Source organism: Sciurus carolinensis, chromosome 8, assembly GCF_902686445.1.
Source record: "Sciurus carolinensis chromosome 8, mSciCar1.2, whole genome shotgun sequence".
Classification (NCBI taxonomy): Eukaryota; Metazoa; Chordata; class Mammalia; order Rodentia; family Sciuridae; genus Sciurus; species Sciurus carolinensis.
In genome coordinates, this window is record NC_062220.1 from 55,773,744 (window position 1) to 55,845,832 (window position 72,089).

At 33.4% G+C, this 72,089-nt stretch overlaps 1 protein-coding gene across 1 annotated transcript; it reads right to left on the reverse strand.

Annotated features, from left to right (window-relative positions):
• Positions 1 to 30,928: 30,928 nt before the first annotated feature.
• Positions 30,929 to 32,263, reverse strand: LOC124991314 (phosphomannomutase 1-like). Its single transcript, XM_047562119.1, has 4 exons — positions 31,982 to 32,263; positions 31,778 to 31,869; positions 31,464 to 31,563; positions 30,929 to 31,183 (listed from the first exon to the last, which is right to left on the reverse strand). Exons 1-4 carry the CDS (start codon positions 32,261 to 32,263, stop codon positions 30,929 to 30,931), a joined length of 729 nt encoding a protein of 242 aa, XP_047418075.1.
• Positions 32,264 to 72,089: the final 39,826 nt, after the last annotated feature.

Below are 72,089 nucleotides of genomic sequence, written 5' to 3' on the forward strand. Positions count from 1 at the left end.
TATGTTTGTTCTTAAGCAGTCTTCACAGCTGTATTTTTTGTGTGTTAATGGCCCTCTACCTGGAGCACTAGAACTTCCCTTTATGCTATACCTCAGTGCTAGTCATTTCCATGCTACTGCCCTCTCCTGTCCCTCTCCTGGCAGCATTGCATGGTTGCTTGTTTCTCTAAACTATAATTAGACTATAATTGACCACTGTTCACTGAGACTCAAGCAAGGAATTCTTAAATTTTTAAATTGGACGTCTTTTGTTGCTGAACTCCTGAGTCATTACTTCCATCCTAATCTTAGTTTGTTAATCAGATGATACAATATAGACTTCCTTATTCTTCTGTCTCTCAACTGGCTCAGAATATAGGTGAAGAAAGAAACTATTCTCTCTCTCTCTCTCTCTCTCTCTCTCTCTCTCTCTCTCTCTCTCTCTCTCGATTTTAGTTGGTTTTATTGCAAGTACCATATTTTTAATTTGTTCTTATTAGTTATAAATGACGGTAGACTATATTTTGACATATTATACATAGGATCTATTCTTTATTGAATCCTCCTTTATCATATTATTGTCATGTGAAAGCAATCTATGCAAATTTTCATACCCAGTTGTTTGGGAATACAGATACAACTTAACATATGATGTGGAATTCCATCATAAATTCAAAGTATTATAACTCTAAATTTCATTTAATACTCCTAATCTACTAAACATTGTAACTTAGCTACACATTATTCTTTAGAATGAAATCATTTATTCTCATGAGTACGTGACTAATGGGAAGCTGTGGTTCAGTGACACTGTCCGGCATCTGTAGTCAGATGGGGTTGAAGGCTGGAGAGAGAAAACATCCTGAATGTTGCTACACTGGGAAAAGTACAAATTCAAAATTGGAAATGTGTTTTTTAAGTGAATGCATATCACTTTCACATCATAGTAAAGTAGATTTTTTTAGTGCCATAAGTTGGGAATTGTCTACAGTTAAATACCTTGAGTAAGTCTTTAAAACTTAAAAAAAAAAGGTATAGTAGCTTCAATAGAGTCTTAATTTAGGAACATTTCTTTAGAAATCTAGTTGTTTATACTCACGTATTTTACAAGTAATTTTCAATGCTTAAGGAGAAGCACTAGTATGAAGACTCTATAGATCTTAGCATTTTATAGAGATTCTTTTTATACAAGTTAATCTAAAACCAATCAGAAAAAAAAGATTATTCCATTTTAAAGACCTTAAGGAAATCATTAAGTCACTTTCAGTGTCAATGAAGCACAGCAGCATTAGAATTTATTTTAAACTACCATTCTAAGAATCAGCCTCTTGATCAGTGTCCTTCCTTCAGTTAAGCAGCATGCTTTAAAAATATTTATTCAGCCAAATTTGTGAAGGAAGTGTTCTTATTTCTAAAACTTAAATTATGCTAATGCAAACTGGATACCGTCAATAAATTCGACATACCCACTTTAAATAATGGATTCCAGCACTACTAATAACATTTTGTTGGAAAGAAAATTTATTTGTTATCTAATGTAGTTCATTAAATTTTACAACCTAATTCTATGTCAACTGCTCAAATAAAAAATAGGGAGTTTAAAGTAAATTTCATACTAGCAGTTGTTACAGGTGATCACTGAAGTTATTTTTCAGGTTAAAGGAGACAAGATAAACTTTATCTATTTGTGAATGTGGAATTTATCTCATAAGGGTGAAATGATACATATCATATATATACATATATATATAATATATTTATAAGTTCCTTTCATTAAGATAAATAGATATTTGAATATAGTTAGTATAGGGTCAGTATGTACAAACTACTTGTAAAAGTAATAATTGGAAATGTGTGTTCTTGTGAAATAGTAGGCAAGTTTAGTAGCTCTAAAAGTTCAGTTAAAATTGTTTATATACCTCTTTAATTATAAGTGGTTAATATTCAAAAGAAGAGTGAAAGATAGCACGAAGGTTTGGGGAATACAAAACAGGAAGATGTGAGTTACCAGTAGCTGAAGTGTAAGAAAGGGAAGACAGATTGCAAGGGAAGAAGTTGAGCCTGGTTTTGAACATGCTCATTGTGAAATGGCTATTATATGTTCAAGTGGCACATATATAATCTAAAATAGTTTAGCTTGGTAGGTAATCTGGATTTCAGAAATAAGCTAAACAGAACGAGTTTATAGATGGCATTTGTCACACGTCAGCATTGTCATAATCTGTATAAGTATTTAGAAGGGTCAGATAATTGGAGATTGAATTTTAGAAATTCAGAATATTGCATTCATCTCTAAGGTATGATGATCTTACTCCTTATACAATTGTGATTAAAATCTGACATTGTTATAAAATATGATTAGCATGGGATGATGGTTTTTCATGACTCCTTTAGCTATTGTACCAAAATCTAGATCCATGGAGCTTAAAATAATTAGGAATAATTGGATATTTGGCAAATGTTGGTCGCTGTTAATTTGTACTAAGTATCAAGTATTAATTAAATGAGGATGTGTCCTTATCCCTTAACAATATATTTATTTGAGCAATACTATTTAGAAAGCTATTATGTTGGCTATAAATAGCACATTGATTTTTATATTTTCTACTTGGTCAATACATGACTTTTAATATTGACTACATTGCCTGCAAAGTTGTTTAAAGTTAAAAAGCCTAAATATTTTTAATTAGTCCAATGTTACTTATCCAAGGTTATAAGTTAAAGCTCTTGGTGAACAGGAAATGCCCAAGAATTTTTAACTTATTAATTGCTGAGAAAATATAAAATCACAATATAACACAGAACAACATCCAGATGTCAGATTATGAGAAATTACAGTTAAAGTAATACAGATAAAACTATCAAAATACAAACACATCTGAATTTAACTTGAAATTTAATCATTGCAGAAGGGCTGACAATAATGGATGAATAACATAAACATAATGTGGAAGATAATATGAGAAATTAATTACATATTATTGATAATTTTGAATATGCAATTAAGGATTTTAATTCATCAAGTGTTTTAAAATAGAAGTAACAAAAAGTGAACCGTGAAGAATGGTTTTAGTATAGGTAACCTTTCATTGTTATAATACTTAATATGTTGCAGTAAAAATTATTTTCCTGTTTTATAACTTAAACATGTCTCAATATATATTCCTATTGAATATTAAATATAAAAATTTTCAGTTATATTAGGCACTATATTCTATAATTTATTTAGATTTCTTTCACAAAGTTAATATTGCCACTTTTATGCATTGATAAAGTTCTTTGTATATCTCATGCTATCGAAATTGAAATTTATGTAATTGTAAAGTTTCAAGTAAATTCTACGGATTGGAATATCTGTAAACTAAAATACTGAAATTCTTATTTTCCAACACTAGATGGCGGTATAACACTTTTAAAGAGTTGAGCTCCTAAATCAGCAAGTATCTGACCAGTTATCAACAAAAACGAAATGAAAACAAAATGCCAAGTGAGTATGTGTATTAGAATTTGGCAGGCAATTCTTGCTGACAAATAGCTGCGTGAGTTTTAAATAAGTTCCATATCAAGTGTAGTTCATGAGACTTAGTTAATTTTGTGTTAATATTCTTCCTTCTCCTAGCAGTCATTTAATAGAATGTTTCATGAAAACTTCATTATAAGTTCAAGGTAGAGAAAACTCTGATAACGATGCAGAAAGATTTATCTTCAGGTTAAAAAGCATATTATTGCTTTTACAAATGTGCATCATCATAAAAGAAAAACTCACTGAAACAGCCTTAAATATTTGGCCACACCCAAGAATATCTGGGGAATCTAATTTTTCAAATTAGGATGTCAAAGACGTTAGTAAAATTTTGAACTCTAGGTATCTTAGTGAAAATCTCTTACCACTTCCTTGTTATGCAAACTTATAATTATCACTGGAGTTAGAAGTCTGGTCAAATGTTCTCTCAAACCATTTCTGACACATTCCGGTTCACTTGTCCTCACATTATGAGCTATCTCTTGATTTCTAGCCATGTCCATGGAAGAAATAAACAACAGGCCAACATCTGGATGTGTGCATTGCAATTAATATTAGAACATTATAAGTATGCATCCAACACAAACTTTGTAACTGTCTCCAAGGTACTGTCAGTATTTTGTGTTCTACATCTGCATAAGTGTGAGACATATTTTTCATATTTGCAAAAATTGCATGACTATAAAAAGTTCTTGACTTATTGCTCACAGTTCATCTTTATTTTAAACACAAGAATATACAATTGATCAATAAATATATGAAAAAATATTCAACATCTCTAGCAATTAGAGAAATGCAAATGAAAACTACTCTAGGATTTCATCTAACTCCAATCAGAATGACAAATATCAAGAATACAAGCAACAGTAAAAGTTGTGGAGGATGTGGGGAAAAAGGTACACTCATACCTTGCTGGTGGGAATGCAAATTGGTGCAACCATTATGGAAAGCAGTATGATTCCTCAGATAACTTTGAATGGAACCACCATTTGACCCAGTTATTCCACTCCTCGGTTTATACCCAAAGGACTTAAAATCAGCATACTGCAGAGACACAGCCACATCAATGTTTAGAGCAGCTCAACTCACAAAAACTGAAGTATGAAACGAAACTAGGTGCTCTTCAACAGATGAATGGATAAAGAAAACGTGATTTGTATATATCATATATGCATATATATATATATATATATATAGAGAGAGAGAGAGAGAGAGAGAGAGAGAGAGAGAGAGAGGGAGAAATGGAATATTATTCAACTTTAAAGAAGAATGAAATTCTGACTTTTGTTGGTAAATGGATAAATGGATGGAGTTGAAGAATATCATGCTAAGTGAAATAAGCCAAACCCAAAAAACCAAAGCTGATATGCGAATGCTAATTCACATTAAGAGGGGGCGCTAGGGAAGAACAGAGTTACTTTATGTTAGGTAGAGAGGAGTGAAGGGAGGGGAGGAGGCATGGGAGTAGGAAGGATAGTAGAGTGAAACAGACATTAGTACCTCATGGACATATATGACTGCATGACTGATGTGATCCTACAACATGTACAATCAGAAGAATGAGAAATTACACTCCATTTATGTATGATCTATCAAAATGTATAAATGCATTCTACTGTCATGTACAACTAATTAAAATGAACAAAAAAATTTTTTAAAAAGAATGTACAGTTAAAATGAATGTAACCATACTGTGGCCAGAAAAAAAAACTAACATGAAACAATTAACTTAATATATGGAAAGCATTATTCAGAATGTATATTTGGGGTAACAGATTAATTAACTACAAACCAGGAAGGGAACATGTTAAAGTTGACTGTCATTGTTACTCCTAGCATCTCAGACTTTCCTGTAATTTCTGCTTCCATTTGTATAGACATTTTCCTAAGTCCTTTACTTGAAACATGGAAGCTAGAAAACACTTCATAACAAGAGTTTTATTGCCTAAAATAGGGAAACCCTGCATAGTATATCCAACCATGTTCCTAGGGAACACTTTTTGTGTCCATTAAAAGATACCTTTAAGGAAATCTGTTGAAAAAAAAATTTTTTTTGGCCCAATACACAATTTACTCTATCCTACAACTTGTTTTAATATTTCTGGAAATAATGCTTTCACTTTTGACTCAATATTCTGGTTGTTATGTCCTCCTCAATTGAACTCACAGCATCTCTATGTCCCAAGTACTAATTTATGAATATTTAATTCCTTAAATATTTAATTTCTGAGCCTACTATAGTTTTTTTTTTTTTTAACTCCCTGAGTTTTAGTCCCTACCCATATGACCTTGGTGCTCCATTTTCTTTACATGTAACTATCACAAGATATATATTCAAGTACATAAATGAAAAAAAATCTAAGTCATGACAACAGCCCATATCTAATATGATATTAATGTTTTATGATTTAAACACAAAGGAGAAAGCCTAAACCACACATTTAAATAAGTGAGACTGCCTAAGATTCTGTGCTCAAAAATTCAACTTTAAAGAAAATTCAACTTTAAAAAGAAAATAGAATAACTTCAAATTTTCTTTAGCAGATTTTCTAATATGCTAATCTTGTTCAAATAATAAATGTTCATCAACACATATACATAAATCACCCATGCATTCACTTCAAATGCTTTAAACGAAAAGTCAAGAAGGGTTATGAAGAACTATAATCTGAAATCAATTGTACACATGTTGAACATTCATACCTTTAATTTATATCAATTGTCACAGGAAATTTATCATTTATTTATTATTTAAATATCATATTTCCTTCCAGAAACTTGCTTAGGCCAATTGCAATATTACTCAGGGCACATTCAGGGCAAACTTTTAAAATAGGAAAAACCATGAAGATAAATAAAAGAGGATTAAAAAATAAGACCCAACAATATGCTGTCTCCAAGAGACCCATCTCATAGGCAAAGACATCCACAGATTGGAGCTGAAAGAGTGGGAAAAAAACATATCACTCACATAGATCTTATAGAGCGGGGTCTTCTATCTGCTAAACTAGACCAATTTATGGAAGTTATATAATTGTAATTATTCAGTTATAATATTACCTTAATACATTTTTAGCATCTGTAGGGTTGTTTTGATTGTGCCCTTTCCATTGATATTTATTCTTGACTAGACTTTTTAGATTTTTATCAACTTTTAGATATATATTATTTCTTTTCTATTTCACATATTTCTGCTTCTCTTATTTTTTCCTTCCTATTACTTAATTTGAAAATAATTTGATTGTTAATCTGGCTTCTTTCTGACACAAATACTTAAGTTATAAGTGTGCGTCTGAGTACTATTTCATCCCAGAGATCCTAATATTTTAAGCTTTTATTATCACTTAGTTGAAAGCACTTTTTATTTACTTTTCTTGTGCTTTCTTCTTTGATCTGGGAGATATTTAGAAGTGTGCTATTTAATTTTGAAGTAGTTGAGATGTGGGGGTGGGGTTCTATATATCCTAAGGTGATTGATTTCTAATGTAATAAATCATGCAGGAAAGAGTCTACATAATTTCGAATTTTTAAAATTTCTCAAAGTTTATTTTATGACATAATAATCTATCCCTATTAATTTTCTACTTGTCAATTTTGTGTCCAGTTCTCTATAAATAACAAATAGGTCAAAATGGCTGATAATATTGTTAAGACTTCTATATCATTATTCCATCCAGCAAAGTGAGGGGACTTAAAATCTCCATATATGATTGTGGATTTGTCTTTCTAGTTTTATTAATTTTTATTTCATGTATTTTAAATTTTATTACTAGTACATACACATTTAGCATTGTTATATTTTTTGAAGAAGTTACCCTATTATGGTTATGAAATATTCCCCTTTATCTCTAAATATACTTTTTCTTGAAATTTGTTTTATATTAATAGCTCTACTTCAGATTTCATGCTTATTTGCCTCTTCTTTTGATTTTAACCTATTGATGTTTTGAATTTAAAGGGTGATATGTGCATAGAGCATATAGCTATTATTTCCTTTGTACACATGTTGAACATTTATACCTTTAATTACAATATCTAGATAATTTACATTTAAATTAATTATTGATATTGTTGAGAAAAGAAAACACCTGACATGAAGGTCAGTGGAAAATTGGGTCAAGGATAAGTTTGATTATGTAATATTTTGGAAAATAGGTTGAATAGTCCTGCAGTCAGGCTCAGAAAGATTGTTGGAGTGCTTTTGTTGCAATTGTTCACTTTCTCATTTATCATATGGTACACAGCAACAGATTAATTTTTAAAAATATTTTTTTAGTTGTTGATGGACTTTTATTTTATTTATTTATTTATTTATATGTGGTGCTGAGGATTGACTCCAGTGCCTCACACATCACACATACCAGGCAAGCACTCTACCAGTGAGCCACAACCCCAGCCCCCAACAGATTTATTTTATTGTTTGTTAACACTTTTTATTTTGCAAATAAAAATGTATATATATATATATATATATATATATTTTTTTTTTTTTTTTTAACCATAGGCAATCTCTTAGTTGTCCCTCATGAGAACTTCTCTAACAACAAATAATACTAGGTATTTTTTCATATGCTTATTTGCCGTTTTGCCACTTAATTTTCCTCTTCAATGAAATACCTGTTTATATGTTTTGTTAATTTTTAGTTGTATTATTTGCCGATTGTTGAATTTTTCCATCTTTGTATATTTTGTAAACAAGTATGTGTATTGCAAATGTTTTTTCACAGTCTATGAATTGCTCCTTTATACATGATTTGTTGACTTAAAAATTTTTTTAAATAAAATAAAACAAAACCAGGAAGAAGCATGAAGATGAAGATAAAGAAAAGAGTTAATTACTTAAGCTAATACAGGTAAGTAGTTGATAATTGAATTCTGCAATATACTTTTGGAATTCCAGGAAAAAAAAAAAAAAAAGGAAAACTGACTTATTTCTGCAAGGGATGAAGAAATTTGCAACAGTTATTCATTGGCTAGGTCTAAATCGTCTTAACAGACAATGCATTTCCTTATGGTCTATGACAAATAGGAAAATTCACCTCCTTAGCTTGCAACAGATTCATTCTAAGTATTCACAAAATGTTTCCAAAAGTCTTCCAGATCACTAAGGATCAAATTCCTTCACCATCTCTGAGGATTTAGTGTGGGTGTTATTTTTAAGTCTCTCTCAATAGTGGCAGAATTTTTTAGTCCAAACGCAATGCTTCTTTGGTATTACCATTCTCTCAAACCTTTTATGTTTTCCTCTATTTGTTCCCAGCCAGCTCCATTTGCCTGTAACCACACCCAAGCTCTTTTTCAGATGTAGATTTTAAATTTAATGCACTTTGTTCCTTTATTGCCTCACAACTTTTGCTAAGCTGTGTCTGGGCCCCTGGGGCCCACATAAAGCAAGTGGAAAGGTGTGTCCTTACTCTGGCTTTGACTTCAGACTAAGTCACACAGTTTGATTACATAATTTTCTCAAATTTTTCTTATTTTTTGTTTCTATCCATTATTTCTTGGTGGGATAAAAACAACTGGCTTTTAAAACCCTTTTTATTTCTGCTTGCAAACTGGCCAATTATTTTCTGATCTCATCTCTCTTGTAACACCTTGTCAAAGGAAGTGTCCAGGTGCCAATAAGTAGACACAGGCTAAATAAGTCTGTTTTGCTTTCCAAGTTATTGCAGGTAATAGTTTTACCCAGGATTTTGTGGCTGCATATCTTCATGTGCAATATTTCCAATCATGGATATACATTTCTTCATCACCCACCTGCAGCATCCATTTAAAGTTTCCTGCCTCTAATTGCTCAGTAATCATCATATTTAGTAGACTTAACATAATAAAATTATTTTTTACTCAATATGACAATGCAAGTAAGAATAGGAAAAGAGGCTGTTTGCACAGCTATTTAAAAATTTGAACTAGCTCTATCTAATATCTCGGCCAGTAAAGTTCTTAAAAGTTCTTCACTGACTTAGTGTCTAGACAACTGAGAGAGAGAGAAGGAACAGGGGAGAGAGAGAGAGGTGGAAGAGGTAGAAGTTAGAAGGAAAAGAGCAAGAGAGAAGGAGACAAAATAAAAGGGAGATATATAATAAGAGATAGATTCATGGAGGATATATCTGGACCTTCAATTGCTCAACCCAATCTTAACACACATTGTTTCCCTTTATGATCCATTGATAAAAAAAAAAAAAAACTATATAATTTACCCAGATACAAAATTTTCGTAAAATATAATCCAATCATGCAATGAGGAAGGGAGAAAGAAACAAATGTTGGTGAGCACCAGCATGCCCTGTCTTACATTACAAACCTAGTTCTGCAAATCCTATATATTATGGGTTGCACTGAGTTCAAACCTCTACCCAAAGATATTTTGAAGTCTGAAACCTAGTACCACAGAATGTGACTTAAAAAAATATATATTTTCAGATATAATTAGTTTTGTTATCTTGAGGTCATACTTGAATGAAATGGGCCCTTATGTAATTACAACATACCTTAAAGTTAGAGGAAAGTTGAACAAAGACACACATACAGAGGAGAAAGCCATGTGACACACAGAAGACCACCATGTGAAGGCAGAGGCAGAGATTGGAGTGATGTAACCAAAAGTCAATGCACACAGAAGATTGGTAGCTATCATCAAAGGTTGGAAGAAAGGCACAGAACTGATTATCCCTCCAAGCCATCAGATGAAACCAACCCTGCTGGCCTCTTGATTTCAAACTTATAGTCCCAGAGCTGTGATGCAACATATTTCTCTGTATATGCCATCTCAGTTTGTGGCACTATTTTACAACAGCTTTGAGAAGTTTCCCTTTCCAGTAGGATTCTATATACACACACACACACACTCACACACAGACACTTCATATGAGCATATCTTTAAACTTATTCAAAAGAGAAGTACATTTGAAAAACTGAGATGTGATTTTTCCACTGATAAGACTGGTAAAAACTTAAAAATTTGTCAGCATGCTCTTATGATGAGTTTGGTGATGAAAAATGGTATAATCACTCTGGAGAAGATTATGGTAATATTGAGAAAATGACATATAAGTTTGCCCTTTTATGCAACAATCACTTGTAGGAATCTGTCCTAAAAAATAAACTGGCATAAATATAAAAATTCATAGGAACATATTATTCATTTTTGCACTATTTGAAATATCAAAAGACCAAAACACACAAAATACAAACAATAAACAAAAGCAAATACTTTTCAATCACTAGAAGACTGAATCAAGATCTGCACTAAGAAATTATGCAGAATATAGGATATCTTATTCCGTAACAGTGAACAGGGTGGGGTTGTAAGTAAAACATAAAATACTATAGAAGTATTCAACTTCTCATCTAAAAAGAGAGCTAGGTTTGGGTGCACAAATAAATACTGATATTTACTTAACATTTTCAATAGGAAAGATATTTTCAAAACTAGTGAAAATGTATTCTAAGAACACAGTGAAATTTAGTGGAAGATAAATGGATAGATTTTAGAATTTTCTGAAAATATCTTGTTTTATAAGTTTGTCTTTTGGAATTATGTAAACATTTTTATAATTATAAAATGAAATTAAGTAAAAAGAAAAAGGTAAAGGTAAATTAAACAAAAGAATCTGTTATCAGTTTTTCAGCTTACCCAAAGAAAGAAAAAAGTGAATAGTGAAGTTAAGGCAGAAATTTTATTTATCTCCTTGCTAAGATTATGTATACACAAACATACTAAAAGAAAACTATACCATGGCATGTAATCAAAATACTTTAAGCTGGGATATAAAAACTCTTAAAAGTTACCAATGAACAAAGGCACTTACATTCAGAAAATAAAGACAATAATCAGTACTCTAGTAAAACTAGAGAAAATTAAATCAAAGTTGCTTCTTTGAGATCAATAAAATTTATAAAATTCTAACCACACTGATGATGTACAAAAGGAGAAGAAACAATTTGCCAACACAAGAAATGATAGAGTTGGCATCACTTCTTATTCTGTATATTTTATTGAGATTGAGGTAGCGTATGCAATGTTTCTACCTTGTGGAGTTACTGCTTCCTTTTTTCTATACCGTTTTAAAGAAAGACACTAAATTATGATAACTTTAATAAAACATAAACATTGTTTCCATATATTTTCATGTATCAAAATGTGTTACTTTAGTGTTCAGAGGCTTCAAAGCATAACTTACTTTTGCTCAAAAAATGGTCATCAGTTTCTGATAGGTTTGTAAAAGAAACCTTGTCAGGGCTGGCAAATCTACTGTTCTATATTCATATTCTCTCCCTTAGTACTACATGTGCATTTTGGTATTATAAATGGCTTCTTTTTTAAGTTTAATGACAATGTTCCAGGGGAAGGTGAAGGTTATCACACTTAATATACCATTAAGCCTGCCCTAAACATGGTAACTTGATCTTAAAACTTTTATGTCTGACTGGGATTGATGAATTGATGTCTTCCAATTTAAAGATTACGAAAAGCTTATGGAATAAGGGCACCTTTGTTATTAAATAGTTTTTTTTAAGCCTGGTCTTTTTATGGTTTCATTATAAATGTATTTAATTTCATTGGCTAGATGCCAAACTTGGAATTTGATGAGGAAAGTGACTGACAAAGCATGCTTCAGCTTTTGTAAAACATCACACAGTTAGTGATAGTTAGCCAGCCAAAAACGCATTTTGTTTTCTTCATTCTTCTATATTCTGCATTGAGGATTATTTTTCACCTTTACCTTGAATTGAATTTCTGTGTTTAATGTGGCAATCCCAAGTGAACATGTTCTTTCTGGGGAGAAGTTTGAGGATTTAATATTTCCTGCATTTACCTGATTATTTCTCCCTATTAAGTTCAACAAAAAATATCATCTTTTCACAGTCTCAAAATGAGATGTGAGCAGCTATCCCTTATAACCATGTATAAGTTGTTTATTCCAGCTTCTATCTTTAGGACAACTTCTACTACTTATGTAGACATGAGGACTCAGTTCAGTAAGAATTTTTACTGGCTTGCATTATAATCAATGTGATGTGAACCTCATTGTTAACATAACTTACCTTGTTGCTGGACTATGTTTCAAGTAAAAAAAATGTTCCATTAGAGATTTTCCCCTAATACAGTAAGTTAAAATTCACCATCTGTATCTACCCCACTCTGTCAAATCTATTCAGCAGTGCAGGGACTGTTGAGAAAGATGCTATCCATTATGGAAAAATGCAGAAGAAATATTTTCCCTGTAAATTGGAAGCTAAAGGTAGTTGGTGAAATGTTAAACCTTCTGGAAAAGTTTTACAGAAAAGTAATGTTGTTTTTGTACAATTGTATCCTATATGGTCACTATATATTTTTTCTTTTTTATTCTTGGAATTTTCACTTTATCTTGACTTTTGTGTGTGATTATATACCTGCAAATAAGTTTCCTTTTTCCAAAATTTGTACCTCATAGTATCATGGCTTACCTCACTTCATTGATCTTTACTTCTAGAAGTCCTAAGTACTAAACTGCTATTGCATTCTGACTTTAATGAGCTACTTCCAGTATTTCTTTTTCTAGTAGTGTTGCTTGCTATTCAATAAATGATATCCTTTACTAAGTTTAGATTTTGTAGTCTTTTAAAGTTTGTTTGTTGGTTGATTGGATATTTGGTTTTAGAAATGAATGTGCAATTAATGTTTTTATCAGAAACACTGATATTATATATTTTAAATGTTTGTATCATTGATATATTTTAATATGGCATCTAATACTGTAGTAAATAGCTATGTATGAATTTTTAGGACCACATCTATTTAATGACGAATAATCCATTTAATGTATTATTTATTTTTGTTTCCTGTAATTTATTTAAAATTTTCCATCAAATTTTTGTTTAAATTGAATTAAGTTTTCTTTTCTCTGCTGAATTATAATTCAGACATAAGTTTCTGGATTCTTGTATTTTTACAATATTAGTAGGAAATCTGTCCATTTTCTAAAATGCTCTGAAAGAATTTAAATATCAAAATTATCTGTTATAGAAAACTGGAAACAAGCCACAGTTATTTCTTATCTTACTCCCTGTTCTGAGGTAGGAAAAAAACTCTAGGATTAAAGCAAGAGTTAAAATAAGAGACACTAAGATCATTCCAAGCTCAGGGAAACTCATTCAAGGCACTAGGGAAGAGATACCTTTTTTTCCCCCAGTTCTTACAGGGTTCATGAAGCAATATCAGTGAGAGAACAAGTGAAGTAAAATAAATTATAACTCTCTGATTTCCTAAGTATTCCTCTCTGGCCAGAGGCAATGAGAAAAGCAACAAGTTGGCAGTATCCCATACATTCTCAAACATATGTTCTTTAACTTACACATTTATACTAAGAGCCAGATTCTTCCTTTTCATTGTTTTTTTGACTCTAACTTTAGTTTAATACCCAATACCCACCTCTGGGTTCTCTCTGGTTTACCCGATATTGGTCCATAAACTGCTTTTTTCTATCCATAGGCGTGTGAATGGGATTGGATATCCATCTCTTATTTTAACTTGTCATTATAACACCGCAGTGGTTTAGTGGTTCCAGGTTATCACATTTGATACCTGTACAGACTTTATATAGTGATAATCCTAAAGTTAATATTAGTTTTCTTCAAGGTATATCTAAACTGTATTAATTTTCTGTGATTAAATTGTATAAAGAACCAGATGCTTATTTTCCATTTTTCTTACAGTAAACCAATTAGCGTTAAATTGGTCTTGCCACTTTTCATCATGGTAGTTTTATGTTCTCTTTTATTTTCCATTTTTTAGTCTTCTTTTTGTGTGAGGAAGGGTACAAGCCTGATTTCCCTCCATTAAGCTCTACTCTTTACTACTTTACAATTTAAACTTGATTTCATGTACATTTTACAGTCGGTTTTAATTCCAAAGACTCATTTATAAATCCATGTGGCATTAGAAACTATTTTAGAAGTAACTCCACGCAGATTTCCACAATGATGAATAGCACTGACCATATGAAGTGCTGGGACAGGTAACTAGAAAAGGAAATTAGGACTTCCACAGAATTTTTCTATGGCATAAACACTTCACATATATTAATGCTTTCAATCTTTCATAGCCTTTTGGTGTATGAGCCAATATTGTCTCACTTTCAAAGTTGAGGAAACAGACCCAGATAAGCTAAATATCTTGCCCCAAACATACCCTAAGCAGGTAAATCTGGCTGCAGAGTTTGTGGGCTTCACTGCTGTGCTGCTCCTCTAGATGGACCTGAGTAAGGTCCATGAATCCCTGTGGATCCAGCACAATTTGGCTGACTGAATATTTCATCTCTGCTCCAGAGAAAGCATGTACAATATCTGAGAGATTATCTTAATGATTTTACAAGAGGTTTGGAGCTGATATCATGCAAATTTCCAATATAGAATATAAATGAAACATCCCACCAGGATAAGCAAAATGTGTTTACAGTTCAAATTACTAATGGGTGGTGGGAGAACCAAAGAGACAGTTAGATTACATTGCAGAATGTGCCAGCATAAAAGTGAGACAGATGAACACTAAGACCTGAAAAACATGTTTCTGGTAGTGAAAAGATTGGATAATCAATCTTGAATTCTTCTGAATTTTCAACTTGAAGCACTTAGTAATTACATATCTTCCCCGTGCCACACTCTGATGCAAAATAAAGATTCTCAGTCTCTTGAAGTTCATACTCTAGCAAGCAACCCCACTTATATATCTTTAAAGTCACTGAATTTTGATTATTTTTAGGAAAAGACAAGACTGAGTTTTCTGAAGCAGGAAGATGAGCACAAAATACCAGAACTCATTTGGAGTTGCAGAGAATAAAATTAGATGCATATAAGCAAAACACTTAGGAATTCTAATATTTTGTGCATATGCATGTAGCATTGACATAGTATCTCTCATATAGTAAGATTAATTTAATCTCATGGTATTTCTCCTTCCACAACAACAAATAAATCTGGACTTATTAATTTTATTCTTTTTTTATAATTTGCTTCTCTTTGCTTTTTATTACTCTTCCTAATTTCCTGTTTTTAATTTTTAATATTCTTTTATTAGGGCATTATTATTTTTTGATTAATCATCAGTCATTTAAGGTTAATAATTACATCTGATAGGACTTTTTCTGTACTTTATACTTTTGGATAAATAGAATTCTAATGTAGTCAAGAATTAGAGTTTTATTCTTATTTTACCCATTACTTGCTTGGGGAATGGTTAAAAAATTCTCATTTTTCAAAAATAATGAAACTGATATTTTTTTTAATTATTATTGTATACAAATGGGATACATGTTGTTTTTCTATTTGTACATGGAGTCAAGGCATACCATTTGTGTAATCATACATTTACATAGGGCAATGATGTTTGATTCATTATTTTTTTCCCTTCCCCCCCACCCCTCCCACCCCTCTTTTCCCTCTATACAGTCCTTCTTTCCTTCATTCTTACCACACTCCTTATCCCTAACCCTAAACCTAACCCTAACCCTAATTCTAACCCCTCCCACCTCCCATTATATGTCCTCATCCGCTTATCAGCGAGATCATTTGTCCTTTAGTTTTTTGAGATTGGCTTATCTCACTTAGCATGATATTCTCCAATTTCATCCATTTGCCTGCAAATGCCATAATTTTATCATTCTTCATTGCGGAGTAACATTCCATTGTATATATATATGCCACAGTTTCTTTATCCATTCATCAACTGAAGGGTATCTAGGTTGGTTCCACAATCTGGTTATGGTGAATTGAGCAGCAATGAACATTGATGTGGCTGTATCTCTGTAGTATGCTGATTTTAAGTCCTTTGGGCATAGGCCAAGGAGTGAGATAGCTGGGTCAAATGGTGTTTCCATTCCAAGCTTTCTGAGGAATCTCCATACTGCTTTCCAGAGTGGCTGCATTAATTTGCAACCCCACCAGCAATGTATGAGTGTTCCTTTTTCACCACATCCTCGCCAACACCTATTGTTGCTTGTATTCTTGATAATCGCCATTCTAATTGGGGTGAGATGAAATCTTAGGGTAGTTTTGATTTGCATTTCCCTTATTACTAGAGATGTTGAACATTTTTTCATATATCTGTTGATTGCTTGTACAACTTCTTCTGTGAAGTGTCTGTTCATTTCCTTAGCCCATTGGTTGATTGGATTATTTGTATTCTTTGTGTAGAGTTTTTTGAGTTCTTTATATATTCTGGAAATTAGCGCTCTATCTGAGGTATGGTTGGCAAAGATATTCTCCCACTCTGTAGGCTCTCTCTTCACATTTCTGATAGTTTCCTTTGTTGAGAGAAAGCTTTTTAGTTTGAATCTATCCCAGTTGTTGATTCTTGCTTTTATTTCTTGTGCTATGGGAGTCCTGTTAAGGAAGTCTGATCCTGAGCCAACAAGTTGAAGATTTGGACCTACATTTTCTTCTATAAGATGCAGGGTCTCTGGTCTGATTCCGAGGTCCTTGATCCATTTTGAGTTGAGTTTTGTGCATCGTGAGAGATAGGGGCTTAATTTCATTCTGTTGCATATGGTTTTCCAGTTTTCCCAGCATCATTTGTTGAAGAGGCTATCTTTTCTCCATTGCATATTTTTGGACCCTTTGTCTAGTATGAGAAAATTATTTTAATTTAAAACAAAACTTTATTGCTATTTCTTTGAAGTTTATTGATCTTTTTCTTCTACACTAATCCATATTTCAAATTTGGTGTCATTTTATGGACACTTGGAAATAAACATTATTTCCACATTTAAGATAACATTGTATTTCACACTATCTGATTCACTATTTTAATCATGCTTTTCTCCTGCCCTGAGCACTATTCATCAAGCTGATGAGAAATTCAGTTTTACTTTAGCCTATCCTCTAGACAACTTTTGAAAACAAAGAACAAAAACAAATGCAGTAAAATAATAAAAAAGGTGGAGTGGACATAATTATCAACAGGGGGGGGTGGGCAAAGGAAATATGTACATTTGCTTTAGCTTTACTAATTCACAAATGCAGACAATAAAAAGTCATTCAAGAATGTGATGCACTATACATCATATATATTGTAGTGTGTAGTCATTATAGACACAAGAAATGTAATTTTAAATTTCATTAATGCTGTACAAAATTGTGAAAACAGTATCTTTTATCTCATAAATTAAATGGATATTCTGCAATACTTTACTCAGTTGAGAATTCCACCTGATAAAAGTTCTATTCATTATGTCATAAAACACTTTTGAAGGAAAGGGCTATGTTATTACAAAAATATAGGAAATTGAATAAGGACAAATACTTTTTCTTCAACAAATAAAACAAGGGATTCGTTATTATTTTAAATTCAAACAATAGACATAGGGATAATGAATATAATATTTCAAGTACATTTCAGGCCAATGTAAAAATACTTTAGCGAAAATAGTAGAATTGAATATGGGAATGAATGTGTCTAGGAAGTGGTATGCTATCTACCACAGTAAGAGTCCAGGCTATGGATGGAGTAGGACAGAGGAAGCAGTTCCACTAATGAGCAAACTGTGTTAGATGCTTCCTGGTCTTCCTCCAACTCTTGGATTCTATTATTCTGTGAAAAAGGTAAAAGAAGGCAAAATAGAGAAAACTATTTTTCTCTGCACTCATATTTGTTATTCATAAAAATTGTGATATATAATGTGCAACAATTTATTAATTTTAAAACTTTAGCAACTAATTTGATAATAAGTTATACATCATTTAAATTAAGATGTTTTCTACTTCATTTGATGCCTGATTAAAATTGTGCTTTCTGGTTTGTGTTTCATGAGTGGTGTGTTGAGCCATTAACCCATGATGCTTCTCAACAAATGAAGTGGAGTTAGTCAATGATGAGTTCTTTTGGATTGTTTGGAAAATCTGTTTATACTGAAAACTAGTCAGGAAAAGAAGTGAACATTCTTCTGTTCTGCCTCTGGATTATTGTTTATACTTTTTTTAAATGATACAGTTTTATTAGTAAAAACTAAAGACAACCATAGACAAGTTTTGGAATAAAATAAAATCATGAAACATTGTTAAACTTCTACTTATTCTCTACCTTACAATGTAATATTTTAGATGAAACTTTGGACATTTTTTTTTTTCTGAATTGGATGGAGTTAAAGGCATGTAAGAGAAATTGTTCAATAGGTATATTCTTTTCTTTTTCAATTTTTATAGTTTTAGTTTCAGTTTTAACAGGATCCAAATGGCTTTTAAAAATATAATTATTTTTAAAAACTGTGACATGCATAAGTGAACACTAGAACTTTTATCTTTTGTAATATTAGCTATAGTAGTCCTGTAAATGAAGGAGATGCATGTAAAGTCCTGAGTCATTCTGGATTTAGGAATTTTAAATTGTTACTAATAAATACTTAGAAATGAGAAACCACCCCAAGAAGACATCTCATTGAATCCATTTATTAAACACTGACTTTTTCTGGCTCAAATGTATTTAAAGCTATTCCATCAAAATATCATAATAAACAAACCCATGTCCATAAATTAGATTTGTCTGTTAATAGTGCTTATGAGAAAAACCAGTAACATGAAAATAATTGTCATTTCCTGATAATATACTTCCATATATACATACATTTGACATTCTGTCAATGATTATGCTTGCTTATGAAGCTATAGGAAAAAGAAAAGCAAGGAGAAACACTAAAGTTTGGTTACTAGATATGTATATAAAGTGTATATAATATAAATCACAGGTTGGTTCAATAATATTCAGAGTAAAATAAAAATTTATTTAGCTATGGGAAATATTAATATTAGTTTAAAATACAAAAATATAAATCTGTATTTCTTCATGTATTATTGTAGACAACTAGATAAAACATGGATAATTCAGGTATCTGTAAATCTAAAGTATTCTAGATGCTTCAGGTAATTGAAATGCCAAAATGTATGCATGAAAGAGGACAAGAAAGAGCAGAAAAGGCTGTTGAGTCTGCCTTTAAAAAGTAAAAAGCAAGCCGGGCATGGTGGTATATGCCTGTAATCCCAGTGACTCAGGAGACTGACACAGGAGGATCCCAAGTTCAAAGCCAGCCTCAGCAAAAGCCAGGCACTAAGCAACTCAGTGAGACCCTGTCTCCAAATAAAATGCAAAATAGGGTTGGGAATGTGGCTCAGTAGTCCAGTGCCCCTGAGTTCAATTTCCAGTACCCCCGCCCCCCCAAAAAAAGTAAAAAGCAAATAAACATAAAAAGATAGATGACAGAAGTCTTACATCCACATTCTGTTTTTCCTGAAACAATTCGTTGTCAAAAAGAAAAGGATTGTTGGCTTTTCTTTGGAGAACAATGAAACAAAAGCAAATTTAAAAAAAAAAAATCACAAAGGGTGAGGAAGATGAAAATAAAAAGGGAAAAGAAAGGAAGAAGAAGTGAAGGAGGCAAAGAGGAAAGAGTTTGATGATAAGGAGAAAGGGAACTAAAAATAGAGAAAATAGAAGAATTCTGGGGAAAATTTAATTATCTTCAATAAAATCAGATATATGCAGGATTAGAAAGAGAGGAAAGGAAAGTCTTTAGAATTTCCAAATGAGCTAGTGCTAAAAAAGAAAAATGATGTTAGAAGGTGAGTGTGATGGTGTATGCTTATAATTGAAGCTACTTAGGGAGGCCAAGGCAGGAGGATCCCTCAAGTTCAAGGCCAGTAACCTGAACACTGGGCAATGTAGAGAGACCCAAGAACTTGTCTTAGAAAAATAAATAAGTTCTGGGGGCACAGTTCAGTGGTAGAGTCTCTGGGTCCAATCCCCAGTACTGCGATAAAAATAAAGAGAAGTTAAGAGTTTTATTAACACTACTTCTGCTCATTGGGAATATCTTTACACTTGTTATGAAATTATTTTAATCATTTAAATAGTTGGAAATTCATAGGAATGTTCGACATAGATGGATATCCAGCAATCAGAGTCAGACATGTAGGTTAGAGCCCTGACAACCAACCAAGGTGCCATTTGTTTTCTAAACTTTTTTTAATCAATAAAATGTGAAAATGTGATTTATTTAGTGATTCTTAACTAGATGCCTTCTCCCAAATATATTAAACCATAATCTTCCTAGGATATTATGTACATATGTTAAAAAATACTACCTATATGCTTGGGTGTACTCTTCTGATTGAAAATAACTATGCCGTATGAATACAAAGCTCCTTCTTCCTCCAAATTTTAGGAGTATAAGGCAGTTCTCAACATTTACTCCTATTACATGGTACATCTCCATACAAAAAAATTAGTACCCCAGTTGTTTGGTTTCCTCTGCTTATTTTTGATTCTTTATTTTACCAACTACATAAATGACAAGAAAAACTTAAAATAAATTTATTCCCTGAAGTTACAGATAGATTAAATCTGATAATTTCAAATATTTCCTTAGTTTATCAATTGAAGATTTACAGAGAATGTATTTTCTTTTATGTGGGAACTAATTTTTAGTTATACTTGAATAAAAATTTAGGAAGTATTTTATTTAACATTAATCATGGTCTAAAATATGATTCAAGAAAATGATACTATATGAAGATAAACTAGTACAGGAAGATAGAGAAAGAATTTTCATAAAAATATATTTAAAAATATTCTGCCAAGGTTCTACCTTCACCTTGAGGAACCCTAATACTCTTGTGAATTTGTAACAGAAACAATTTATAATAAAAAATGCAAATATTATAATAAAAAATGCAAATATTCTAATAAAAGCTTATTTTTGGAATACATACTAATTTGCACTTCATAGTAAAATAAAATTCTTAAATCAATCTTTTATGTTTTATTGAACAGAATGGAGACACGGGAGACTTTAGTAATTATCTATTTTCCCTAACTCTAATTATTTTAAATCCTTTTTGAAAGTGAAAGGGTTTAAATTATAGTATGAGTTTGTGTTTGTGAACACCATAGCATATTCTATGGGAAGTTTATAATATTTTTGATTTATCACTAGCACAGTCACCATTCTTGTAACAACAAACCAGACCTTTTGATGACATATTTCTGTCTAGCTTTTCCAAACATAATGCATTATAGTTATTCTTTAGTCAGCACCCAGCTGATTTTCTGAAAATGAAGTGTTCTTAAGACAAATGTAAACTCTTTCTCTTTCTGTCTTTCTTTCAATATTTACTATTTGGTCTTGTTTTGTAAAGTGAGCACAAGACTCACAGATACCTAGTAACAAAATTTAAAATATCACAACGAAAGTTTAACAAAAGTAAAATTCATGTATCAATTGATTCCATACAGCTTATTACATACTTTTTAAACATATTCTGAGCATATTTTTAGAAAGAGTACTTAATATAAACTTGGCTATTTCAACTATGACACTGTATTTCAATGACTTAAAAACAAATCTAGAAGAAAACAACTGCTAATCCAGTATAAACTTCTATTATGTAGGAGAACCGAGTATGTAGAAAGGACAACTTCTGGTGTCCTTTCCATAGACATGGAGGAAGAAGGTACATCAGGCCATAACTTTTTACCAATTCAAGGCCCACAGCCTAAGACTTGGTGGGGAGGAAGATAGCACAGTTAGGAGTGAGGAGCTCCAAGTCTACCAATGGACGATATGAATGTTCCAACTCAAGGACTGAAACCAAAAATTCACCCTTCCTTTGCCTTTTCGTTCTACCTAGGCCCTCGGAGAATTGGACTATTCCTGTCCACGTCAGTGTGATTTACTCAGTCTACTAATTCAAATGCCAGAAACACAGAGAGATGAATCCAGATATAACATTTTTCAACTGTCTGGGCATCTGTTAACCCATTCAAGTTGACAAATAAAATTAGCCATTACATCAGCTTATTACTTTCCATCTTTTATTCTGTCACCATTTGATGATTTTTTAGTTTTACTTTTTGAACAGTTCCACTGGAGGATAGTAGTTGTACAAATTCTTGTGTAAGATTAACTAAAGGCAATCTAAATGCTAGTCCAGCAGAGTTCATTTATTTTAAAATATGTAAAAGTGTAATAATGACTTTCAATCAGTGAACAAAGAAAAATGTCTATATATCTTGGATATATTAAGATATATCCTCAAAATAAAATGTAAAGAAAGAAAGAGAAGTCTCCAAATTAGCTACCTGGAATAACTAACTCTGGTTAATTGAATATTTTAAAAGGATATAAATTTGTATTTATTTTTTAGTATTCTTACCTTGTATCATCTGTGATAGTAGAGCTTTCCAAGTAAAGATACTTTTCTGCTATGAAAAAATATTTTAAATACTTAGTTGCACTCTAAACATTTTAACATTTTGGTCTTGGGTTCTTCTTGGCATGATAGTCATGTGCTGATTTGGCCCATTACATTTTTGTGGGCTGATGAATACTGAGTGATTCTTCGTGAACTGCTCTGCTACATAGGCTTTTTCATTGGAAGCACACCAGAGCCAAGTATGTGTCTTTTTGGCTTTTATGATCTGTGAGTAATATATAGCTTAACTGAATCCAGTATACAAACATGAAAAACAAAGAATGGAAAATACCAATATCATTTTTGAATGGTGAAATATTTGGACACGTGAACTTTTAGCTTATTTCTACCCATTTGCAGAACACGTTAGTCATTTGTAAAGACTAACATATCAGAAAAGGTTTGCCTTTTCCCTCACAATCTAGTTTCTTGGCAGTCAGTGTGTGCTGAATGTTAACAGAACTCTTCAGGAACTGGTTTATTTATCAATTTTTCAAATAAACTGGTAATACAGAATTCAGCCAATAGAAATATTGGTTCAAACAGGTGATCTCACTTGTCTCTATAGTCAGAAGATGTCAGTTGACAGCAGTTATAAATTAAGAGTAAGCTTCTCAGAAAAAAATTATTTGAAGACATGCATATAGAAACCTAACCACATACATTATATCTTGATAAAATTATCTTTTAAATGGAAGGGGCAAAAGGTTGAGAATGTTATAATGGTTCTGAAAGTTTAATGAATAATGGTATATAAGTATTTATAAATCATTAATTTATTTCATTTTCTCTGACAGAAGAAAACAATGGAGCAATATTTGTGAACTTTTAATATTTGTTCTCCCCATGCAAAATCATGAAAAGTTTATTGCTTTCTTTCATCTAAATATGAAATAATCATTTTAACAAAATTTTCCAAATTTAAAGTTTTAGGAACTACATTGTGTAATGTGAAGCCCTCCAAAATGGCCCACCATTTTTCAAATACTTGGAGAATTAGACTATTACAAGACCCCATTGGGTCAGCAGGAAAGATTCTAAGTATGAAGTGGAGACATCAAAGTCAAAAGGTAGTTGGTGGAAAACAAGTAAGACCACAAAAGAGTCCCTGTCAAGGAGAAAGTGTTCATATGTACAAATCTTAAAAACGATGGTTTGATCTGATTTCACCTTTCATTCAGGAACAGCATGAAGGAAATCTTACTAATCTCAAGAAACACTCAACTGTATGTTCACATTTTATGACATCCAGGCAACAGTCGGGGTATTAGATACCTCAGTAATGCTCTCCAGCTATTTTCCCTCCTTGGACCAAATGTATAAACTGTCCTTTGTTTCCACACAGACATTCCACTGTTTGGAACTTCTGGTAACGCTAGAGTTCATTCCCTTGTGGTAATTGATACATCAGTCACACAAGCCATTTTCTACTGTGTATTCTTCATCGCTGTAGATCAAAACATACAGTAAGTAAAAGAATAAAAGTGACTGGGGTTTGGAAATGTAAAGTTTACTTTCCCTTAACCACCAGCTTTGCAATTTCCTCTCAAAGCAGACTTTGAAAGGCCATTTTGAGACCATTTTCCCTTTTATATTCTTTGCAGGAGAACTTTAAGTTGTTTTACCTTTTGAAAGGGAAGAATAGGAAACAAACAACAACAACAACAAAAAAAAAACATTTCTGAACAACAGAAAGTTGGAAAACCATTGTTGAGTAATACCTTATTACCCACAACAAACACTGATAAGTTATTTTTTTGCAACAGAAATAATGATAAACAAAAATAGTATTATCATGCACTGTGATGTTCAATATACATTAGAGGACTCTGATATTCCTCTTTTGACTTCCCTGGTTAGCTGTGTGACCACCACTGCTAAAGCAGATATACTTCACTGTCCTTCCTAAGCTTTGGAATACCAATAATAGTATTTTTTCTGCTTAGCATTCATGACAACTATGTGAATAAAATGATGCATGTGTTTTTAGAACCATCAACTATTATTTGAACATCTAGTGTTTTTCATACTGGTACTGATTTCCTTAATCTTACTATCTTAATTTAGTATAGCAATGTAGCATTCATTCATTCATTCATTCAATCATAAGTTATTCAATAAATTCACTCTATCCTGTTATTCACTGCCTCATATGAAAAGTGGGAAGGAAAGTTTACACAGATGTAATATTTCAGAAATAGAGATGAAAAATAGAATTATTGTTTTCTGTTCATTTTTCCAAGGTTTGGAGAAATTAAAGAGGAAAAAACAGACACATGCTATGTTACTAGATTGTTCAAATTGGAAATTAATCTAGCAAAAATTTTTAATAAATTAATTTTGTAAATGAAATTCAACAAAGTCAAATATGGAAATGACAAGAGAGGCCCCATGTGCAACTGGAAGAGATAAGACAATATAATGGATTTGGGAAGAATTTACTAACAATTTATTCCTTATACTGTCTTATTACTTCTTTTGCTTTTATAATAATTTATCTAATAGTGAATAATTCCTCAAAATATACCAAGGAGTAATATGTATAGTAATTAACAGCACAAGCTACAATGCAAGACTAATTGTTTAAATCTTGGGTCCATTACCTAGATGTAAGTAATCTTTTAAAAAGTTATTTAAAGCCTCTGTGTTTCCTCTTATTCATTTCAAAAACTTGGATGAAATTAGCACTACCTTGTGGGTTCATCATTTGAATGAAGTAAATTCCCTGGGAATGTGCTTGGTTTATTGTAAATACCACATTACTTTCATGTATTATTGTTATCTCCATATTTTCCTTCAGAGTTGCTGAATAAACAAACACCACACGCTAATGAACAGTAAGATAAATTATTTGTTATTGAGACCATTCCTGGTGATTTAGGGCATAAATAATATAACAACAACCCTGCATAGAAAGTAGCATTCTCAGTACTGTCCTAGACTGGTTACATGCTGCATTTGTTATCTCAAAACTAGGTAGCTAAAATAATTATTCCCATTTTGCATAAAAGATAACTGAGGCATCCTTAGAAAAGCTAACTTCCCCAAGTTATACATGACTGCACTGTGTTTTGATTCCAGACTCTCTGTCTCCAGAGCTTGCACTGTTGACTTGTAATGCCTTTAAAAGTACCACATAGATATAAATATTTATAACTTTGGTATTTCAAGACTATTTAAAAAGCTAATAATAAAATCTCATTTCTCAGACATTCTGGATAAACAGAATTTTATTATATATGCTTGTAATGCATCACTAAAATTTTTAATAAACTGAATTCTGAGCTTCATTAATAACCTTGCACAGTACTCTGTATTAGTAGATTTACCACAAGATGGCAAACTTCACTAAGAATTGTTCACTGTTGTCAGGTGCAAAGACAATTAGGTGCTGTATGAGTCAAAACAAAACAAAACAAAACAAAACCCACCACCAACAACAACATAGAAAGCACAATATGAGTGGCCTTTGGTGAGAATTTTACATGAACAGATATTTCACTTTAACTTAACCATGCTAATTTAGGGCAGGCATGCTATAACAATATTATTCAGTTAATGCATTCAAAGTCATGCCTGTTGTTTCTTTTTATTGAAAGCATTATATTCCATTTTGTATGTTCAATATTCTACTCTTAAGAGGAAAACTCTGTCTGACTTTGTGATTCTTTCACATGAAATATTTTGATTACATAAGAGTCTTTCATTGTACCTATCCATATGGGTGCTTTGGATGGAAATAAACATTTGCATTTGAACTGTTCTGTGGCCTGTCAACATCACTATGGCCCATCAACACTGTCAGAGCATTAGCAGGAGACTAAACACTGGGGCAGAAGCCTTGATAATTTAGACAGACAGACTCTGAGCCTATGAAAATGGTCCTTTATTGGCAGATGTTGAGAGTTAATCCCATGCATAAAATAACCAAAGTTTTCAACTGCTTTACATTTCTAGGTACAATATTAAAAAGTGGAATGAAAACACGATGGGATACATTACAAAGGACACATGCATAATATCAAATGTAGCTTCCTGCCCCGCCACCACCAAACTATAGTTCTAGTAGAATTTCAAGGTCTTGCTAGCTCTTGAAAAGTTTGGACTGGTTAAGGAAGATTTTCATGTTTAAGTAACAACTTCCTGTGAGTGAGAGAATCTGCTCAGAGAACTGTCAGTTCTCTTTAAACCGTGTAGTACAATTCCCAGACAGCTATGGGACAGTCCTCTATGAGTGGTGGGGTCAATGAAAAGTCATGTATGGCTCAAACTTTCTCACCCAGAATCTGAAAGACTGAATCAGTAGAGCTCTGGGCTCTGGCCCGCTCTGGAGTGGAAAATGGATTTGAGAGATTAAACCTAAATCTCTTGTGTATGAAGGCAAGGAACTAAATTCAGGACTACTGTGCTGGCTGAATGAGGATGGAATGCTCAAACCAAACACTGCAGACCATTATCTCTGTGCTGAAGTCTAAACCTTGAAGAAATTTTGCTTCCCTTAGGAAGAAAAAGGAAGTTTTAAGATGCAAAGCTTTTATGTATTATTATGTTTTGTTTTTTTACTTTTTGTATGCTTAGTTGGATATACAACAGGATAGAGTTGAACCTTTTCTGTTAAGTCTTTCTTTGTGGTTCAGTGGAGCCCCAGTTAAACTTAATTCTGTTAAAAATTAGTGCATCAAAAGGTTTTTTGGAATTCATGAACTGGAATTCGTGCTCTATCTATTTCATCTACATTCAAATGCTAGCCTTAGGCTGTGCACCGGCTACTCTGAGCAGACCTTTGGAAGTCTATTGCTGTGCTAGATGTTAAGATAGGAAGTCAAGAGAGCTTATTTTACTTGTGAAGTAATAAAGTACAATAGAACCCTTGGAAATTTGTAGCAATAATATTATTAAGAGTGTGCCCGCATAAAGACTCAGATCAACCCTGCATATTGGCCCTGTAGAAAAGATTTCCCAAGTTTTGACATGTCTGCTTCTTGCCATTTCAAGACATTTCAGAATTAATGAAAAATATTAGAGTAAAGAGATGTTCCAGAACATTTCCACCAACAGTGACTTGTGAAGCACATTCACTGAATAAAACAAAATCTGAAAAAAAACCACTATTTTTCTCAGAATTTATATCCAATATTTATTGCTCTTTTATATGTTTTTTGTACTGATTTGTTTTTATTAAATACCATACAAATGCAAAAATGTAGTGAGAGATTCATATTCAAAATTAGAAATTGGGGTTGGGGTTGGGTCTCATTGGTAGAGAACTTGCCTAACATGTGCGAGGCACTGGGTTCCATGCTCAGCACTGCATATAAATAAATGAATAAAATAAAGGTCCATCAACAACTAAAAATGTGTATAAAGATAATTTTTAAAAAACAAAATTAAAAAGTGAATGGCAGTATCAGCAAAGATACATTTCTATGTAAACAAAGAAGGGATATTTACATCAAGATTGTGTTTTCTATATACACGCTGAGCACTGTTTTGCCCAATGTTGAAGAACTATGGTTACTAAGTGTATTAGATTTCTATTTCTGCTGTAAGAAACAACAAACTTGGCATTTTTTTTTTTTTTTAGGGTACCAGGGATTGAACTCAGGGACCCTTGACCACTGAGCCACATCCCCAGTCCTTTTTTGTATTTTATTTAGAGACAAGGTCTCACCTCTCTTTTGCTGAGGCTGGCTTTGAACTTGAGATCCTCCTGACTCAGCCTCCAGAGCTGCTGGGAATACAGGTGTGCACCACTGTGCCTGGCCAAAATTGACATTTTGAGATGTCATAAATTTATTATCTCATAGTTCTATTGGTCAAAAGTCCATTGGGATTTCCTGGTTTGTCTACTCTATCACATGGCTGAAATCAATTGTATGCATTTGGAGGCCACATTCCTTTCTGGAAGTTTTAGGCGTTAATGTATTCCCAGGGAAATTAATCATTCTTGTTTGGATCTTTAAGGTACGCGGGAAAGTTCATGTGGTAGACAATACAGAAATATTCAAAGGCAAATGATTATATTATGCAAGCTGCAACCTTTATCAATGAATTAATTCATTCGAAGGGACTATTGGGTGGTATCAGTGGTGGTATCCTCCATGACTGAAGGAAGTATGTCACTCTAGGCATGGTCTGGATTATACCTACACATGGCCCTCCCTACCACCACCCCCACCACATGCATACCCACATTCTGCTTGCTGGCTGCCTTGAGCTGATAGCTTTTCCTCCACCAGGCCTTTCTTCTATAATGCTCTGCCTCATCTTGGGCCCAGAGCAATGGAGTCAGCTGGCTATAGACTGAACTCCGAAACTACGAGCCCCAGATAAACTCTTCCTCCTCTAACTTGTTCTTCTCAGGTATTCTGGTCACAGTTACCCATCACTGACTAAGACGTGCAGGTTGTTGCTAGAGTTCAGTTCTGTGTGCCTGCAGGACTGAGATCCTACCTGGCTAGCTGGGGATTTTTCTTGGGTCCTAGAGACCCTCATGCAGTTTCTTGCTCCTACTTCTACACCCCATAACCAGCAAGGATTAATGGAATACTTTTCAAGTCTCATCTGTCCTAATTTCTCTTCTGTTAACTCTTATTGACTCATTCACCTTTCTATTCTACTTTTATGGACCCACACAAATACATCTCTCTCCTTTTATTCATCTGACTAGCAACCTTAATTCTACGTGCAATTTCTCTTTTGCCACAGAACATAGTCACAGGTTCTAGAGATCAGGCAGACATCTTTGAGGGATCATTATCTTGTCTGCCACACTAAATGCTTTAAACTATGTCTTGTGAGAGTTTATTCCAATCTTACAAAAACATTTTCATAGCTAGATTCTTTGTGGTATGCGTATGCGTGTGTGTGTGTGTGTGTGTGTGTGTGTGTGTTTAATTTGTTCCTTTTAGTTATACATGACAGTAGAATATATTTTGACATACTATACATTTATGGGATATAACTTACTCTACTTAGGATTCTGTTTTTGTGGTTGTACATGATGCAGAGTTACCCTGGTCATATATTCAAATACAAGGCTAGGAAAATTATGTCTGATTAATTCTACTGTTCTTTCTATTCCCCTCCCCCCTCCTTACCCTTCATTTCTCTTTCCCTACTCCAATGGACTTCTAGTCTTCCCTTCCTCACCCTCCCTTATTGTGGGTTAGCCTCCACATATCAGAGAGAACATTCAGCCTTTGGTTTTATGGGATTGGTTTATTTCACTTAGCATGATTTTCTCCAGTTTCATCCATTTACAGGCAAATGCCATAATATCATTCTTCTTTATGGTTGAGTAATATTCCATTGCATATATGTACCACACTTTCTTTATCCTTTCATTTGTTGAGGGACACTTACTTTGGTTCCATAGCTTGGCTATTGTGAATTGAACTGCTATAAACATTGATGTGGTTGCATCACATTAATATGCCAATTTTAAGTCCTTCAGGTGTAAACAGAGGAGAGGGATAACTGGATCCAATGTTGGTTCCATTCCAAGTTTTCTAAGGAACCTCCATACTGCTTTCCATAGTGGTTGCACCAATTTGCAGTCCCCCTCTGCAATGTAAAACTGTACCTTTCTCCCCACATCCTTGCCAACATTTATTGCTACTTGTATTCTTTGTAGTTGTCATTTTGACTGAAGTGAAATGAAATCCATGTAGTTTTTTTTTTTTTTTTTTTTTTTTTTTCATAAATCCAAACACGAATTTAGGCTGGGGACATGGCTAAGCAGCAGAGCAGTGCCCTAGCATGCACGAGGCCCTGGGTTCGATCCCCAGCACTGCAAAGAGAAAAGAAGTACTTCTGAGCACTTGCTGTGTCAGGCCGATGGGTCCAGCAACCAACAAGTCACAGTGGAGCTGAGGGTTTTGGCGAGACAGAGTAACCAGGATGTGAAAAGTGGACGATGCCTGGGGAAAACCAAGCCAAGGTAGAGGAGCAGTGTGGAACGTGAGGCTTGGGACGTCCACTGAGAAGGTGACATCCCCTCGGAGTTAATGGGGAGAGGATGAACTGCACGGAAGGAGGGCAGAGTCTGCACAAAGCAAGGAGGCTAAGGCCGGAGGAAAGGAGGGCAGCAGGCTGGTGAGAGGCTGAGGGCGGTGGGAACACTTCAAGGGGAAGGCTCTCCACTGGCAGATGCACAACCAATGCTGAGAGGAGGCCGAGGAGGAGTAGGGGCCAGCAGACCCCTCAGGGCTGGGAGGGGGCTGCGACACTGCCCATTGACAATGGGGAGCCTGGGAAGGATTGCCAGCAGGGGATGGAGTGTGGAGAGATCCTCGAGGGCACTGCTGGAGAGCAGACAGGGCTGAGGAGGGAGGCCAGAGGAAGGGAACTGGGGGCAGCCCCGGGGAGAAGAGATGGCCATCTGGAGAGTGTGGTGTTGGGCCTGCAGTTGAGGCTGGTTCTGGAGGCTGAGGGAACAGGCGTTGCTGGACCCTGGACCTGAAGGGTTGGGAAGGCAGCATGATACACCCTACGTGTTGGCTTGGGGAAGTAGGTTGCTGGGGCTGCAGGTCATTAGGAAGGGAAACCAGCAAAAGAAGGGGTAAATGTGCCCAGAGAGCAGTGCCACGTAGTGACCAAAAGACAACTGGTTCAGCTGGACCACCCCCCGCCACTGCCGCCACCGCTGGCCCCAGTTCATGTGACTGAGAGAAAATAGAGGCTCAGAGAGGGTGGAAGACCGGCGTCCTGCAGGCCTCCGAGGCATAGTGTGTGGCACCTTGTCCAATTCAGAGAACTCGATCCTCTCCTCCAGGGTGCAGCTGCGGCCAATGGGCGAGATGTTCAGCATGCCATTCTGGAACTCGATGAAGGTTCCGCTGGTGGTGATGGAGGCCCAGGGAAGGAGAGCGGGGAGCCAGGGAGAATGAGAGCAGCCCTGAATTCAAATCCAGCCCCACCTAGGACCACAGTCTCCCTGTACTTCACAGGGGACAAGAATCACCCGCTGCTAAGTCAAGGGCCCAGGGCTGGGGTGCAGCTCTGTGGTAGAGAGCTTGCTCTAGGCCCTGGGCCCCTCCCCAGCAGCACCACCGCTTCTTGGGCAGTCTGAGCAGGGCCATGTAGCTGAGGCAGAAGTTGATCAAGTCCTTCAGCAGTTCTTCTCCCAGGTGGTTCTGGATGGTCTGGACAAGAAACACAGGCCCTCAGGGTGTCCCAGCCCAGGTCAGAGGCACCTGTGCAATGCCCCAGTGGGGAAAAGTGGGGTGCCGCTGGCTAGCCCCAGGGGGCACTGACCTGCTTGGAGAGCAGCCGTCCGTGCTTATACTGCACCGTCCGGTTCTCAGCAAACACATAATCGAACTTCTCAATGACTTCGTCCGGGTCTCCCAGCTGCTCAGCGATCTTGGCGTAGTCGGAGCCGCCCACCACTCCAATCTGCACCCTGCTGCGCAGCTTCTGCAGGAAGGCTGATACCTCAGGGTTAATTTTCTGGCGAGCCGGCGTGAGGGTCCGGTCCACGTCAAACAGGCAGAGGACGCGCTCCTTCCTGCGGGCGCCCTCGGCGGTGACAGCCATGGCTCGAAATCCGTGTAGTTTTAATTTGCATTTCCATAATTGCTAGAGATGTTGAACATTTAAAAATTTTTTTTGACCATTTGTATTTCTTCTTTTATGAAGTGCCTATTCAGTTCCTTTGCCCATTTATTGATTAGGCTACCTTTTTGTTTTTGGTGTTAACTTCTTTTAGTTCCTTGTATAACCTGGAGATTAATGCTCTATCTGAATTGCAGGTGGTAAGATTTTCTCCCATTCTGTAGGTTCTCTGTTCACATTTTTGATTATTTCCTTTGCAGTATAGAATCTTTTTAGTTTGATACCATCCCATTTACTGATTCTTGATTGTAATTCTTGAACTTTAGGAGTCTTGTTGAGTAAGTCAGTTCCTAAGCTGACATGATATAGGATTGGGCCTATGTTTTCTTCTAGTAGGCACAGGGTCTCTGGCCTAATGTCAAGGTCCTTGATCCAATTTGAGTTGGGTTTTGAGCAGGGTGAGAGATAGGAGTTCAATTTTATTCTACTACATATGAATTTCCAGTTTTCCAAGCACCATTTGTTGAAAAGGCTATCTTTTCTCTAACATGTGTTTATGGCACCTTTTTCTAGTATGAGGTAAATATATTTATGTGGATTTGTCTCTGTGTCTTCTATGGTGTCCCATTTGTCTTCAAGTCTGTTTTTGCACCAATACTATGCTATTTTTGTTTCTTTAGCTCTGTGGTATAATTTTCAAGTCTGTTTTTGCACCAATACTATGCTATTTTTGTTTCTTTAGCTCTGTGGTATAATTTAAATTCTTGTATTGTGATGCCTCCTGCATTACTTTTCTTGCTAAGGAGGCTATTCTGGGCCTCTTAATTTTCCAAGTGAATTCCTTGATTGCTTTTTCTATTTCTATGAAGAATGTCATAAGGATTTTAATAGAAATTGAATTAAATCAGTATAGCACTTTTGGTAGTTTGGCCATTTTGACAATATTAATATTGCCTATCCAAGAACATGGGAGATCTTTACATTTTCTCAGGTCTTCTTCAATTTCTTTCTTTAGTGTTCTGTAGATTCTTACTTTTTTAAATGCATATCTCTATTGTTCTTACATGTCTGTGGAATTTCTAATGGAGAAAAAACATTTTAGAAATGTTTGCATTTAAGAATTTTCTAAACACAATTTCTCAAGTCATCTTGTTTTCAGGTAACCTGGTGGAAGATTAAGTAAATTTCCCCAAGATCATTGGCAGTAGAATAGCAGATTTTTCTTAAAGAAAATGAAGATTTGAGGCAGTGAAAGTACGAACAACACAGTGTACTGTCTCCCAGGCTAATGGTTTTACCATCACTTCTGTGCAAACAACACTTACCTATCTACAATTGGTAGCTCCAATAGAACTGTTTTGAGATTGATGGCCTTGCATTCCTCTAGAGGAGAAAGAAAATTTATAACCCAGTCTCTTAGCATTTGGTGAAATAATATTTCAGGAGGTGTTAGTGAAAAGTGCAAAATCAGGAAGAAGCAGGTTTTATGGGAGAAGTAAGGTGTTCAGATTAAGCTAATAGAAGCTGCATAAGTAATAATAATAAAACAAAGATAATTGTAATAATAGTAGCAAGTAATTGGTAAGGAGTGGATGATCATCTGTCATTTGACATGTTGGGCAAAGTGCTCAAAGAGAAGAAATGATTTATATATAAAGTTTATAACATTGTACAGTACATGGGAAACTTTCTCTAATAAAGTAGATTTCAGGTGTTTTTACCACAGGGAGAAAATGTCACTATGACATTATGAAATGATAAATGTTAAATTACTTACCTGTGTTAATCATTTTATTATGAATATTTGTATCAAAATATCATGTTAAATATCTTGAGTTTGTACACTGAAAAAAGAAAATAAGTAAAAGGTGCTTATAAGACTGGTATATGGAAAAAAAGAACAGAAGTAGAATTGAATGCACGATACACTGCATTAGAGACAGGAGAAAATCAGGCTGAGGGGATAAGAAACACATTATTTTCCAATTACTCAAACAACTGCATATTTTATTGACACTGGAAAAGTCCAAAGTCTCTTGAACATATTGAAACATGACTTACTTTGTTAGAAAATAATGCTAGCATACATTTTTTTTCTCTGTCTGAAAATGTAGGTGTTGGGCATGCAGTAGGAGAAGCCCAGATGGATGATATTTAGGATACTGAGGAACTGGACAGTATATTCATGAGGTAGGTAATTTGAAAACACTTAGAAGAGAGGTGGAGTGGAGAAGATGGCGGACAAGAGAAAGTAGGTACATCCCAGCAGCTCCTGGGCACCAGAATTAAAAGAGAGAAGACTGCTCCTCAGTGAAGCGAGTAACATTGTAACAGTGAAACCTAATAATGAACTATAAAAACAAATCCATAGAACCACAAATTTCAGTAACTTAAACATAAGAAATGATATCTTAGAGATGTGACAACTCTGGCTGCCAATGGTGGCAACAGAATGGAGTAGGGAGCACAGATAAAAGGACACAAGGTCAGGGACAAAGATATTTGAAAAATAAAGTAAGATTGACGTAAGAGACCTGTGCCAATTTTAATGAAATGGTTGACAGGGAAAGCTTCTCAGTGAAAATAAATCCAAAGCAGTCCTCTGGGCAAAAGTGTCCTTAGGGGATGGCAAGTGCTCTGTGGGGGGCACCACAGAAAGTCCTCCACAGGTGCAGAGCAGGCTGGCAGGTGAGGAAAACATTGTGGAACGCCGAAAGCTGTCCAGCACAGCTGGAAACAGAGAAAAGGGATTTGGAACTCATAAGGGAAGTTAGCAGCAGTCAATGAAAAAATTCTCGAAGGATGACTCAACCAGAGAGACTGAAACAGACATGAAGAAAATTTTATCCTGATCATTCATCTTCTGGATCCCAAGGAAAAAAAACCCATAATTGCTGGCACCCTATAAGAGTTATTGCAGTGATGCTCACTATAGCCCCACAAGTACATCTGCCCTCCAGGGTGGATACCCAGAAATTCATATCCATAGCAGTGAAGGTGAAACCTGTGGAGGCTTAGTCCCTGTGCCCTAAAAGTGAATTTAGAAATCCCAGAGATCCAGAAGTCTAGACAAGATTGGTAGTTCCACACCAATAGGGGGACATGGTCCAAATCTCAAATACTCACCAAAAGAGTTCCAAAATCCAATGGTGTCTAACTCTCATCATCTGGAAACTCCAATCTAGAACACTGCATCAGGTCCACTACAGAATTACACAATTCATCAGCACTTCCCAGACTATCCCACACAATATTGGGAGATTAGAAGCCAAGAGCTACTACACTGGACTGGTACAAAGACAGTTGTCAGAAATACAGAGCCAAAAATAAAAATAAAGACTGAAAATCCATACCAACAGATTCAACCACTGCAGTGAAAACAAGTTATCTATCTCCCATTAAGCATTTTTCCTTTTATTTTGTGTCCTTTTTTTCTAATTATTTTTTCTCCATATTCCTATTTTTTATCTGTTTAAAAGTTTGAACATATTTTAATTTTTCATATATCATATTGTCGTATTGTATTATTCTTTCACTTTTGTACTGATGTGCAACCCCAGCAACCTAAAACTCCAATGTGGAACTCTGCATAAATCCGGCTATAGAATTACTACATACAAATACATATCCTTATTATTTAGCCTTGATTAAACTTAGATGGAGTATAATTATACAAGGGTTCAAGATGTTTTGATCTTTTGTTTGCTGGTTCATTCACACCTGGGTTCTAGACCATCCAATCTTCACTTCTTCACTCTCTTCCCCCAGTAACAGCCAAAACTTCCTGTTTTCTCCTCCTTTCCTTTTTCATTACTTTCAGTTAATTTTTGTTCTTTCCTTACAACTTATACCTGTTTTCTATTTCCTGTCTCTTCTATGATCACTTTTTCAAACACTTTAAATTTTTGGCAGTTTTTTATCACATAGTAGACACCTAGACACCTACTGTCAAATGCCTTAACTAGCTCAGTTTTTTTTTTTTTTTTTCATTTTTGATACTGTTGTTAAATGCTAACCCCGTAATTCCTACAGAGGCAGCAATTAACATTATAGAGGTCAAAATCAACACTGCACTGGAAATTTATCTTTTTATAATTTTTTTTTTTGTTTTTTGTTGTAGATGAACAGAATGTCTTTATTTTATTTGTTTATTTTTATGTGGTGTTAAGTATTGAACCCAATGCCTCACACATGCTGGGCAAATGCTCTGCCACTGAGCTACATCACCTGCCCCTAGAAATTTATCTTAAGTCTATAAATCTGTTGCTGATGTTGGTGCTATATGAGGGGGAAATAAAAACTTTTTATAAGAATAAAAAAATTCATGACCACCAAGCCAGCACTACAAAGAATAATGAAAGATAAACTGCACACAAAGGAAATAAAAAACAAACTTCAAAATTCCCAGATCGAGAAAGATCAATAGAAGATCTACTAGATGAAAAACAAGACAGTATTAAATACAGAAAAAAAATAAAAATGACAGGAAACCACAAACACATATCCATACTAACACTGAATGTTAATGGTCTGAATTCCCATATTAAAGACATAAAGAATGGATTTAAGAAACAAGATCCATCTACATGTTATTTACAAGAGCCTCATTGGGAAAGTCACCCACAGGCTGAAGGTAAAAGGATGGAAAAAAATTATTCAACACAAATGGACTCCACAAACAAGCAAGAGTGGCTATTCTCATATCTGAAAATTCAGATTTCAAGCAAAAATTAATCAGAAGAGAAAAAGAAGGTCATTGTATCCTAGAAAAGGAAATCATCTAATAAGAAGATATAAAAATAGTAAATATTCATGCCCCAAATATCAATGTGCCCAAATACATTAAAAAAAAAAAAAAAAATTCTTGACATTTAGTCCCAGATAGACCCCAACACAATAGGATGATTCCAACTTATCCTTTCATCAACAGACAGGTTATTCAAACAGAAAATCAATAAAGGTATTTCCAAACTAAACAAAACTATAAATCAAATGAACCTAATAGAAATGTATAGAATATTTCATCCCCAAACAGCTAAATTTACATTCTTCTCAGCAGTTCAGGGATTTTTTTTTCCCAAAATATACCATATCCTAGGTCATGACTTAAATTTTAACAATATAAAAAAAAATCCCATGCATTGTATGTAATCATAATGCAATGAAACTAGAAATGGACATCAAGAAAAATAATAGAACTACATAAACACATTGAGATTGAACAATACTCTTTTAAATGAAAGAATGGATAAAAGAAAAAATGAAATTAAAGATCAAAAAAATCTTAGAAACAAATGAAAACAAAGATACAACATATCAAAATCTTTGGGACAGTATGAAAGCAGTTCCAGGGAAAATTTATAGCACTCAGTGCTTACACTAAAAAGAAGGAAAGAACCTAAACAAATAAGATTGTGCTCACCCTAGAGACATTAGATAAAGAGTAAACTAATTCCAAAATCTGCAGAAGATGGGAAATAATTAAGATGAGAGCAAAAATTAATGAATTTGAGAATAAAAAAAGATACATAGGATCATTGCAACAAAGAATTAGTTCTTCAAACAGATGAATAAGATTGATAAACTCTTAGCCGAACAAAAAGAGGGAAAAAAATCAAGAGAATTAGAGATGAAAAAGGATATGTCATCACAATTTCTGAAATAGTGTGGATCATTAAAAAGTATTTTGAGAATTTATCCTCCAATAAGCTAGAAACTCTAGAAGACATTGATAAATTTCTAGACACATATGAGCTGCCCAAATTAAATCAGGAATATACAGAAAACATAAACAGACCAAAATCAAGTAATGAAACTGAAACAATTAAAAGCCTACCAATAAAGAAAAGTTCAGGACCCAATGAATCCTCAGCATAGTTCTACCAGACCTTAAAACAAGAACTAACATCAGTATTTCTCAAATTATTCCATGAAATTGAAAGGAAGGTAGTATTCCCAAACACATTCTATGAACTCAGTATAACCCAGATACCAAAACCAAAGATTGATCAAGGAAAGAAAACTCCATACCAATATCCTTGATAAACATAGATACAAAAATCCTTGATAAAATATTAGTAAAACATTGAGATGAGTGCAAAAAATGCAATGCTTAGCACACAATCAAATATAGCAATTCACATGAAAAGACAAGACCCCATGAGCAAACCCCAAGAAGATGATAAGTAGAAGCAGATACTCAGAAAGTCTGGACATTGGGTTTTTTAAACCTTGAGTGTAAGACAACCTGTTTATCATGCCCCAAAGCAGATCAAAATAATGATTCAAAATTTCAATAGGAAACTAAAAATTATATCTGTGACATAGCCAGTTTGAAAAAAATAAAATTTCAGGAATGTTCAGAGTCATCTAAAACTGTCATACCAGGCATATCCAAGGATCAATAAATTTTTAACCTAGATAAAGGGAGACATAGACAAATCCTAAGAGTGAAAATTATTTGAAAAATGCCTTTCTATTTCTTGTAATGGCAAATTAATAATTCAGTCCAATTCTGCTGCTGAGGAAAATGAATAAACTCTGGTTTAAGCAAAGATTAAAAAAAAATACATCTAAAAGATAATACACCATAATCAATTGGGTTTCATCCCAGGGATGCAAGTTTGATTCAACATTTGCAAATCAATAAACATAATTTACCACTTAAACAGAATTAAGAACAAGAATCACATAATCATTTCAATAAATGTAGAAAGACCTTTGATCAAATACAGCACCTGCTCAAGTGAAAAATGCTAGAAACCTAAGGATGGAAGAAACTTGTATCAACATCATAAAGGCTATTTACGACAAAGCAAAAGCCAACATCATATTGAATGGTGAAAAACTGAAAGCATTTCTTCTAAAATCAGGAACAAAACAAGGTTGTTCACTTTTTACTCCCACCACACATCCCACGTGGGTGAGGGAAAAGGTTCCTGTTGAAGGGATGGACTGACTGTAAATTAATCACTAAGAAATTTATTTAATAGAAAAAACCACAGGAGACAATTATCTTTTGAATCAGGGGGTATGACAGATTGACATGCTAAAGGGTCTGGATCTAACAAAATGGAGGAGCCCATGCTCTCCTTATTTATAGTGGTAGAGATCAAAGGGGGACCAGGAGAAGCTTCTTCCATGGGAAATGGGATGGGGTAGAGTTAAACAAGCCGTTCTGCTTTAGTGGGTTATCCCAGCAGGGCCTTCAAATTCCAGTGGTGAACCACAGCTTGGAAACGACATACTCCAGGCAATCTGGAACAATTTCTCATGATTCCAGTTCCTGGGAGTCAGAGTTCCATGTCTGATAGATCAACCACGCCTGGTTTTATTTGCAAACCATGAATGGCACTCCACACTCAGCATTCTTACTCAATATAATCCTCAAAACATTACAACAATCAAGCAAGAAAAGGAAATCAAATAGATACAAACAGAAAAGGAAATCAAACTATCTCTGTTTGCTGATGACATGATCCTATATCTAGAAAACCCAAAAAAGTTCACAAGAAGACTTCTAGAGCTTATAAATGAGTTCTGCAAAGTAGCAGGATACAAGATCAACACTGATAAATCAATAGCTTTCCTATATGCCTATTCAATCAAGAAAGAAATCAGGAAAACCATCCCATTCACAATAACCTCAAAAAAAACTTGGGAATTAATCTAACCAAGGAGGTAAAATAGCTCTATAATGAAAATTACAGAACACTGAATAAAAAAATTGATGAAAACCTTAGCAAATGGAAAGATGTCATGCTCTTGGAGAGATAATTTATATTGTCAAATTAGCTATACTCCCCATAGCAATATACGATTCAAAACAATTACCATCAAAATACCAATGACATTCTTCACAGAATTAGAAAGAAAAAAAGAAAAAAAAAAAAAAAAAACCTTACATGTATTTGGAAGGATAAAAGATCTGGAATAGCCAAAGTAATACTGAGCAAGAAAAGCTTTGCAGCAAGCATCACAATACCTGATCTGAAGTTACACTATAGAGCTATAGCTAAAAAAAAAAAAAAAAAAAAAAAAAAAAAAAAATGTTATTGGCATCAAAATAGACATGAAGAACAATGGATCCAAATAGATGATACAGAGACAAACCTACATGCTTACAGTCATCTGATACTTGACGAAAATATATTCTGAAGCAGTGATAGCCTCATTAACAAATGGTGCTGGGAAAACTGAATAGATACATGTAGAAAAATGAAACTAGCTCCCTATATCTCACTCTGCACAAAAATCAAACCAAAATGGATTAAAGATTTATGAATTAGACTAGAAAACTTAGAGCTATTAGAAAACAGGATCAATACTCTGTTATATAGGTGCTAGCACCAACTTCCTTAACACAATGCCTGAAGCACAAGAAATAAAATCGAGAATTAGTAAGCGGGATGCTATCAAATTAAAAAGCTCCTATACAGCAAAGGAAATGATTAATAGTTTAAAGAGAGACCCACAGAATGGGAGAAAAGCTTGGCAAGCTACTTCTCTAATTAGGGATTAACATTCAGAATATATACAGAATTTTAAAAAAACACCAAAAATCAAATAACCCAATCAATAAATGGGCAAGATAACTAAACAGAAACTTCTCAAAAAATAACCAAAATGGCCAACAAGTATATCATAAACTGTTAAACATTTTTAGCAATGAGGGAAATGCAAATCAAAATTGCACTAAGATTTCATCCGACTTCATTCAGAATGGCAGTGAACAAGAACATGAATAAAAATAAATGCTGGTGAGGTGGTGTAGAAAAAGACACACTTGTACACTGCTGGTGGGAGTGCAGGTTAGTACAATCACTCTGTAGAACAGTATGGAGATTTCTCTAAAAACTAAGGATGGAACCACCATATGACCCAGTTACCTCACTCTGTGGTATTTTCCCAAAAGATTTAAAATCAGCAGCGATACAGGCACCTCAATGTTTACAGCGTACAATTCACAATAGCTAAATTATGGAATCAACCCAGATGCCCATCAATAGATGTATGGATTAAGAAATTATTTTATTCTACTCAGTCATAAAAAAAGAATGAAATTATGGCATTTGCCAGTAAATGGATTGAAATGGAGACTATCAGTCTAAGTGAAATTAGCCATTCTCAGAAACTCAAAAGTTGAATGCTTTCTCTCATACGCAGAAGCTAGAGCAAAATAAAGGAAAGGGGGGCAGGAGGACAGGATAATATAAAGAACCAATCAAATATAAATTAAAAGACGAGTGAAAGGAAGACATGGAGAATGGGAGAGGGGAGGTAGGATGGGAGGAAAAGGAGGGGATCATGAACTGAAATCAATTTCCAAGTGTGTCTGAATTTATCGGAATGAACCCAACTACTATGTTGTACTATAAAATTCTAATTTTAAGAAGGAAAAGCATGATTGGACCAAGATGATGAGCTAATGGTGACGGGGATCAGATCCAGCAAGGACTATCTGCTCAGATTCTTCATGGACCATCTGTATCATATTTCTTCCACACTTCTGCATTGAAGATCTTTAAGAGGAAGAGATAAGAAAGTGAGCGACCACTTAAGTTTTTATGACTTGTTGTGGAGAGGGAGAGGAGCAGGAGATGGGAGGGCTGGAGAAGGTCAGAGAGGAACTGCTTTTGAGGCTTCTAACTTTCTTTATTTTTAAGTACTCAGCATGTTAATGAATCATACTTTGGTTATGGTATTTCTGAGCCCCAACAAGTTTTTGGTGCCATATCTAAAAGCTGTCGAATCCAAGGACATTCAAATATTCTCCTTTGTTTTCTTGTAGAAGTTAACATAGTTTTATACATTACATTTAGGTTACAAACATTTTGAGTGAATTTTTGTAGAGGATGTGAGATTCTTTTTTCACTTTTATTTTTACTTTGTTATTGAACTACGAATATCCAATTATCCCAGCACTACTTGATCAATAGAACTTTTTAATATTGAATTGCTTTTGCACCATTGTCAAAAGACCAGTTGGCTATATTTTTGTTGAATGTGTTTGGACTTTTAATTTGCTGCATTCATTGGTGTCCATCTCCTCCCATTAACACCATATTGATTACTGTAGCTTAGTAGTATGTCTTTAATTTGGCTAGTATAAGTCCTACAATTTTTTTCTAATTATTGTCTATTCTAACTCTTTTGCCTTTCCACATAAATTTTGAATAATTCTGTCAATATAAAAAAATTAAACTTTCAGTAATTTTGATTGGAATTACACAGAATCTACAGGGCAAGTTAAATACAATTGACAGTTTAACAATACTGAGGCTTGCATCTGTGATTGAGTTATATATCTCCATTTGTATAGGTTCTCATATTTCTTTTATCATCATCATTTTTATATTCATACATTATTTTAAAAAGATGAAAATTTGTATCCCATTTGTGTACAATAAATCAAAATGCTGTCTGTAAAAATAAAAAAGACCTTAATAAAATAAATAAGTAAATAAAATAAAATAAAAAATTGAACCCAAGTAGTTATTTTGTTGATGCTATTATGAATTTTGTTTATTTGTTCATTTGCTTTAATTTTAATATCTGATTGTGCATTGTTGGTATATAGGAATGTGATTGATTTTTCATTACTAACTTTTTGATCCTGTTCCATTTCTAAACACATATTAATTCTGACAGCTTTTTCATAGTTTTTTTTTTTTTTTGGGGGGGGGGTTGTACCCAGGATTGAACTCAGGGAAAGTCAACCACTGAGCCACATTGTCAGCCCTATTTTATATTTTATTTAGAGACAGGGTCTCACTGAATTGCTTAGTGCCTCACTGTTGCTAAGGCTGGCTTGGAACTCGCAATATTCCTGTCTCAGTCTCCTGAGCCACTGGGATTACAGGCAAGCACCACTGCACCTGGCACATTTTTTAGAACTTTCTATGTAATTATCTACATAAGCATGCTATCTACAACTAGAAAACATTTGTTTTCTATTCAGTAAGACTTTTAATTTTCTATCTTTCCTTACTCCCCTAAATAGGAGTTACAAAACAATGTTGAATGAGAGTGCTGAGAATATATATTTTTGCTTTAGTGCTAAAAAAGTTCAGTTCCTAAAAATTAAGCAAGCTGTAAGGTGCAGATTTCTGTTATGTTGCTTGGTAGATGTCTCTGTTAGGTTAAGGAATTTCCATTCTATTCCTAGTTTGTAAAGAACATCATTAACTGGTATTGCATTTTATCAAATATTTTTTTCTGATTCCATAAGATAGTCATATTTTAAGTATATTCATAGGTGAATTATGTTTGTTTTTCAAATATTGAATCAACCTTGCATTCTTGGAATCAAACCCAGTTTTTTTGTGATGTAATCATTTGTACATATTGCTGGTTTAAATTTGTTCTGAATTTTTGTGCATATGTTCATTATGATGGGTGTGTAGTTTTCTTATAATATCTTAGTCTAATTTTGTTATTCTAATATTGCTGGCCTTAGACAGCAAGTTTGGAATTGTCTCCTCCTCTTTTGTTTTCTGTAAGGAATTGTATCTAACCAGTTATTTCTTCCCTAATATTTGACATTGAAACTGTCCATGCCAGGAGTTATTTTTCTTTGTAAAAGCTATAACCACAAACTCAATTTTGTTAATAGATAAAATACTACTAAGATTATCCTGTTGTTTTGTGTAAGTTTTATTAGTGAATGTCTTTGAAGGAATTGAATCATTTCTATAAATTGCTGAATTTATGAGCATAGTTGTAGTTTTTCAATAAGGAAATCTATGGTCTATAGGATCACTCATAAAGTCCCCTCTTCCATTCTTCCATTCTATTTTCCTTCATTCTGCCTGCTTTGAATTTTATTTGATATTATTTTTCAACTTCTTTAAATTGGAAAATTAACTCAATAAAGTAAAAGCATCCTTATTTTCTAAAATAGCATTTATTTTATAAATTTCTTCCTGAATGTTTAGTTATACCCCACACATTTTGAGATGTTGTGCTTTTATTCAGTTCCAAATATTTTAAAATTTTCCTATAAACTTCCTCTGACCCATGCCTTATTGATAAGTGTGTTAATTTTCAATTACTTATGGATGTTTCTAGATATTTTACATTATTTTTTTCTAGTTTAATGCATTATGCTCCAAGAACATATAATTTCTTCTTTTTAAAAGATATTTTCAGTCTATGTTACAACCTGCAAATAACCTCTGTCTTTGTAAATATTTTTTAATAAAAAATATTTAACTTGCTGTTTAGTGATGTCTTCTAAACTATTAATCAGGTCAGGCAGTGTTGTTTTCGTTATGTATATCATTACTAATTTTCTTCAATTTGCTCCACCAATTATGAAAGAAGAGTATTTGTTGATTTTACTGTAATTATGAATTTATCTCTGTCTTACCTTCAGAACTATTCATTTTTTTTTTTGCTTTACTTTGATGAAACATTTAAATAATATTCTCTTTCTTTTCTTTTCTTTCTTTCTTTCTTTTTTTTTTTTTCATTTTGAATATAGGGCCTTACCATACTAGGCAAGTACTCTACCACTGAGCTATATTCCCAGTCCCTATGTCATATCTCTCCTTATACCTGATAATATTCCCAATAATATTTTGATGTCTAAATTGTCTGATAATTATATATCTGTTTCTGCTTTCTTTTGATGTGTCTACATAGTGATCTTTATTCACTGTTAGTTGTATTCTCTTTTACTGTGCTATGTTTGCTAGGATATTCTATTTATTTTTGTTGTGGGTTTTTGTTGACAATCGTGATTTTATTTGCACTTAAAAATATTTAGTTTAGTTATAGCTTTCCTTGTAACTATGTATTTTGTAACAATTTTTAAGGTGATTGTTTTAATTTGTATAATGTTTATTTTCCCTTTTTTACATTTTTTTGTGATTACAGTTTATCTCTTTAATTGACTTATTGATACAAATTTTTAAAAACCACTAGTAACAACTCTTGGTTTTATAATATAAACAAATGCCATAATTACCAAGATTTTACTTTCAAATTACATTGTACCACTCTATTTAGAATGTAAAGTTTTGAGAACTAAATATTCCTCCAATCTTATGTGATATTGCTATATAAATGCATTTTATGTAAACCTTTGATCCACGGTGTACTGCTATCATTTTTTTCTTGAGATAATTATATTTTAGAACATACAAAACTAAGAAAAAATAAATCTTATTTTATCTTTATTTATTCCATTTCTAATCCTCTATTTTCTTCTAGTAGATGTAAGTTTCTGGTTGATAATATGTTCCTTTTGCCAGAAAAACTTTATCTACAATGGCTTATGAGGATCTAATTGTTAGAGTATGTCTGCTGGTAATAAAATTCCTCAAATGTTTTCTTCATCTCAGAAAGTATTTATCCAATATCTTTAAAGAATGTTTTCATTAGGTTTAAAATTCTGGGTTGATTTTTTTCCAGTACTTAAAATGTCATTGTATAATTTTATTATGTTGTTGCTTGCCTGTTCTGTTTTGTTCTGTAGTGAGCTGTAATTCTCATCTATTTTCCTATATAGATAAGATTTTTTTCCTGGTATCCTCCAAGAGTTTTCATCTGAGTTCATTTTTATGGATGTGACTATAATGCAATATATATGTGTATATGTGCATGTGTGTTTTTTAAAAATTTTTCTCTTTGTTTTTCTCTGAGCTTCTTCAATCTGTGTTTTGATGTTTAATTAATTTTGGAAAATTTGTTTTGCTAATTATTTAAATACTTCATGTCTCATTTTCTCTCTTACTTCTTGATATCCAGTATTGCATATTTAAAACTGATATTTTCCCACGACTCCCGGAGGTTCTCTTATACATCTTTTTTTTATTATTATTGTGTGTTGTTTCTTTATCTTTCTGTTCTTTTTTCCTGTTTAACTTTGGGTGATTTACCAAATCTTTCTTCAACCAATGCTAGTTTAACAAAGTAGCTGTTATTCATTCTCGGTATTTATTTACATTCTGTTACCATGCTTTAATTTCTAGTATTTTGATTTGAAGATTTTCATAGAGTGTCAATCACTCATCTGAAATTACCCATCGAATCTTATATGTACTCTATCTTTTCCTTAAAATCCTTTAACATAGAATCATATTTTTTTAAATTGATCTTATAATGCTATATCTAAGTGTGGTCAAATGACTGCTTTATTCCTTTTAATTGTGTTTTTGCCTGTCTTTTTATTTTCTTGATAATTTATTCATTGAAATTTTATGCCTGAGGTATGCTCAGTGCTAGAATGTTTGCCCAGCATGAACAAGGTCCTGGGCTTAATCCCCAGCAGTGCTAAAAGAAAACAAACATATTTATATGTTTTGAGACAGGGTCTGGCTAAGTTGCCTAGACTAGCTTTGTCCTTTAAATCCTCCTGCCTCAGCCTCCTTAACGATTCAGGTTACAGGCATGCATCACCGTGCCCATCATGATCTAGGTTTTTAATGAAGCAGATAGCCAGAGGGGTTTTTTGTTAAGGACTCTTTCCCATGTTGATGTTGGTTCTCTTCTTGACATTGCATCCCAGGATGAACAACTATGCAGACCTCCCAACTGTATTCCAGTGTGGTTTTCTTGACATTTCTAATCATGGAGGTGAGATGCAATTAGATCACAGTTTCGGTATGATGTTAGGGTCTCAGTAGTATGGTTTTTTTGCAGGGTGGTACCAGGGATTGAACTCAGGAACACTCAACCACATCCCCAGTCCTATTTTGTATTTTATTTAGAGACAGTGTCTCACTGAATTGCATAGCACTTCCCTTTTGCTGAGGCTGACTTTGAACTCACAGTTCTTTATAACTTCTCTTGTCTTTTCTCCAACTCCAGAATTCTTGTAGCATGCACCTCTGGCCCTTCTCAGAGGTAATGCAGTTTACTCTGTTGCATCTCCCAGCTGCAATGTTTTTCTCCATTCCTAAGGTGACATTTTTTCTTGTCCTTTCCCTGAAGGCTTAAGTTTGTATTCTGTGTGCAAGATGACAGTTGTTCTGGGTGGAATTTTAGTAGGGACATCTGTAAATCACCATAGCAAGATTAAGTTTTCTCCATTTTTCCCCCCAATTTTCCCTATGATTATGTGGTGGCATATGTGGAGGTAAAAGTGCAGGAGCATGTGAACTCTTTTATACCTATCCCCAGAGATTCATATTCTCATTTACCTGTACTTGCTCTTTACCTTCATTGAAAGATTTAGCTTTGCCTTTTTATAGACATCTGGAATCTCATGGTGTATGTGGTTTAAGTAAGCAAATGTTGACTCAGGTCCTACTTCTCCTGTAAGTGCATGTCTTTCCCCAGATTTTTGGTTACCTGGTTGCTCTCTGACTTCAGTTCCCCGCTGGCTTACAATAACTAATTTTCAGATTGTCATGCGTATTACTGCTTATAAAGAATGGAGGAATGTGATTTTTCACCCTAAATGGCGATCCTCTACCCATACTTTTTGTTCATGAACAAACCCTCTGGGATAGGACTTCAAGATCTTTTCTTAAAATGAGGGATTTAGTTACCAGATGACCTGTAAGGGACTGTCCAGTATGAACATTTTGGAGTGTGGTGTATTTCCAACAATATGTTTCAGATTCTTTGGGAAACTCTTTACTTCCATGTACTATTTCATAAAACAAAACAATTAGAGTTCTATGTTATTAATTTTTTTTGTTTTTAATATGAGTTATGATGTTTTCCTACAGCATGAAACAAGAATGAGTGGTGTGGACAACTACATTGCTCTTTAATGTACGTATACATCTGCACACAAACACATACGTGCATACTCATTAGGATAAAGAATTTATATCAAATGCCAAGATGCAACACATGCTAAGGACATCTTTTATCTGTAAAATGTAACAAAATATAATATAATAAAATGTATACAGTCATATTTATTGAATAAAGAGTGTTCTGGCACTTAATAAGATAAAAAAAATAAATAGCACAATTTTTGTAGCATTAATAATATTAAGTTTATCTTTATTGACCTATCTGGAATTCCAAAAGGAATTATACTTTGTTAATTTCTTAATCACATCTAAGTGCTGGAAAGAACAAATAAATTACATTCATACCGAAAGTATATTAGGCCCTTAGGTCTCTATTGAATCTTTTAAGAAACAGAAAATATAGTTAGCAAGAAAATGTTACAAATGTAGTACTCTCTCAGTCAGCTTTAAGTGTATGAATGAACCTGTCTCATTCCCTATGCTCACAATTTGGTATATCATTTATCCAAATGATAAAACAATATATAAAAGAAGTTGAGATGTATATTATGAGGTTGCTGGCAGAAGACAATTAAAAAGTATATTTTCTGCTATTGTTCATTAGTATGTTCAATGTGGACTCTTTACTTTAAAAAATAATATGATGAAGCAAATCGTGTTGAAGTTAGAAAGTTTAAGTGTAATATAACTTTGGTTATGCTCTTTCTGATTTGATTCTAGTATATTCCTGGAAGTATATTTTAAAAATTATCTCTTGAAAGCTATTTCTTTAAAAGCTAACTAACATTAAAATAAGTGTAGGAAATATGAAAATTCTTTGATGAAAACTTGAAAGTGATGCTTATAATCATTTGTATTAAATACTTAAGTGAATTTCCATTTTTATTCTTTACAATGTGTCTTAATGGACTGATGGAAAATACTCTTAAATCTCAGAATTCCCATGTAATAATTAAGCTCATACTATCACTACAAGCCCATAATTTAATAATAAACACAACTTTGTAGTTATATAAAAGCATTCCCATTGTTTCAGTTGTGAGGCAGTTTTCAGTAAATTGCGGTGACAGAAATTCCTATTTGTCTTTTTGACATTTATTTTCATCTTCGTCATTAGCGATAAAACCCTTTTAAGTGGTTTACTGATAAACTTGCCAGTGTAAAATCCCGTGGTTTAGCCTGTCGGACACAAGGGTACTAATGAAATATAACTAGTAACTCCTGGATGAGACTTTGTGGAAAGCACTTTTGAGACTTCTGATTCAGTTGGCAGCTATCAATTATTACTTCTCCCATGCTTATTCCTTCAGCCTAAAACATGGATGGAGGAAGCTAAGGAGGCTGTCTTGGGACCATGATCAGAAAGCTGAGGGAAGCAGAGATTTGACCCTGATATTCTGAACCACTGAAACAATGCTAACAACTGCCTACTACAGTCTCCTGTTCATATAATGAAAATCAACCATTTTATGTGTAGGCCATTGTAATCAGGTCTCTGATACATTGCTCGATTGCTAATTTTATGTAAATGTATGCTATTCAGATATGAATGAAAAGCACACACTTGCTCTATGAATACCTAACATCAGAATTATGAATAATTCCTATCACCCAAGTCAAAGTTTGAAAACTATCTGTTTACACTATTTTTCAGTTTTATTATTTTTTTTTGCCTACATGTCATGGACAAAGACCTCATTTCTTTAGTATCAGTTGTTTATGTTTCCTTTCTATTTTCTTTCTTCCAAAACTCACAGACAAATGTTTCCTGAATTTAGTCATGATAACCTGTGCTTCGTGTTTAAAACAAACGCAACTCTTTCTTCCTAGGTCTATTTTCTATTACTGGCTTTTTGTGTTATACATTGATTTGTTTGTTGGAAGAGACTTGGAGCATAAGCCTGTGTAAGACTGTGGTTAGGGACTGAACATCTTTATCAGATTGCCGACACTAATTTAGGTGAAAAGAGTTGGAGGAAATTTTTACTTATTTTAAATATATTAACTAGGCCTGTATTTAATGGTGATTTCAAGAGTAAAAAGTCATTTGTAAAACCAGAGAGATAGCAGTGTAAATAATATAATTTACTTGGTGAGTGGAAAACATGCACACACAAACACAATTTGATATTCATAAAATAATTCAAGGTATTCTACTAACCACTGCTTTAACATAATACTTCACAAAGAAACACACCTATGGGCATATTCTGCCTTTTATTAGTCCTTCCTCCCATGAATGAATTAGGAAGATACCAGATACACAGATGGCTTTCTTTTAAAAGGTTAGCTCAGACTAATGTAAGATAAAACTATTTATAAACATATATCCTCCTCCCCAATTAATGGACTGCTTTCTATTTAAATGATTATAATATTGAAGGAAATAAACAATAGTAAATATTCTTCTTTTGAAAATTTACACTTGTTTAAAATACTGTATCATGCAAAATGAATATTACTTAAAACATGTTTTCAGCCCTCAAAGAACTTCCACATTATGCCAGAAAAATTATAATGATGGTTTTGATCAACTTGAAGCAGAAACACAGAGATTTGTAGATTGTTTGAATTCTATCACTGATTAAATTTTGAGCATAATACTTAAATATTCATGAGATCCAAAAAATAACAAGATATGGTGCTTGAAATACAGGTTAGGGTGTAATGGCTCTAGGGATTGAATTCTGTTTCATCTCTTGGTAATTCATAAAACATGGACAAGACTGTTTTCTTACTAGTAAAATAAAGCTAAAAAGAAGAAGAATCAGTATAGTATAGAGTTGTTATCAATTTCAGGTGAGGTAATACATTTAAGTATTTAGTGCTGTTGCTAACATTTATTCAATTTCTAATCTCTGATAATTATCTTTATCTACTTATCAACAATAATATTGTACAACTGCAAACTACTTGATGTTCTTAAAAAGTGATTTCAAATATACTATTGGACCCTTTATTTCTATGAGATGGAAAGAAAAACTTTTGACATGCCCATATGTATGGAGAAGGAACCTGGAGAACAGACTAAACAAAAGGTAACATTGTTAAGTCCCCATTGAGAAGATCAAGGGACCTTAGTTCTAGATCTCTTCTAGTCACACATGAGGCCTCTCTTCTCATTTTTGTATTTGATTTTGTTAAATTTCATTTATAAAATTAATTTATTAAAATTTCTCTACTAAATTAGTTCCTTACTGTTCTATAACACTTGAATGTCTTCCCATTCATCTTCTGAATTTCGTGAAATTCAAGGAGCCTAAATGTCATGTACTATGTACTATGCAGCAGTTCTGCCCCAAATCTTATCTGCAATGGTTCCCTTTCCTTAGCCTACTCATACCCCACCTCCATCTCTAACATATCTTCCAGGTGGTCTGTGGTACAGAGATTTTTGGGGACCATCTGTGAAATTGATTCATTCCTTATTGGTATACATTTAAACAACAACAATAAGTAAACAAACAATAACCTTTCTATTTGCAATTATATATCTGATTTCAGATTTTAATTCAATTCTACATTACTTTCCTCATTGGTGAAATTTGGTTAACTAGAGAAAAAGAGAAAGGATAAATGAGTTATGTAAATAATTTAGGTATCCATTAATTATAAAAGAATGTGTACAGTGAATTCACATTAGATATGGAAGACATCACTTCAGAAATCTATGTAGTCATCTAATGTTTTTATTATGCATTGATGTGTGCTAATTACATTAGGTAGAGAGCTCCATAAAACAAAATGATTAAATCTTATGAACATCTTTGAGACATGTTTTAAAATAAAGATGTGTATTGCTCTAATTGTTAAAAAAAAGATGTAAAAAGTATGTTGATGGAGCTGAAGAAATCAGAATAAATGTCAGCTGAAGGCGATATGAAATTTTAATTCAATTTTGTTAATCACAAAATATTTTAAAGGCATATAGATAAATATTGTTTGTATTAAATTGGGCTCCTATGTACCCATACAATAAATAAATGGTAGCTAAGAAATAAGTCTTGGAACCAATCCTTATTGTAAAATAGAACAAACAAAAAGCTCTTTAATTTCTGGCTTATCAAATCAGAATATTTCAGAATATTATTCAGTGATAATCCACTCCATACTATAATTCAGGATATTGAGGCCCCAAATATTATTTTACATAAATTCAGAACCCAGAAATATATCTGTTGCCTTCAAATCCTATTTCATTGACAAGTATGATGTGAAAAGTGTAGACCTATCAGTCTTAAGAAAGGCCCTAACTTCTTAAGTCAATCCCTCAAGGTTATAGAAAAAGACAATATAGACAAACAATGCGTTTATTTTCATATCTTGCTATATATATATTACAGGTTTTACATCAACTTAATGTAACTTAATTGCAACAATCACCAATGTCAATTGTCTTTTAGCAAAATTTTGTATGAACTTTGATACAATCTTTAATAAGACTACATAGTCTATTTCTTTGGAAAGAGTTTCCTTTATTTTCCATTTTCAAACTTATGTTTTATCAATTTAAGTTTGAACCTTACATTATTTAACATGCTTAAAACAAAATAAAGTCAAAGCAAACAAAACAAAGCACAAAATTTCAAATGAAAGGAAAGTATGCTTAACATAGCAAGTTCAAATTCAAATAATTATGTGCTATTTATTACACAAGTCCTTAAAATTCCTCTTTAAACAACACTGATTGTAATCACACCTATAGGCTATTTTCAAAAGGAAAATATCACACTGAGCACTTTTGGAAGAAATGTCTTAAGGTACTGGGAAACAAAATTAGAGGGTGTAAAAAATGTTTTTGAAGTGGTATTCCTTACACCAAAATGCCAAATACAGGTATTATGATTGGAAAAAGTATGCCAGCTATATTTAATATCTTTCATGTAAAGAGAAAAAATTGGCATGGGAATAAAGCAATTACAGATACTTGTAACTTTCCAAACTTTCCAAGTTTCACCCAAATTTTCCTCTCCTCATGTTAGAGTTTCTTTAAAAAATTAACCTAAGTAAGGGAGATTATTTAATGAATCACTTATAAGTTGAGGCAAAAATTAGATATTTGAGGTAACAAGTATTATCACTTCACAATTCTCCTGAACAGAAAAACCTATTCTAGAATCTCTCAGATTTGCCATTCTACTTCATTTCGTTCTTCTTTTACAGATAAGGAGAAAGATCAAAATCTTTGATTTCCTCAAGTCATCATCTTTTTTCTACATGAATTGTGTCACATATAGAAATATTTTTATATGAATGCATGACACACTAAAAATTTTACTTCAAGTTATCACTTTCTGCTTTCAAATCTATTTTTAGGATTTATTTTAATTCTTCTATAAATACTAGGTTACAGCCGGGTATGGTGGTGCATGACTGTAATCATAGTGGTTCAGGAGGTTGAGGCAGGAGGATCCCAAGTTCAAAGCCAACCTCAGCAAAAGTGAGGTGCTAAGCAATTCAGTGAGACCCTGTCTCTAAATAAAATACAAAATGGGGCTGGGGATGTGGCTCAGTGGAGTGCCCCTGAGTTCAATCCCCAGTACAAAAAAAAAAAAAAAAAAAATAGGAAACATGAGGTTACAAACCTTAGACTTTATTTGGTAAGGCAAGAAAACAATAAAGAGGCTTAGGGAGAGAAATTTTCCAATTCTTAATTTAAAAATTGTTGTGGCAATATGGGGGATGGCTTATAGCAAAATGAGATTTGAGGGATAAAGACCAGTTAGAAGGCCCTTAGGCTAGTCTAAAATAGATTTGATGTATATTTGAGCTAAGAGAGTGACAAAAGGAATGGAGATACCCAAAGTGGTCTATAGTAGTTCCCTCCTTAAACTTTAGTGGACATCAGAATCAGAGTTTTTGACGATGGGACATCCCTGAGATGAAGAATTTTTATTTCTAAGAGATATTGTTGATCTAGGATCACATTTTTAAAAACAACTCATCTCAATCCTCTCTACTTAAAATATGCCCTTCTGTCTAGTAACATGAGCACTACCTCATCACTAGAAATAAGAGCTGTCAGACCTTACCCTGGTTGGTATCAGAATCTGCATTTTTACAAAACTTTCAAGGGTTCCTATGATGATTAAGGTTCAAGATGTGTTGCACTGTTATAAAAGAACAAATAGGACCAAAATAGTTCAGGAAAAAAAAAATGCAACTATCTAGCTTGCTTAAAGAAGTAGAAGGATAGTGGTGATATGCTTATTAACTTCTACTCAGAAGTAGACAAGTTGTCTTCTAGTAATTAGCAAATTCTCACAAATTCTCATGTGAATTCTGCATATGTAACTTAGAATTGATAGATTGATTGATTGATTTGGGTACCAGGGTTTTAACTCAGGGGTACTCAATCATTAGTCACATCCCCAGTTCTATTTTGTATTTTATTTAGAGACATTGAGTTTGCTTACACCTTGCTCTTGTTGAGGCTGGCTTTGAACTCATGAATTTATTACATACTTATTTCATGTATATATGTATATATATATGCACAAGTGTGTGTTTTAGTGCTCTTGTTTGCTGCTGTAATCAAAAGACCTGACAAGAACAATCTTTAGGAGGAAATGTTTATTTAGGAGCTCACAGTTTCAGAGGTCTCAGCCCATAGATGATCGTCTTTATTCTTCAGGGCCAGATGTCAGGCAGAACATGATGGCAGAAGACTGTGGTAAAGGAAAGCAGTTCAGAACATGGCTCCAGGAAGCACAGAGAGTGAAAGACAGAGAGAGAGAGAGAGACTGACCATCTCATAGATAAAATATAAATCCCAAGGGCATGCCCCCATTGACCCACCTCCTCCAACCATACACTACCTGACAACAGTTACCACTCAGTTAATCCCCATTAGGGGATTAATGCATTAATTAGGTTAAGATTCTCATAAATCAATCATTTCACCTCTAAACGTTCTTGAATTATCTCACACATGAGCTTCTGGGAGACACCCAATATCTAAACCATAACAATATGATATAGCTAAACTTGATTATGCCAGTCTGATACATAAAGGTAGCTCAAGGGGTGCCTACAAGTCATGAGGCTTTTTTTTCTTGAAAGCTGAGATTGAGAACTTTGGTTTGCCTCCCTAGCTTTTGCTCTTTTAATAGAAAAAAAGTACAATTCCTCACTATAAGTTGATACCTATATCCAAATATGCTGTTTCCATCTCTTCTGGCAGAGGATCAAGTCCCAGACCAGATGGATAAACAATTTCCTTCCTTTCAACAGGTAAACCAATCTTCTATTGTTTGTGTTTACAAAAATGGGGAGAGCAAGTGTAGCTATTTTATATGAGAAAATGTTTTATCAAATTAAACAGAATAAGATACCTTAGTAAAGTGAAGCTACTCCTCCTGTCTACAATATGTTGTGCTTCAGAACCTTCTCTCTTGGGATTAGAGAAAGTATCTGCCAACTCATTTTGTCTCAGAACAGGACTCATGAAGTAATGTCAGAAACCAAGAACTATATAAAAATAAAATAGTAATTTGTGACCAGATACACGTTCCACTCAGTACAGGAGCATGACACGGTCTCACCTCTAAATCTGGAACAATTACAAAGTGACTTGGGACCTTTGGAAATTTGCTTCATCTCTCCAACTCTAAGACTTTTCATAATAATTTTAATACATGATTGATGTAAGAATTAAATATAAACCCATAAACATTTAGCCAATGGAAGTTTATAATTCCTCAGTATTTTTCCTTTCTTACCTATAGTCCATATCAATGAATAAATATTTCATATTTTCTTGGCTATTTTAGTAAAGCTAGACTAGATCAGAAGCCACAAATCAAAATTGTGAGCACTAAGTGGAGAGCAGTATTGTCACTATGTGGCTTACTGGTTTGCCACGAGATCCTCTTTCACAGATGTGCCTCTCAATTGCAATAAAAAATAATAAAGTAGACTTATCATAAGTAAATTCATGTGCTTTTTTTGGTGGTAATTATCTGAGAAAACACTAAAGTGAGTAGGCCATGCAATGAGATAACACACTTTTTGCTATTTGTAAGTGACAAAACAACTTTGCTGGATATCAGACTGTGAAAAAGATATGTCAAGTGTTTTTGCAATATATCTAGTATTTTCTTCATGAATATTCAAGGAAGCAATGTTAGGGGAAAATGTCTTTAAATAAAGACATAGCACAAAGTTGACCAAATGAATATTTTGACATGCAGACATATTTATACATATTCTAAAATAGTTATACTGTAATTAGTGATCACATGTTAGTTTTTGTAGGCTTTTTAGAGGAATCCTGAATCTCTTAATTCTTTAACCAAAAAATCTAGCACTTGACAGATTTTTAAGGAAAAAAGTTGAGAAAGTTGGGGAGAGAGGAGAGCATAAGAGATTGAACGTTACATGAAATGTGTCTTCATTATAGAAGAAAGAACACAGTGCAAGGAACAGACATCAGAGTTATGGAAAAGCAAATTGTAAACTAACTAACTTGATGTAAAGAGATAGGTTTCAGGTTTTCTTTAACACACATTCTGATTACTATCTTCCCCTTGATTAACTCTAATGCAAGGTTTGCTTTTATCTGGTTCCCTCAGTAGTAAGGGCCTCTCGTCTCAGCAAGGTTAGGTAGGGCAGAGAAAATAAGAGAGGCAAGATTAAGCCAAGGTAAATATCGAGAGACAAGACGTGCTGTCCTTGACACACACAGGGAGTTAGGTGAAGCAGTTAGGAAATATTCCATTAAATGATATGGTGGCAGTGGAACACAGTGTTCCCCCTTCTGACATTACATTTCTGGAAATAATTTGCCTTAATATTTTTACTGAAGTGTGCTTCTCATACTGTGTCGGAGGAAAGTCCAGGTACAGAGAGTGTACATGGGATAAATGAGCCAAGTCATTTATCATTACCTTAGGTTTTTAGTTGCCCATAAGGTACTTACATTTCCCCCCACCTCCCTATAAAAATAAATTACCTCTTTTGCCTGCTGAGCCAGATTCTTCAAAACCCTCTCTTGACCCATCAAAATAAAACTAGCAGAAAAAAGCAGAGAAAGGCAATGCCTGAAGGTGTGAGGAATTCTCTCGTGTGTCTATGCCTGGTTGGGTCTACCCATGTGCATTTAAACCTTGAGACATGCTACACAACTGAAGTTAGAAAATCCCCTGCACTTGTCACAGGCTAGGCCATTGGTTATATCAATCAGAGTATCAGGAGCTTAATAAACTCTGGCATATGCAAAATAAAATACTGGTTTAACAAAGACTTAAATTTAAGAAAATCAACTTGTAAGAATATAAGAATAAGTGTTATTTTCCATTCTCTTGTTGAGAGATAAAATATTCTAGAAAGTTAGCTATTAGGAGCATATAGTTTTAGGAGGCTGTCCTTAGAAGCCCAGAGTAGAAAAAAATTGAAAACATTTCAAATCACGTAAGTTGTAAAGGTTGTTAGAGAATTCTAATTTCTGAGCATCGCTGATTTTTTTCATACTGTAATAAGAAAAAGGGTTAGAAATAATTATAGCTAAAACATCTGTGAAGTCCACTTTTGAACCACAAAATACATATGTGTTTTAAAGAATTCTTTCATTTCATAATCTTTCATTTTTCTTAATCTGCCACGGTAAGGGCAAAGCAGTTTTTTTCTTTTCTATTCTGCAATGAATTTCCACAGCCAACCACAAGGGGGAAAGGATTTTGTATGTTTGTAGCACCTTATAACCACATAGTTTTTTCCCCCACCTTAAAGAATAAGAGGAGAATGTACACTTACTGGCTTGGGATGGTAATTCCTAGGTAATAGTGTATTACAAGAGACACTCCTATTATGGAGTGTGAAGATTTGACATTTGATTATGAAATCTTGTTTAGGTATTTCATCATTCAGGCAAATGTTCTTCATGTGCCCTTGAAAACAAAAATCAGGGCTACATTTTTCAAGAAAATGCATTTTTAATTTTCACTCATTTTTAAATTTCCTCTAAGACTCTTATGCAACTATTAAGGAACTTTATGTTAATACTTAGTGTTTTCATGTCAGAGATGAATGAATCAAAAAGTAGCTGAACATATTGGCCAACCTGAGTGGTGCATTTTATCCTAATCATCCACAGTGCCAGGACACATTTATTTGTACAACACCAAACATGGCCCCATGCCTCACAACAAACTGGGCCATCACAAATTCGACACTGCCTGGTAATATGGAAAAAATAGTTCTATACCAGATTTTCTTTTAAATATAGTTGTGTGGAAAATAGGTTCTTAAAACCATCAAAGGATGTAGAGGAGTCTGTTGAAGTGATTTGAAAGCAGGAGATGGATCCTTGGCAATCAGGAAACAGTAAAGTGTTTCTGCTTGGACAGAACAGAAGGCAAAAACTGAGGAATGGAAGAAATAATAAAACTATAGAGAGACTTTAAAGAAAATTCATATGTTTTGCATTAAGCATCTCTACTGTCAATTATAAAATTCATTTAATATTTGCTTAAAGACTGAATAGGACTATGTAAACTAGTATAGGAAGTTTAAAGAATAACTAAATATTATTGAAGAAATTATGTATTGTGAGTATACAACACAGTACTAAAGAATATAAGATGAGTTTTTTGGCATAGTAAGTAAATTGATGGTCAATATGAGAAGACAAGTTGTGCATGTAAAGGCTTCTATTGGTTTTGTGGTCCCAAGAAGGGAAAATGTAATTATAGCAGAAAAGGAAATATGGAGAATGAAAGTACTGGAAGCTTTTTAAAGTACCTCAGTTATACTGTCTTCTAAGATGAGAACTTTATTTCAGATCCTTAAAACCAGTCTATATATGAAATTCGTACTGTTAACCATATTCACCACAGGATTTATTTTTATAAATGCAGATAAGCTCATGGTGGAAGAATGTCAACAAGAAAAATTGATTCCCAATAAATTATTTAATTCTTATGAAAATAAAGTATATGGGTTAGTAAAATAATGAGTAATACTGAGCAATTATTGTGCACTAGGCATTTACTTAAGCTTCTAGACAATCACATAGGCAGGCATAATTACGGTCACTATTTACAAAAAGAATTGAGGTCAGAATTGGTTAAGTAAATATCCAAGCCACAGATCTGGTAACCGTAAAACTGATCGCCTGATAACCATCACCTAATACTGACCCAGCCTCAGGTAGCTGTACTTGCTATATTGTGTAGAATTGTTACCATTTTCATTTATATATATATATATATATATATATATATATATACACACACATATATATTCATATGTGTATATTCATATATATATATGAAGGTAAGATCTTTAAAAAATTTAATTATGACTGGTAATGAAGATAGAGCAAATAAAAAGTAGTACAAGTACTTCACTTTGAAAAACTTGAAAGAGAATTTTTTTATTGGCATTATTATCAAAAGAAATCTGATCATTATCAGTTTTAAATAATTTTTATACCTTAAGTTTGGTCTGGCCTTTTATTGTGTTGTGGTCTATTTGATTCCTGAAATGGAGAAGAGTTTGTTTGGGTGCTGGGGATCGAACTCAGGGCCTTGTGCTTACAAGGCAAGCACTCTACCAACTGAGCTATCTCCCCAGCCCCTGGTCTGGCCTTTTAATGTCTTATCTCTGGTGTGTGTGTGTGTGTGTGTGTGTGTGTGTGTGTGTGTGTGTTTCCTTTAGAGCACCTCTAGAAGGCTGTACTTTCTCAACTTGATGTAAGATAACGGAGCTTTTTATGCTTTTCATTTTGTATAAGCAGATAAAGTGATGCTTTAAATGGGAGATGATAAGACCCTGACTTGTAAGGAAAGGCAGGGAGCAAAACAGAGAAAATGTAGTGTATTCAGGGACAATTTGAAAGAAATGTCAATATACTTTTAGGATCAGTTGGTTGCAGAAATGCGAGAAATACGAGGGGCAAAGAGAAGCTCATGTTAACTTTGACTTTTCTTCCTCATCATCAGGTTTGAAAAGAGTGGTGTTAGTAGACACAGGAGTACATAAGTCATATGTAATTTTGACTTTATTTGCACTCTTAAGTAGCCTAATAATATCATGTCTATGCATTTACCTTAAGTGACTTCTCTGGAGCGCATGATACTGTTGAACACTTCAGCTTTTAAAGTGTTTTCCCCTCAGTTTGGATTGCTCCTTATCCTTCTATCCAAGTATTGCGGCATCTTGTCCTGTTTCTCTTCTCCACTTTCCACAAATGTTAATTTACCCCAAAATTTTAGTCCTATATATGAGAAAGAGTACAGCTTTTGAAGTGAGATCAACAAGCAGTTAAATTTTTTTGGTACTCCTAAAAACCTTTGCAAAGTTGGAGGACATATGTAATCTCTTTATAGCCTCATGGTTCTCCTTAAACGGGCTTACAAGACCCTCTAGTGGTATGGATCTGGCTCTCACTTACTGATCCGACTTCATCCATTAAACCCTCTCTTCTTCTTTTGCACAGTCTGTATATACTCTGGGCTCCAGTCATTCTGATCTTTCCCCCTAATTATCCGGGGTAATCTTACATTTTTTTCTGAGTACTGACATAGATTGTTACTTCTACCTGTCACACCTCTATTATTCTAAATTCTCTTGGACGAATCTAAATTATAATTCAGATTCAACCACGCATTGATACCACTTCCTAATGGATGTCATTCTTGAAACCTCCAAATTAGGGTCAGTGCTCCACCTATGTATGCCTAATGCCTCCAGAGCTATGATGACCATAATTTATCTTCCAAACTTGGACATAATTGAGGGCAGAGAGACAACAAATGTAAACCAGAACTACTCTGGCAATCTCTGGTTTCTTGACCACATCTTTGCTAATGTGGTGTCCAATTCTCTGTTTCTAATATAGAACACCCCATGAGGATGGGTACAATGATCAACCTGTTTATTTTGAACCTCCAATGCTTACCCTAATGCTGAATACAGTAGTATATATGCCAAAAAGGACATGAGTAGATTTTGTTACATCTCTTACAAGATGAGATAGATATTTGTATTTCTAAATAAAATTAGATTTTTTCATTTTTGTGGTTTATAGACATGAACTTATCTTCTGAATGAACGAAGTACACCAATATGCTGAATTTTAAGTGTAGTAATCTGGTGGTATTTCTGTTGAAAGTACAGAATTTTTTTCATAGAAAATGAAATATTTTCTGAATGATAACATTTTCAGTCTATAATCTGTATTTTCTGGATATTTTTATTTTTATTTCTTTTAATTTAAAGTAATAGGAAAAGTAGAAAAATGAACAAACCATGTACAATCAAGTAATGATTATAAAGTTGTACGTGCAATTCAATAAACAACTCAGATGTAAAACATATGTAACTAGTAACCTAAGCTAGAAACAACACATTAACCATACTGTAGAGCTACCCACATTCCTTTCAGTGGTTTTGAGCCTCTCTCTCCCTCGCTTATAATTACCCTTGATTTAGTGAGGATTCCATCATTATGTAGGTTTATTGACTTAAACCTATGTAAAACCAAACAGGGTACATAGGTCTTATAGTTTCATTTTATGTGTCCTTGAACCACATAAGGGTGGAATAAAACTATGCACAACATGTTCTTGAGTTTAGCTGTAGTTTGTTTATATGATGTTTGCTAAACAATTTGGGTGTTTCCAGTTGAGTATTTATTTCTTTGAAACATTTTATTCTTGTATACTGTTACAATTGGGCAAAATGCATTTCATTTGATAGCCTGTGACTGGAAGTGCCAGATCAGAGGGTACTGATATTTTTAAATTTAGTAGATCATACCAAATTGTTTTTCCAACTGTTTTAGTTGGCTTTTCTGTTTCTATAACAAGCACAAAAGAGAGGAAAAGATTACTTTGGTTCAGAATTTCAGAGGTTCAGTCCATGGTTGGATGACTCCATTGCTTTGCACCTGAGGTGAGGCAGAACATCATGGCGGAAGGCTGTGGTAGAGGAAATCAGCTCAGGAAATGGCAACCAGGAAGCAGAGAGAAAGAGAGAGAGAGCTCCACTCACCAAAGACAAATATGAAACCTCAAAGTCACCCCCACCACCTACTTCCTCCAGCCATACCCTACCTATCTACAATTACAGTCTGGTTAATTCCTATCAGTAGATTAATCCACTATTTAAGTTACACCTCTCATAATGTAATTCACTACTGAAAATGAGTTTTTGGGAGACATCTACCTAGATCATAGTACTATCATTGTTATTGTAATTTACATTACTGTAAGAAGTGTGTGCCAGTTTCTGTTGCTGCACAAATTGTGTTGTCAGACATTAAAATTTGGCAAACTGATATGTGTGTGTGTGTGTGTGTGTGTGTGTGTATTTCTAGCTTAAATACACTACTATAAGAGAATTTATATATATGTATATATAATTTATATATAATTTATCCTGCAACTTTTTGCTACTTATTTGCATTCCTCTTTTTATTTATATGACCAAGTATATTTTCTTATATTTATCTTCTATCCACTTGGTGGTTGTCTTCTATGAATTAGTTATTCTAGAATTGTTTTTCCTTTATTTTACCACTTTAGCAGTTTACTTTGGTTAGCAGTGTGTATGTGTGTGCTTGGGGGATGCTTTCAAGTCTGTTATCACTTGTAGAAATCATTAAATCTTTTTACTGAGTTCCATGTATTGCACAGGTCTTATCACATTCCACAATGCTCAGATTTATCCATACAGTTTTCTCCACAGATGTACAGAAGTCAAATTTAATATAATCAAGATTATCTATCCTGTCTTTTTTTTTGGGGGGGGGGGGGGTCTACAATAATCTATTTGTCTTTATTTTGTCCATGCAGGTCTTTCCTATCTTGAAATAGTGAATATTCTCATACAGTATTTCATTAAAGCTTTATAGTTTTGCTTTTCATATTTTGCTTTGGAATACATCTGCAACTGATTTTTTCAATGCTATTAGGAAAGTGTTCTGTATTCCATTTTTCCATAAATATACCCAATTTTTCCAGAATACTTGTTATAAAGATCATTCTTTCCTTGATGATAGGTCATGCCATTTGTCATTGATCAAATGTCACCATAGCATTTCAGACTTTTCCACTATAAGGGTTATTATTTTTGATTCACATATGTATTGGAATGTAGTGTTTCATTATTATTTATTCAAAATATTTTCTCATTCTAATTTTGATTTTTTGTAATCTCTGGTAACTTATGTATTCATTAATTTCCAATAATGAAGATTTTTCTATTTTTGTATCAATTTCTAGCTTAAATACAATACTGCAAGAGAAATTCTGCATAAATCCATTGCAATTTATATTCACGTAAAATTGTTATACATTACTGGTGGACTGAACTTTAATTTTCAGTGATGCGGTATTCTTTAATTGAGAAATATTTTTTGCCCTACAGTCTATTTTAAATTAATAGAACTGCACCATATTTCTGTTGGTTGCTGTTTGCATATTCTACCCTTGCAAGTTTTACTATCAACTTTGATGTTTCTTAATGTGTAACATGTGTTTTTTTGAATGCTTCATATTTGCAGTTTTCAATCTACACTTATTTTCTTTTGTTTTAACTGAATATTTAATCTTTCATGTAATGTAATTTTTGATATATTTGGATTTACATCTTTCATTTTATTTTATGCTTATTACTGCTCTTCCTTGTCCTGTTATTTCTTTCTTCCTCTTGTTCATGTTTTTTTTTTCTTTTATCTGATAGCTTAAAGTTTTGAACTCAAATTGTACTGTTTTCCTGTAGATAAAAAATATAATGTATATCATTTTAGTCTTAAATTAACATTGCTTCCTTCTCAAACCAATGACTTTGAAACACCTCTCTTCTATTTAAACATTTTCAAATTTATTTATTATATTTTATTTTTACTTATTTATTTACTTTTGTATTTAGGATTGAACACAAGACTTTGCACATACTCAGCAAGCATTGTGCCACATCTCCAGTCCTTTATATTTTATTTTGATACAAGATCTAGCTTATTTGTTGGAGCAGCTGAGGTGACAGGTCTGATAACTCACCCTCACCCTCAGGGTCATTAGTTTATATTTTCATTTTGATTGCTTTTTAAAAATATCCATTAAGCAACATTGTTATTATTGTTATGAGGGTTTTATGCAGTTTATTTACATCTACTTATATAATTACCACTTTTCACTCTTCCTTCTTTCTAATAACTCAGACCTTCCATTTGGGATCACAACCTCCTGTCTCAACCATACCCTTTAGAGTTTTCTCTAGCTAATATTTACTTGTTCCAGATTATTTCTTTTGTTTCTCAACAAGTTTTTATTTCATCTTATTTCATGGAAGGCATTTTCTTTTAGCCCATTGAAGATATTATACCACTAATTCTAAACATCCTGGTAAGAAGTCAGGTGTATGCATAGCTATACTTCTTGTAATGTAGATATTGCCCTACTGTTCTTTTTGTTTTGTTTATTGCCATCTTTGCTCATTAGCATATGTTGGATTATTATATTTGGATTATTTGAATATGTGGGTTAATGATTTTAATTTATTCTTGACATGTCTTCAAATTTTATGTTTCCATCTCTCATTTTTCTCAAAGGTGAATCATGTATAATTGCCCTCATTCAATTTTTCATGTAAATCCTCCCTTATCTTAATCTCTTTTCTGTATTTTACACCTTTGTGCTAATTTTCAGATATGATGTTTGATGTATCTTGCAGTTTATCAATTATCCAGTCTGTCCAATTAGTTTTACTAACCTATTGGGTTTTTAATTTTAATCAATGCATTTCATTTTTTAAATTTAATTTAATTAATGCTTTTTTAATTTCTCAAGTTAAATTTAGTTCTTTTAAAAATCTGCATTGTCATTTTGTAGCTTTGTATTCTCTATAGATATTTTATAGCTTCTCTATAATTTCTCTAAAAATATACATGTATAATTTTAGTATATGATCTAATAATTCTAGTGTTTGATTTTTTTGCGGTATTTCCTTATTTTCTATGTCACTGGTTGGTTTAGTCCTGGTGACATTTCCTGTGGATGCTTTTTGCCCCATACTAACCTTGCAATGACTTTCAGGGGACTCCTATAACTTAAAATTAAGATTTTTTTCCCAGAAAATATGTTAATTTTCAGTTGCTTCTACCAAGTTCCTGATATTCTACCCAAAGGAAAGAACTTAACCTATACTTGGAGATGTTTTTGCCCACTCAATCAAGTATGTTTGAGCCAAAATTCATATGATACCTGGCTAGTTGCTCACTGTCTTTTGGGGGAAAGGTTTGGCAGCTCCTCCTCCTCCTGCTGCTCCTTCTCCTCTTCCTTTTCTTTCTCTTCTTCTTCTTCTCCTTCTTCCCATTCTTCTCCTTCTTCTATTTTGTTTCCCTCAGTCATCAAACCAGGACCACAATTTTTCCTTAGGTAACAACAATCATTCAATATTATCCTTAAGGACATGACCCAAATATCTCCTGTTTAGATTATATATGGGTGTTTAGCAGTCTCCCCATTCTGGAAAGGAGTGGTTAGTGAACTGGATTTTGGTCTTCTTGAATCTTTGAACTTTCAATTTCAGCTCAGTTTCTCAGTTCACATAGAAACAACTTCTTTAAGTTGTTGCATTTTTTGGTCTTTAAGTTATTGTTACCTTGTCAGATAGGCCTAATTTTCCATTTTACTTTGTTTTGTATATGTTTATCTAGTATTTTAAGTTACTTTTTTGGTGTTAGAGTTGGTTTCACAATATAGCTGCCATCGGCATTAAAAGAAATCAAGGTTGCTTATTTGAAATAAGATCAGTCATGATGATCATATGACTGTAGACATACGTGTTTAGCCATGTAAGCACACTGTAAGCTGAATGGCTAAATGGTTGAACCAGGGTTGATGTTATTCCAAAGAAGTACTACCAGTCTGGACTGGGCAAAATAATTAAGATTTGATACATGGGCCATGGAATCAAGACCCAAGAAAGAGCAAATTGATTACATAAGAGCAAAATGGTTACATAAGAAGGACAATAACATTTTGCTAGAGAAATCAATTAAAGATTGCATTGGGATTGCTGTTGATATTGACTGAAATGAGAGAGAGAGACAACACTTTTAGAGATGGTGATATTCATTTGTTAATCTTTTCATTCAGGAACATATATTCAAACATGGTTTGAATTTTTTTGTCTTCTCCAAAACTCATGTTGAAACTTAATCCCCAGTGCATCAATGTTGGGAAGTACAGTCCAAGGAAAGTGTGTTGGAAATGAGGATTATGCCTGAATGAATTGAATAATGTCATTGTAAAAGGACTTGTGGGAGTTTGTTCACCCTCTTTCATTCTCCATAATGTGAGGACATATGATTCCTCCTCATTTCCCCTTCCAACATCCACCTTGCAAGGACACAGCAAGAAGACCATCACTAGACATGAGATGATGGTGGCTTGATCTTAGACTTCCCAGTCTCCAGAAATATGAAAAATAGTGTTCTGTTCTTTGTTAGTTGTCCAGTCTCAGATATTCTGTTATAGAAGCATGACACAGACTAGCAATAAATCTCTCCATTTTTGAAATAATTTCACATTCAGTAATAAAGTTTTTATAACATTATAAATAAGGTGAGCCTAACTTAATTAGATTTTAAGCAATAATTAAAATCATTCTTAAAAGGGAGATAGAGGTAGAACACTCACCCAGCATACATGAAGCCCTGGGTTCAATTCCCAACCCTGATAAATAATTTTTTAAGGCCTTTTTAAAAATTTGCTCTAATTGGTTATTCATGACAGTAGAATGTATTTTGACATGCTTCTCACTCTTCTTGTTGTGCATGATGTAGAATCACACAAGTCATGGAATCATATATACACATAGGGTAATGATGTCTAATTCATCCTACTATCCTTCCTACCTCCATATCCCCTAACCTCCTTTCACTTCCCTCTGTCAAACCCAACCTACCTCTATTCTTCCCTAGCCCCCACCCACTTATTGTGAATTAGCATTCACACATCAGAGAAAACATTCAGCCTTTGGATATTTGGGACTGGCATATTTTGCTTAGCACTATATATTCCAGCTCCATCCATTTACCTGCAAATGCCATAATTTCATTCTCCTTTAAGAAATTTTAACAGAATGTTTTGGGAGTGGCATAAAGATGACGTGATTTCTTTTTTAAAAATTATTTGAAAGAAATAATTTCTTAAAGGGAACAATTTTATCAATGTGGTTTTTCCTATTAACATCACAACATAATAGAAATTAAAATGTGAGGATTGCATAAAAGTCTACAGATAAAGAAAAACCAGGTATCATAAAAACACTCCATTACAAACAAAACCAATATAAAAGAATGATAAAATTATAGTAGGAACATTATAGATATTCCATTACATGGCACTGTGAAAATTATATAGCAATATTTTTTGAGAAAGTAAGGTAAGTTCTCAACTAATATCACAAGCAGAATTTCACTTTAGGTGGGCTAGTTGGTTAACTATACAAAATTAAGATAAAATAAAATATGCCTAGGGTTCTTTGTAAAAGGTTTATATATTATGATCTCAAATTCATGTCTACTTATAAGAATAACATAAATATGCCTGTGAAAAAGTATCTCCAGTACAATGGGCTAAAACTCCATACTATTTCTCAGAGTTATCTTGGAATTTAGGTGAGATGGTTCTTCAAGGTGAGGGACTTTACCGTAAATTGTAGGTTGGAATGTTCCTGATCCTCGAACACTAAACACTTATGGAACATTCCATTAACCAAACACTCTTGAATTCCCCAGAACTGACATTTGAAAGTAAACTCCTTTTTAGAATACAATTAGATAATTTTACAGATGAAAGCAGTAATACATAGTTTTCAGGTCTCTGAATAAAAATTTTATTTTTCTAGACTTAATTGAAGTGTATACATCAGCTTTTAACAAATAATTTTAGTTTATGAAAGTATAATTTTGCCTTTCTCATCAACTGTGATAATCTCCTCCTAACTCAAGCATTGGGATTAAATGATTTGAGTTGTGTCAAAGACAGAGTTTTGTAGGTTATAAAGTATCATCAAAGGAAATGTCTTTGTATAATTGATATCTTCAAATAAGTATGGTTCTAATATATTGTACAGGGAGGATAGAGCAACTAATGAAATAAAAACTGGACAATCTTTGTTATTCCCTCAGCATTCATATAATTATTTTGATACTTTAGTAGGATGACTTTCTAATGAAATGGGACTAATGCCAATTAAACTTAATCTGTAGTCATGAAATCACTCCACATATGTACAGGAATACCATTTTATTAAGCCACTCACCAAAAAAACCAAAGGCTTTGAAATTTCAAAAAAATCATTAAAAGTGATATGAAGCAGCCCCCATATGTCATCTATTCTAAGCTCCATGCAAAATTGCTTACAGTGAAAAGTCAGAGAGCTTTGGCTAAGAAGGAAGCAGCATACTGGATCCATCAACTTCTTCCTTGGGGAGTGTTAGTAAAGTCTGCCTCAAATGTCAATGGGGTATGGAAATGAAGTTTGGAAAAGAAAAATGCAGAAAAGGAAAATGATTATGGAAAATGGTGTATATTTTACATAAACATTTTAAAATATAATTTCTTTGCAAGTCATGGAAACTTCCTTTTCAGTGGTATCATGGTACCTATTTCTTTTAAATCTTGAAAATCCTTCAATGTCTCTTTAGGTGTAACAGAAGAGAATGGAAAGTGTTTTAAGTGAATTGGCCATTGAATTCCACAAAAGTTTAAATTTATAATAATTCTGAAATGAGCTCAGATTTTTTACCCTTAATGTTTCTCACACAACTGAGTAGACTGTGCATGGTAAATCCTAAAATCTCTTAAGTGCTGTGCTCACTCTGAATTACCCTCAGCGTCACCATAAAACTACTTCTCATAAAACCAACTGAGCGGGCACATTTCCTCCATCAGTATTGCTTTTAGTTTACATAGTTCAGATATGTACAGTGTCCCATTTAGTGCATTACCCTGTTAGGGAGGCAATGAAAGAAATTTGTATTTCATTTTATAAGTGAGAAAAGGAATATTTGTCAGGCTTAAAAAATTTGCTATAGTGGGCTGGGGATATGGTCAGTTGACAGAGTGCTTGCCTCACAAACACAAGGCACCACAAGGAAAAAAAAAATTGTTATAGTTCATGTGGCTAGTGATTGCAGAGATGGGATTTGATAACAAAGCCTAGAACTCTTAATCCTACACAAATTGAATCTTTCTTTAAGATTTTTTTAGTTGTAGATGAACACAAAATCTTTACTTATTTTTATGTGGTGCTGAGGATCAAACTCAGTGCCTCACACATGCTAGGCAAGTGCTCTACCACTGAGCAACAACCCCAGCCCCCACAAACTTAATCTGGTTGTGTTTGTACACTGCTTATATATATTTCAAGGAAAACTCTCAATTTCTGCAATTTATGAGAGAAATAATTATCTTGATAATCTGAACTGTTTAAAATTGAATAGACATGAGAGCAGCACATAGAAAACCAAAGCAATTCAATGTTGTAGCTACTTTGATACACCCATTTCAAATGTGTCTATTATAACTGAAGAATGTAAAGAAACATTCTTTTGAACTCAAAAAACTCTACACCAAGAATACAAATAATCCAATCAACAAATGGGCTAAGGAAATTAAAAGACACTTCACAGAAGAAGATCTACAAGCAATCAACAGATATATGAAAAAATGTTCACCATCTCTAGTAATAAGAGAAATGCAAATAGAAACTACCCTAGATTCCATCTCACCCCAATTAGAATGGCGATTATCAAGAATACAAGAAAAATAGGTGTTGGCAAGGATGTGGGGAAAAAGGTACACTCATACATAGTTGGTGGGGTTACAAATTAGTGTAGCCACTCTGGAAAGCAGTGTGGAGATTCCTCAGAAAGCTTGGAATGGAACCACCATTTGACCCAGCTATCCCACTCCTTGGCCTATACCCAAAGGACTTAAAATCAGCATACTACAGAGATACAGTCACATCAATGTTCATAGCTGCTCAATTCACAATAGCCAGATTGTGGAACTAACCTAGATGTCCTTCAATTAATGAATGAATAAAGAAACTGTGGTATATATATACAATGGAATATTACTCAGCCATAAAGAATAATAAAATTATGGCATTTGCAGGCAAATGGATGAAATTGGAGAACATCATGCTAAGTGAGATAAGCCAATTTCAAAAAACCAAAGGATGAATGATCTCACTGATAAGTGGATGATGACACATAATGGGGGTGGGAGGGGGCAAAAATGGAGGAAGGAGGGACTGTATAGTGGGAAAAGAGGGGTGGGAGGGGTGGGGGGAAGGGAAAAAATAACAGAATGAATCAAACATTACCCTATGTAAATTTATGATTACACAAATGGTATGCCTTTACTCCACGTACAGAGAACAACATGAATCCCATTTGTTTACAATAAAAACAAATTTAAAAAAAGAAACATTCTTTTGTTTCTTTTGAGAAGAAAATTGAAGTAGATTTTTATTTGTACATAAGTAATATATTTTGATATTGCACATAGAGCTGTACTATGAAATGTGAATCCATTTTATTCAGTAAATCATTTAAGATATTTGTATTCTGTTACCAATTCTCTTATTTATGTATTGAAAATTAAAATTGAAGCACTCAGTCAAATCTTATTTGTAGGTACTAAGATAGTGTACTGAAGGACTAGATATCCATTTCTCATATATCAATAAGAGGAGTTTACTTACTAGGGTTCCTGTGGTAAAAAAAAATTATAATTTTATCTGTATTAAAATCATATGCAATTAGATAGGACTACTAATGATTTATATTTTCTTATTTATATAAAATGACTTCCTTATTATTTTGGATATGAATAATGTGTATATATCATATTTATATAAATTTTGGATATAAACAAATCAGTCATTAATATATGTGTATTTCAATTAAATCTGACTATATTGCTATATGTTTATGTTAAGAATATGTATTTTTAAGTTCTTCATCTTCTCTTTTGTGCAAGACACAATGGCCTATAAGCAATGAAGATATCTATGATTGCCTTATCTGTTTGGTTATTTATTTCTGCTTCATGTTGTACTATACTGGTAAAAATCTTTAAAAACCATAATGAAGAATAAATAAAAAATCAGTTACTCCAGATTTTAGTGAGAATGTTTGGAGATCACCTTTTATATTTAAAGAAAATATATATGAAACAATGATGAAGTTAGAAAAATCACTTCTAAACAATGATAAGAGCAATAGATGATGAAACAAGTGGATAAAATTTGATGGGAAAAAGTATTTTATTCTATTTAGTACCTAAGTATGGCCCCACAATCTTATTAATGCTAAAGATAAAAATAGGGTAATAACATAGTAGATTCCATTTTAACTATGTAATCTTATTTTCAACACTAATGATTTAAATTACTATTATTTCCTGAAATGCATTGAGAAGGGTAAAAATTCACTTTTGTTATATTATTGGTAATGTACAAACAAATCTAAACTGAGAGACATTTTTCAAATTTCAAAGAAAAACTGATGAACTGTTCTAGATTAAGGGAAAGTTAAAAAAATGACATTTGAACTAAATTCAAGATGATTGATTGGATCTGGATTGGGGAAAAAAGCCATATGGTCATCATTTAGACAAAATGAAATTCGAATATAGACTATAAATTAGATAAGAGTATCAATATTAAATTACCCGATTTTTATGATTTTATTGTTTATAAAAGAAGATGTTCTTATTCCTAGGAAATAAATAAAGCACTAACAAGCCTAAGGGTGAAAAGTATGATTTCTATGCTTTCAAAGAAAGAAATATAAATAGCCAAAAATAAAGCAAATGCTGGAAAATGGTAAAAACAGGAGAATGGTAGAATATTAGATTTCTTAGGATTATACTTAAAACCTACAAATTTTTAATTTCAAAAAATAAAAATTTTTAAATCCAACCTGTACCTTGTTTACTTCATTGTACCTCTTAAGCCTTGGGTTAAAACTTTCCCTTCAGTTACAGTTGCTGTGGCATTTCATTCAGCTTTCCAAGACTAATCCATTCACTAAGCCACCTGCAAATTTGGGTTAGGTCTGTGTCTGT

Coding starts and splice junctions, on each gene's coding strand:
- LOC124991314 (XM_047562119.1), bottom strand. CDS start 32,263: ATGGCTGTCACCGCCGAGGGCGCCCGCAGGAAGGAGCGCGTCCTCTGC. Junction 31,870..31,981: donor GACGGCTGCTCTCCAAGCAG/GTCAGTGCCCCC, acceptor TTTCTTGTCCAG/ACCATCCAGAACCACCTGGG. Junction 31,184..31,463: donor AGTTCTCTGAATTGGACAAG/GTGCCACACACT, acceptor CCAACCCTTCAG/GTCCAGGGTCCAGCAACGCC.